The sequence below is a fragment of the Phascolarctos cinereus genome, unplaced genomic scaffold, assembly GCF_003287225.1.
Source record: "Phascolarctos cinereus isolate Bilbo 61053 unplaced genomic scaffold, phaCin_HiC Scaffold_726;HRSCAF=1367, whole genome shotgun sequence".
NCBI classification, from domain to species: Eukaryota; Metazoa; Chordata; class Mammalia; order Diprotodontia; family Phascolarctidae; genus Phascolarctos; species Phascolarctos cinereus.
The window spans coordinates 245,452,334-245,524,422 of NW_027556098.1; the positions used below are offsets into that span (position 1 = coordinate 245,452,334).

At 37.1% G+C, this 72,089-nt stretch overlaps 1 long non-coding RNA gene and 1 pseudogene across 1 annotated transcript; both read right to left on the reverse strand.

Annotated features, from left to right (window-relative positions):
• Positions 1-7,200: 7,200 nt before the first annotated feature.
• On the reverse strand, positions 7,201-35,054 carry LOC110215638 (uncharacterized). The gene is made up of 4 exons (XR_002326586.2): positions 34,739-35,054; positions 31,420-31,460; positions 26,526-26,692; positions 7,201-12,087 (listed from the first exon to the last, which is right to left on the reverse strand). It is a non-coding gene; the product is annotated as an uncharacterized LOC110215638 (long non-coding RNA).
• LOC110215637 (large ribosomal subunit protein eL36 pseudogene) lies at positions 22,043-24,029 on the reverse strand (annotated as a pseudogene).
• Positions 35,055-72,089: the final 37,035 nt, after the last annotated feature.

Genomic DNA, 72,089 nt, shown 5'->3' on the forward strand with positions numbered 1-72,089 from the left:
TTCTAAATCTATGATATCATGATCTGGCTGACTTTCTATAGCTAAAAACACATAGAAAATTTGATACTGCCTTTAAAAGCTGTATCATCCACATCCAAAGAAATAATTGTAGTCTGAATGCATATGGAAACATACTACTTGCTCTCCTTTTCCTTTATTGTTTTGTTTTATTGCTTCATTCTCATGGTTCCTCCCATTAGTTCTTATTGTTCTTTACATCATGACTAATGAGTAAATATGCTTAATATGAATGTATAAGTAGAGTCTACATCAGATTGCATGCCATCTGGGGTGGGTAAAGGGAGGGGGGAAATTTTTAAACTCAAAATCTTATGGAAGTGAATGTTGAAAACTAAAAATAAATAAATTATTTTTAAAAAAGCTATATCAAAAGATATAGATAGAGGTAGATAGAGGGAGGGAGGAGAAGGAGAGAGAGACACACAGAGACAGAGAGACAGAGAAAGGAAGTAAGGAAGGAAGCAAAGAAGGAAGGAATTTGGCACAATGGGTAGAGCACTGGACCTAGAGTCAGGAAGATCTAAGTTCAAATCCAACCTCAGATCCCTATTAGCTATGTGACTGACCCTGGACAAGAAACCTAACTATTGTTTGCCTCAGTTTTCTCATCTACAAAATGGGAATAATAGTAGCACCTACCTTCTAGGATTGTTGTGAGGAGCAAATGAGATATTTGCAAAGTGCTTAGCATAGTGCCTGACACTAGTAAGCTCTGTATCAGTGTTAACTATTGATTGCTGTTGTTGTTATTGTTATTTATGCGTTCCGACTATAGTTTAATCAGGAGAGAGAACTCCATGTAAAGAAATTTTTCTTACCAACACAGGGCCCAAACTCCCCAAACTTATTGTTTTAGAGAGCTGCCTAGGAGCCCTGAGAAGCTAAATAACTTTCCTATGATTCCACAGCTAATATGTGGTAGAAGCAAGGCTTGAACTCATGTCTTCCTGACTCCAAGGTTGGCCTTGAACCACTATACCACACTACCTCTCATTAAAAAATATAAATAATAATAATATTAAATAATATGTTCAACATTAATAACTTACATTTCTATGACGGCAGCTAGTAACACAACGGATAGAGCACTGGAGTCAGGAAGACCTGAGTTCAAATCTGTACTCAAGCACTTACTAGCTGGTGACCCAGGGGAAGTCACTTAAAGCTGCCTGCCTCAGTTTCCTTATCAGTAAAATGGGAATAAAAATAATACTTCCGTGGGTTGTTGTATCAAATGAGATAATATTTGTAAAGGGCTTGCTTAGCACAATCCTGATACATTGTGGGAACTATATAAATGTTTATTCTCTTCCCTTGCCCCCATAGATTTAGAGCTTTAGTTTTCAAAGCACTTTATGTATACATTGTCTCAATTTTGACATAACAAACCTATTGGTTAGATAGTACAAATCATTATTATCTCCATTTTAAAGATGTGGAAACTGGGTTTAGAGAGGTTAAGCAATTTGCCTTATATCCTATAGGCACCAAGTTTTAGAACTGAGACTTGAATTTAGTGCTCCAAATCAAATTATTATTATTCAATAAAATGCTTCTTAGGTAAAAACTATTAATGTATCAATGTGTCAATAAGCATCGATTAAGTATTTACTATGTGCCAGACAGTATGTTAAATACTTGGAATACAAAACCAAATCAAAACAAAAAGCAAAGATAGTCCCCTCCCTTAAGGACCTTATTGGAGGAGATAGTATATATATAAATAGGCTTGTACAAAATACATACAAAGAGGATACTTGCTCAACAATCCACATGGAGATTGTTATCAGCCAAGCAAGTTGTACATACACTTAAGAACTGGGTTCATTGGCCCCTTCCCAATTACATGGGATAACCTTAAAGAAAAAAGGCATTAGCAACTGGGGAAAGGCCTCCTATAGGAGACAGAATTTGAACTGAGTCCTGAAGGAAAGCAGGGATTCTAAAAGGTAGAGCTGAGGAAAGGGTACATTCCAAGTATGAGTTACAGCTCATACAAATTCACAGAGGTGGAAAATGAAGCATTATATGTAAGGAACAGCAAAGTAGGTCAACATGACTGGACCAGTGAGTTTGTAGAGAGGTGAAATATGTAAGAAGAATGGAAAAATACGAAAAGACCAGATTACGAACAGCTTTAAATAGCAAATAGGGAATTGATACTTTATTGTAGGTATAATAGGGAACCACTGTAGTTTGCTAAATAAGGGAATAACATGGTTAGCCCTACAATTTTAGGAAAATTACTGACAGTTGTATAGAGTATGCATATGAGTAGGGAAGAGCCTGAGGTATGGAGACCTAATGTGAAGCTATTACAATAGTCTGGGCAAGAGCCTGAATGAAGGTGGTGACTGTGTGAGTGCAGAAAAGGGCAACTTTTGTAGAAGAAGTCATAGAGAAAGAAATTGGTTTTCAGCTGAGAGGATAGGGAAAAGGTGGCATGGGAAACTTGAAGAGAGAAAAGAAGATTTCTAACAGACAATTTGGAATAGGAAAAGATGAAGCTGAGAAACTAACCTGAAAGCACCTAATGCCCAGGTGATGAGAGCCTACACTAATGGGTGGCTGTGTGAGAAAAGGGGATGGATACTGAAGATGCAGTGAAGGTAGAAACTACAAAACTTTGCAACAGATTGGATTTAGGGAGCAAACGAGAGAGAGAGAGAGAGAGAGAGAGAGAGAGAGAGAGAGAGAGAGAGAGAGAGAGAGAGAGAGAGAGAGAGAGAGAGAGAGAGAGAGAGAGAGAGAGAGCGAGAGCAAGAATGACCCTGAGGTTGTGAGCCTATGCTTCTATGGTATTCAGAATTTTATCCCAAACAGCTTAATTGGATAATTTAGGTCAAAATAGAAGCAGTTAGGTGGTGCAGTCCCTGGAATGAAGGCCTTGAAGTCAGGAGGACTTTGCAAACCTTAAAGCATTATATTGTTGGGAAAGATGGCAGATCATACCTACTATTTTACTTTGTCCTCTTTAAAGATTTTTGTAAAAATGAATTGAAGGGGGGCAGCTAGGTTTGTAGTGGATAGAGTACTGGCTCTGGAGTCAGAAGGACCTGAGTTCACACCCAGCCTCAAACACTTGATTACTTGCTACTAGCTGTGTGACCCTGGGCAAGTCACTTAACCCCAACTGCCTCACCAAAAAGGAAAAAAGAAAAAGGCCAAACCCAATGAGCCTCATTTTCTTTTAAAAAAATTAATTGAAGTGTTAAAAAAAACCCCAGTAATAAAATTAAAACCAAATTGACCTGATTGATGACAGACTTTCCCCACCCCCTCCTCCTCCTCCTTCTGATATAACAGGTGACTGGCCAACAAAAGCATTTGCTTATTTTTATTCCTTGTTTGCTGCCTCTAACAATTCTTTGCAAAGATTATAAGGCGTTGCATAAGATGACTTCTAAGGTTACTTCCAACTCTAAGATTCACTATAATAGTGACTACCTACAAATTAGATATCAAGGTAGAGTACTTTCTTTGGTGGCTTTTTGAAAGAGACAGTATAATCTTAAGGTATTAATCTTTTCCCTTTTTCTTTTATTCCCTCTGTAATAGATCTTTTTTTTTTCTTTCAATTTTTCTCCTTAGCTCTGTCATCACTCATGTTTGGAAACACAGAGCAGTCTCAGTGTATTAATGAACTCTGGAGTTTGGTGTAACTTTTTGCCCTACTTAACAATTTCATCTTGTAGATATGTTTGTTTGAAGTGATTCTCTTATCTATGAAATAAAATATCATGGAAACACACAATTGCCATTATGAACCATTACACTCTTAGTTGTTGCTTGGGCATCTCAAAGGTTTCCAGAAATTTTCTTTCTAACAAGATATTTAGGAAATAGGAAATATAAATTGAATATTTTCATGCCATTAGTTGTATCAGGAAATTAGAACAGTGAGACTATGAAATAGATAGCTCTTGCTATTATTATTGGAATAACTGATGGATGGGGGATGTTCCATGGAGATATTAGTGAACAAGGAAATAGATTAGTACATGAGTGGTTGATTTAACTCGATCAGCAAGTGAAAGAAGGGGATGGATGGTTCTCCCATGATTCCATCATAGTAATAAGAACTCCATTCAGGAATCATCTGTAGAGAGGGCCTTCTTTTCATCCACACAACTACTACCCTAGTTCAGATACCTATCACCTATGGTATGGAATGCTATTATAAATGTTTCATTGGTCCTTCTACTTCTGGCCTCCTTTTCTCCAATCCATCCTTTAATAGCTGAAAAAATAGTTGTCTGAAGGCATACATCTCATCATGTTAAAAACTGCTTAAAAACTGCAATGGGGCAGGGATAAGGTTCAAGGAACTCTCAGGTAAGAAAACTCACTCTTTGAATGAAGGCCAGTAACTTCACCAAATAATGCATAGAGAGTTGACTTTGGAACCAGGGTCACATAATCAGTATGTCAGGGGTAGGACTTGAAACTAGATTTTCCTGGTTACAAGACCAACTCTTTATCAATTGTGTCATGCTACAGTATTTTATCTCTGACAAATTTCATCTTACTAAATTAAACTTATTGTTCTAGTCTTTAAAGAGCTTTATGGATTCTGCCATTGGAATATTAGCTATACTTCTAAGCTTTGTAATCCAAAATTTGGATAAGCATGCCTGTGTTTTTTAGCCAAATCACTGATTTTAAAAAAAAGTTAAACTGAGAAGGGTTAAGGGCAATACCCTGACAGCTCATTAATCAACATATTCACATCCAGTTTCTCAACCAGCTATTAATGAACTATCATCTAACTGACATTTCTCCACTTCATCTATAAGGATATCATGAGAGATTTTGTCAGATGTCTTGTAGAAATTGAGATATACTATGTATTCAGCATTTTGCTTAAAGATTATTCTAACCACACATCCTTTCTATTTTTTATATTTGATAGGATTACTAGATTCACTTGCTCAAAAGACCATCAGCCTAGATATAAATATCCAAGAAAGAAAAACGTACAGGTTTGGAAGAAAAGATAATAAGCTTAATTTGGAATGCTTTGAATTGAATTGAGGATGGGACGTCCAGGTAAGTAGGTATTACAGGAAGTTGGAAATGTGGATTTGGAACTCAGAAGACAGGTTGGTAATGGAAATGGAGATTTAGTGTATAGAGGTAGTATTTGAAGCCATGAGAGTCAATGAGACTGCCAAAAGAGAGACTGTCAAGTGGAGACAGAGGAAACAATAGTCAAATACACCTTTGTGTTTGACTGAAGTTGTGCAATATGGAAATACCAAGGAAAAAAGGAATTAGTATTTAGAGAAGTAAGAGGAGAGCAAGGAAAGTATGATTATCTCTGAAGCTAAAGAAGAAAGTATCCAGTTGTAAGGGTTAGTGAACCATGTCAAAGGCTGCAGTAGAAGAGGATAAACACTGAAAAAAGGCCATTTGTTTTGACATTTAGGAAGTCACAGATGATGTGAAAGAAAATAGCTTCAGTAAAGTAGTAAGACCAGAAATCTGAGTTTGAAGCTGAGTAGTTCTTACTTCTTTAGAAAAAAAGCCCCACTTAAATAATTTGTCAGTAAAGTTTTGCCTGTAGTCTAGCCTTGAAGGTTTGGGGAGCACTGACTGGCCAGGGTTCAGTGAACTTACAGCTAGTCTTTTCTGAGCTCGTGTTTGACCTTTTGGATAAACACCCCCAGCTACTCTTATCTAGAGGGTAGGCCAGTAGTAGGCAGTTTTGCATAATTAGCCTAATTATGACGTATTCAATAACTTTGAGAGACTTTATTTCAGGGTGAGTAGGCTGCCAATGCCAGTTCTAATATTTATCATGACAATGGCATTGGAATAAACTGCTATCATCCTAGAATAAGGAGCAGGGGGCAAAGCCCAGGAAAGCTATAAATGGGGAACACTATTTTAATACTTTCATAATGCCATTTTCAAGTATATATGATGACTGAGTATAATACATATTTTCCTAGCTGTCTCTTTTGACTATTAATTTTTACTGTTGCCTTATCTCAAAGCATAATTGGAACACTTGCTTTTCTGGAGTTAACTGAAGTAGAATAGATTTTGTTACATGTCCAGATTTTGCTCTGTATGTAACAATGTAACAGACACATTTAGAACATCTTTTCAGGGCAGCAAATTATACGTAGAATTTTAATTTTTTAAAATAGATATATAAAATTTAAAAATAAATGTATTTTATCAATATATTTTATTTAATATTGCCTAAATTTCCTCCCTGAATCCCTTTTCTCTTCCCAGAGAGTCATATCACATGACATAGGATTGTTTAAAAAGAAAAAAATCAGTAAACTGATAAAATCAATCAATATACTGAAAAAAATGATCTGTCAACATATGCAATCCACAATCATGTACCTCTTCCCCACCTCTGCAAAGGAGTTGGGAGAGTCATCTTCTCTTTTCTCCATTTTAGGGTCATGCTTACTCTTTGTAATTTTTCTACATTCACTTGTAAATGTTTTGTGGTTTTTCTTTCTATTTACATTGTTGTCATTATGTCTATTGTTTTCTTAGCTCTACATTTTGCATCAGTCTTTTCATGCTTCTTTGTATTCATCATTTTCATTGTTTTTCGCAGCACAGGAATATTCTGTTACATTCATGTACCATGTAGCTAATTTGTTTAGCTATTCGCCAAAAGATATGCATCTATTTTGTTTCCAGTTCTTTGCTGCCACAAATAGATTTTATTTTTCATCCCTTCATTTTAACTTTGTATATATCTGTATGTTTCAAAATGATTGCTTTTATGTAGCAGATTATTGTTCTGAAAAACCAGTAATTCTATTCCTTTTTTATTGAATAATTCAATGCATTCACATTTAGGGTTATATACTTAAGTTTATGTTTTTTTCATGATTTTTTTTTGTTTTCTCCTCTCTTAAGTCGGCACTTTGTTTCTGTAGATTGTTTTGTTTACATTTATCTGATCCCCATCTCCTGTACTTAACTGTTTCTCCCACCCTCTGGTTACCTGCCCAAACCCAAATCCCTTAACTTTACTTTTATTGCCATTCTACTTTTTCCATTGTTATTATTTTACCCCTCCCTTTCCAAGCTCAGTTAAGAATATGGTAGTACCTAATCTTCCTTTTCTACACCCTTGCACTCTCCTATTTCATCTTTCTCTTTATTTCAATAACATTAATTTGTAGGGCCTCTTCCCAAAAATAGTTTTATCTTGCATTCTTTATTATTCCTTTTGCTGTTTAGGAATACAAATTCTCAACATAAACAGCTGAGTACAATGAGGAATTTGCCATATCTTACATACTTTGTTGCTGTTTAGCTGTTTCAATTGTGTCTAACACTTCATGACTCCTTTTTGGGGTTTTCTTGACAAAAATACTGGAGTGGTTTGCCATTTCCTTACACATGAGGAACTGAGGCAAACAGGGTTAAGTAACTTGCTCAGGGTCACACAACTAGCAAGTGTTTGAGGTCAGATTGGAACTCAAGTCTTCCTGACTATGCCTGGCACTCTTTCCACTGTGCCATCTAGCTGCCCTCACATACTTTGGGCCTGATCCTATTCTTTCTTTTTTCCTCTTTTGCTTATTCTTTTTCATATCACGCCATCTTCCAATTAAACTTAGGGTACCCTCTTGAATCTTCTCTGAGTTGTGAGCTTTCTCTTCTGGGTCCCAACCACTTTCTCCCCCAATTAAGGACTGGTACTGAGAAGCATGATCCTGGATTCAAAAATCTGTTCTGAAATATACAATTTCATGTGCTACCTCCATCACAAGAAGAATTCATTGGAAGATGTTTCACTCCTTCCTTCCTCTGTAGGGTCATTTTATGGTATTTCAAAAGTGTTCTTTTTCTTTGGGCAGGACCAAAATACCAATTTTCCCTTTGTGATTTCTTCCCAAATGTTCTAGCCTTATAATTTCACTGCTTCAAAGGCAGGAGGAGAAACCAAATGCCTTTCATTCACCTCTCCTTCTCAGTTTTGAGCAGTCTTTTCCTGGGCATCATCTTCTCTGCCTGCCTGAGAAGAGTTCCAGTGTGTTATCATATCAATCACCAAGCAATACTGATTTACTAACGAGAGGATGATATATTTTGTCTCAAAAGTAGTAATTCACTTCTTCCTCCTATTGTCTTTCTGATTTTCTCTATACATTTTTTTCTCCTTAGATTCTTTAGCCTACTAATGGTATCTTTCCCTTCTTGACATCTCTCATACAAAGTGCAATTTTTTTTCTGAAGAAACAAATACATTTCCTTCTCAATGTAAATTTGTCACTTTGTCTAGACGTAGTAATGTGAAAGCAGACATTTCATTTCTATCTCAAAGTATTTAGTTTTCTTCTATTTGATTAGTTTGCATGTTGAATACCCTTCTCACCTCTTCTTTCTTTTGGAGGAATGTCTTGAATTCTTCCATTTTGCTGGAAAATCTTGCTATTTTTTTTCTGGTGGTTAGGCTCACATTTGCAAGAGATGTCATAATTTTTCCTCTGATTTCCTGTAAGTGAGTAATCCTGAATTGTTTTCAAGTTATTATCTTTGGGATGTGAAAGATTTTTTTCTAGCTGCATAGTTAGGGCTAGATTGTTACGTTCTAGTTTAGAATCCCATCCATATAGTGATATATATGTTATATTCACCTCTCTCAAATAGGGCTAGATTAGTACAAATAAAGAATCCCATGAAGTCATAACATTATTTGAATTCCTTGTATGTTTCCATTGGACTGGAACTAATATTTTACATAATTAGAACTTTGAATAGTGTGAATCAGAATGTATGTGATTACTTCACAGGATTCATTATTTGTATTAATTGGGACCTGAGAAAAAAAAAGCCAAGATCTCCCACTGCATCCAGGGCCATATCTAGTCATGCTGATCTGTATCTTGCCACTAGATCTAGATGGCCCCAGAGAAGAGAATGAGGCTGGTGACTTTGCACAGGGCTGCCTCACTTGAATCCAATTCACTTGCAAGTCATGGAATCACCTTCCTGATGTCATGGTCTTCTTCCAGAAGGAAGGACAAAAAACAACAAACAACAATTGGGACCTGGATGTAATCCTTAACTTTGACTATAATATTTCTTGGTGAGTTAAATTTGTTGGTTCTGTTGTGGTCTTTTCTATCTTCCCAATCTCTAGTTGGCTACCTCCTTTCTATATTTCTGGCAAGAAACATTTCTTTGAAAAGGGTGCAACAGTTCTGTATGATTTCCCTGAAATATTGTGTTAAGGTTTCTTTTTCTTGATGTTTTTCTGAAATACCTATAGTCCTCAAGAGCGTAGGTTCTACCCCAACCTCAACTGATGTAATCAAAGAAGGTCCGATACTTCCACTGAATTAATCAATCAATAGTGCAAACTAGGCACTAAGGAATTTTCCTACAATCATACTGTAAGGTATAAATCATTAATTTGAGAGGATTTTAGGATTTTTGCCAGTGGATGAGGCAGATAGATAGATGGTATCATATAGGAAATATCTTGTGACTAGCTCAAAGATTGTATTCCTGGGCTTATGTATAAAAGTAGTAGTTAGTCTAACAGTTCATTTGTAGAAGACTCCAACTTTTAAGAGTTGCAAATTCCAGAGTTGGAGCTACACTCAACTAGGAGCCTTATTTCCTATGTGACATTGGTTTTATTTCCCTGAATCTCATTTTTCTTATCCAAACTTAATTCCCGAAGTACTAATTCTCCCCTAAAGCCCTACTCCACTATTTTATCATGGCATGGAGAAAACCTTAGATTCTTAAAAGCTAGGCTAAAGAAAAATGAACTCTGTCAGACCCTACCGAACTGGAAATTCCTGGAAGATAAGCTCAACAGTGGACAATTATATTAGATGTTTGGAAAGCCTCCGCACAAAAAAAGATAGCTTTTATGTGGTGATATGTGTATATGTTTTAGCCACTGTAACTCATGGTAACTATTTGAAGAAGAATAATTGTAATCTGCATTTATGGAGGAAGTACCTACAACATCCAAACCATAAATTGCTGAAGAATTAAATTAAATAAAATGGAGCTAACAAATACTAATACCTTAGGGCTCACAGGGTTGTTTGAGGACACATTAGATGGTATACAGCTAGGCCTTGGATCCTGTGACATTGTCCATATTATTTGAATACACAGTATCTCTTTTCATTGGTTTAGAGAAATATTTTACAAAAATATAACTTCAAATAGTGTGAATTCAAATATATAGAATCACTTCATGTGACCTGAATGTACTTAAGACACTTTATAGTTGCAAAGCAGCAATGTAAATATTTCACAAGCTTGAGTATAGACAAACATAAGAGGCAGCATCATATGGTAGATAGATAAAGAGATGATTTCAAATAGCTGATTAGGAGAGCATCACTTTCTCTCTGGGATTCCCCTAGAAACACAAAAAGATGTAGCCAGCCAAGCTCTGGGGACCTGACCTGCTAGGGCACATGTGGATTAGAAGTGTAAATACAGAGTCTCACTAGGCAGGTATATATCTTGATTTAACAATTCTACTCCACCACTCCTTAACTCTGTTTACTTTAACTATATAATATCCCTTCCTTGTTACATTCTAGTTTTGAATCTCATCCACTTAATTTTAGTTATATATTTGTTATATTCACCTCCCTCAATTAAAATGTTGAGTTCACTTTAACAATTAGCCATGTACATGTGCTTTGGTAAGTAACACAGGGTCATAGGATAATAGATGTAGGTATGGAAGACATCTTAGTGTCTAGCAACTATCTATATTTACTATTATCTATACTATCTACTTTATATATAGTATGTACCATATATATTTATAGACTAATATATGTGTGTGTGTGTGTGTGTGTGCGTGTGTGTGTGTGTGTGTGTGTGTATTCTATATCTGTGCTATATACTACTATCTAGTCTAGCTACTTCATTTTTACAGATGAGGAAACTGAGGCCCAGGAAGTTTAGCTAATTTGTCAAAGGTCATACAAATAGTATATAGTAGAGTTGTGATTTGAACTCAGATATTTCAGCTCCAAAACCAGCTTTCCCTGCTCTTGATAGATAAGGCCATAGATACCCTCTAATGTTTTCTAAGTTATTTGTCCTATTAATTGTTTCATTCACTTACCTACTTTCTATAGTACTTGGCTAAACATTTTTAGCTGGGTACTTTTTCTCACTCTATTTTCATTTTTAAATGCTTTTTCTTTCACCAAGCATGTTCATCCTAATACTCACGAAATGTACTCCTTCCCTCCCTGATTCCATTATTTCAGTAAAATATACCAGGAGCTAGAAAACTAAATCCTGCTCCCTGTCACAATCTACATAATATTCTGTTCACTTTCTAAAATGTCCTAATCTTTCCAAAATTCACTAACTTTAATTGGTAAAAGAGCTACAAATTTCACTTTTGGCTTTAAATCATTTAGCTTAGCTAAGGGGTTTTTGTTTTGTTTTGTTTTTTTACCCTAGACAGATGCTTTCTAGGTTTTTTCCCCTAGTGGTATCATTCATTCTCACATGAATCAGAAGAAATGGGTATGAGTCAGTGGAATTTGATAGGTCTTGGCAGGCTCTCCATCATACCTCAGATGCCTGCCTCAGGAAAGCAGCTCATCTTCCTGTTGGTTAGTCCGACCTGCATATAGCTGCTTCTGTAATCCTCAGAAGAGAGTCATCAACCATTCAAGATGCACTTATTTCTCTTAGGGCTAATTAACAGTTTTATTTACACCTGGGTTGTTCTTATTGTTCTCAGGAGCAAGGGATACTGTTTCTTTAGAAGGCTGAGATTCAACCTCTATGAAAATAACCTCATGCTTGTCACATAGCTCCAGTGCACAGGTTCTTCTCTGTTTTTCATCCTCTGTGTTACATTCTTCCACTTATCAACCTCTTGATACTGCATTCAATTTCATTGCTACCTCCCAATCATTTCCCTCCTGGATTCTGTCAATGATTATTTCTTTCACCCTCTAGCAAATCTTCATTCTCTCTAATTAGCCGGAGTATAGAGGCATTCTTCTAGGCCTTTTACCTTCTCAGTCAGGGAAATATTTGCGTTTAGTTCACATATACATTTGGTCAGTGCCCCTGGTAAGAAGATAAACACAACAAATTACTACAAGTCTGTGAGTTTCCTTGCTTTTATTACCATATCCCCTTGCTCCCACACCCCTATTCCCATCCCAAGTGGAACTATAGTTCTTTGTAGCTCTCCCTGAAAATTTCTCTTGCCAACTGATAAGGCACTCTGCCTCTTTGCTATAGGTGTTTGCCACAGTCATGAGCTCTGAATTGCACAGGAGCTCTGATAATGACACATTTAAAGCAGCTGGTCCCTTCCTACTGACCTCTCTTTAAAACTAAGCTAATATTCCACATTATACAGAAAGCCTTTCCCAACCCCTCTTAATTCTAGTATCTTCCCTCTGTTCATCATTTACCACTTATGTGTAGCTTGCTTTGCATGCATGTTTGCATGTTGTTTTCCCCATTAGATTCTAAGCTCCTTGAGGGCAGGGGCTGTCTTTGGCCTCTTTTCACATCTCCAGGGCTTAGGACAGTATGTGGCACACAGAGGGCACTTAATAATTGTTTATTGATAGATTAATTGATTACTTCCTTTTTTGCCAGGCTCTGCTCAGGTATGAGCAATTTGCGCTGGTTTGCTTGAGCCTACCACTCAGCTAAATATGCGTCAGCCCAGCCTTTGTAAGCTACCATTAGGCCTCATCAGCTAACAGAAAATCCCTAACTAGACTATTTAAAAATGTCTCCCTTTCCCTTCTCTTTTGCCATATCTGGTCACCATGCTACTAGTCTCTTAGTTGCTTTCATGTGAAAAAGCATAAAGCAGTAACAGATGCAATATAGAATAGGTCAGGAATAGAATTGAGCTTGCATTTTACAAGGGACAAGGTGAGGGGAATAATAGGCACACCGTTAGGTAAGTACAAAATTTATAAAAATAAATACAAAGAAATTTTGGGGAGAAGTGGAGTATTACTAACTGGTGGAATCAGAAACGACTTCTCATAGGAGGGGACACTTAAGCTGAGACATTAAAGAGGCCTAGGGTTTTAAGAGGAAGAGGTGAAAAGTATTCCAGGCATGGAGAATTGTATAGGATAGGTTGGACTCAGATTGGGAATAGCTTTAAAAGCCAAACAAAAGAGTTTGTATTTGATCCTGCAGGTAATAAGGAGCAGCCCTTCAAGTTTATTGAGTAGGGAGGTGACATAGTCAGATCTGTATATCAGGAAGATCACTTTGGCAGCTGAACAGAGGAAAAATTGGAGCAGAGAGAAAACTGAGGTAGGGACACCAAGCAGAAAACAAAGAACCTAAGGCCTTATTCACTGGCTATGTGTTGGTTTCAGAAGGGGAGAATGCACATCCTTCCTTCACAGAGTGCTACTAGGCTGGTATCAATAAACATTAAATGCCTGCTATGTTTCAGGCACTGTGCTAAACTGAGGATACAAAAAAGGGCAAAAGGCAGTCCCTGCCCTCAAGGAGCTCACAATTTAATGGCAGAGACAACATGTAAGCAAATATATATAAAAAGCATACTATATACAGGATAAACAGAAAATTATTAAAAGAGAGAAGACACTAGAATTAAGAGAGGTTGGGGAAGGCTTCTTGACAAGGTAGGGTTTTAGCTGGGATTCACATTAAGTGAAATAAGGGGTAAGGTCTGGGACCAGTTATGGAATGTTTACATATGCTCCAAAGTCTATGAGGGAATTGTATGAGTTAACATATAACGACATACACGATATACAAGTTGGTAAGGACTGGAATCATTGGCCAGTCCCCCTTTATATTCACCATGCACCCTTGGCCTCACCATGATTCAGGATGAGAGGGGTTCAGTTCTCTGTTACATTTTCAAATAGGAAATAGTATAGAAAGAAAGCAGGCCTTTTCACTTTAAGAATACAAAGTTTTCTGAAGAAACTCCAACAATAAATTAACTCAAACCCATTACATTATGTTAACAGTTTTACTTCTTTTGTAATTAGTGGGAGAAGAAAAGAAGATATACAATTGTTAATACTAGAAATATAAGTGGCAACAAGTCAGGTTAGACTAGTTCTACAGAATTGCCCTCATGGAGGAAATGGATGAAACCTTTGTTCTGTGAGCCTTAGAAAACAAAGAAATTGAGCCAGAAGGGTTCTGTAAACAGAGACAAGACTGTCAGTCTGTATTCTATTTCAATTCTAGCTCAAAGGAAGGCCTCCACTATCTTAGAGATCTGTCCCATGTAGATATTCTGATGGGATTAATTAGAGGCCTCCAGCACCACCAAGATCGTCTAAAGTGATTATCCACAGAGAAACATCCCAACCAGGATAAACCTGATTTTAGGCAACAAGGTTATCAAGTTAAAATAAGGTTAGAACAATCTTCCCTACCCTCCCAACCCCAAATTACCTGACCTCTTGCCCCTATTACTCAACATTCCAAATATGGAAAATAATTGAGCAGATTCACATTCCTTTTGCCACCTGTCCTAAGGCTACATAAAACCCTATACCGTATCTCTCTTTTTTTCAGAGTTTCTAGCCACTTAGCAACTGGTCATCAGCTGGGACTAATTAAATGGTTAATCTTCTAGTCTTATCTCTTGATTTATTGACCTCCAGTCAAATGGATAAATATGGGAGAAATTACTCTCCAGCTGGATCTTAGGATCTTTGGGTTGAGAAATTCCCCAGCATCTTCAAGGCAAAACAGGGGATCTAGCACCAAGTAAACAGAATGGCAAGATACTGCATGAATGTTGGTAGTTAGAGCCATATGGGCAAGCCAGGATTAGGATGTATACGACAAGAGAGAGTCAAGGAAGAATCATAAAGTTAGAACCTAGGCAATGAAACAAAATGAGACAAAACCAGGAGAATGGAGATATTTGCCGGAAATCAATTTTTAAAAATAATGAATTGTCAAAGAGTTGAAGGGGCATAACCGAGGTCAAAAGTTTAGGTAATATTTTAAGAACTGAAAAAATAGTGTTGAAGAGGAAGGAGATGAGACTTGAGTCACTAAGAGCAAAGGATGACCTTTATAACTGAAGCAGCTTTTCTCCTTTAGGTTCAGAACTTCCTTTGGTTAAATAGGGAATTAATCTGAAAATATCCAGCCCAGGCCAACTAGGTAGCTGGAAATTCAGGTCTCTACCTCAGTTTACCATGGGCAAACAAATCCAGACAACTACTATAAACCAGTCTCTGAGATTGTTTCTTCTAGAGCTTCAAGCACTAGAGCTCTAGTCCTCTTTGGACATCAATGGAAACACTAAGGCAGGAGTGGGGAACCTTTGGCCTCAAGGCCACATTTGGCCCTCTAGGTCCTCAAGTGAGGCCCTTTGACTGAATCCAACTTTCACAGAACAAATAAAAAGATTTGTTCTGTGAAAACTTGGACTCAGTCAAAGGGTCACACCCAAGGACCTAGAAGGCCTCGGCCTCAAGGCCAAAACTTCCCCACCTCTGCTCTAAGACTATGAGTTTATTTCCCCTATGATAGTGCTTCTAGTAGCATTTCTAATTTATGTAATACTTAGAGCTGAATGGAAATTGGTCTGAGTGCTGTATGTGTGTTTAACTGAAAAAAAAATACACCAACTTCAACCTCTAACTGCTACTAGCTCATTTCCTTTTTATGTCTTTTTCTCTAGGCTCTATAGCAGTCTGGGGTATGGGTACCTCAAAGATGACTAAAATTGCAAAAGTTATTTCTCTATTTGATTTACCCCCCCCACCTTTCTGATATTCCCGAGCTGAGGGATATCTCCTCTCACTTTTGGGTAACTTCTGCTCTCTTGATCTCAAATCAAGGATTTATAGGCTTGGATATAAATCATTATTAGTGGCCATGTATTTTAATATCAGTTTTAGATAGCTTAGGACACAAACAGTCACTAAACATAAGGTATAACAAACTACAATATCACATGCAGTGGAGGGGAGTTGAATTTCACCCTCCTAACTTTTCCTACCCCCTGGTCAGAGGGAGGAGCTACTTAAAGGTAAAGTGGTTGTAAAAGTAAATGTAGTGTGGCTTCTGTGGGCAGTCTTCCAGGGAAACAGGAAAAACACAGGTACTATGGACTGGATTCTGGTAGTTTTGTTAGTTTGCTTTCCTTTCCAGTTCATCCTCTTTGACTCTTTCTATTGTTTCTGATTCCTCACTTCATGAACTCTCTGCTACACCACAGAAAGAAGCATAGAGAACCAATGTGACTCTTAATCTTCCTCTCCTCCTCCTTTTTCTTCTTTTTAAAAAAAATTTTGTTAATTTATTTTGATTTATCAACAATCACTTCCTTAAGCTTTTGAGTCTTAAAATTTTCTCCCCCTCCCTCCCTGCCTTCCTTTCCAAGGCACACAATCTGATATAGGCTACATGTATACATTCCTATTAAACATATTTTCACATTAGTCATATTGTAAAGAAGAATTAGAATCAATAAGAAGAACCTCCAGAAAGAGGAAACAAAACAAAACAGAAGAAAAAAAAGAGCAATTAGTATGCTTCAATCTGCATTCAAACTTATACTTCTTTCTTTGAACGTGAATTGCATTTTCCATCATGAGACCTTTGGAGATGTCTTAGATCCTTGCCTTGCTAAGTCTATCAAGGTTAGTCTTCACACAACGTGGCTGTTACTGTGTACAACATTCTCCTGGTTCTATTCATTTCACTCAGCAACATTCCATACAAGTCTTTCTGGGTTTTTCTGAACTCTGCCTGCTCATCATTTCTTATAGCACAATAGTATTCCATTACATTTATATACCACAGCTTGTTCAGCCATTCCCCAATTGATGGGCATCCTCAATTTCCAATTCTTTACCACCACAAAAAGAGCTACTATATATATTTTTGTACATGTGGGTCCTTTTCCCATTTGTATGATCTCTTTGGGATACAGCCCTAGAAGTGTTATCGCTAAGTCAATAGGGGGTATGCACATTTTTATAGCCCTTTGGGCATAGTTCCAAATTGCTCTTCAAAATGATTGGATCATTTCACAACTCCACCAACAATGCAACTAATTTTCCCACATCTTCTCCAACATTTATCATTTTCATGTTTTGTCATGTTAGTCAATCTGATAGATGTGATATGGTACCTCAGAGTTGTTTTGATTTGCATTTCTCTAATCAATGGTGATTTAGAGCATTTTTTCATATGACTATAGATAGCTTTAATTTCTTCATCTGAGAACTGCCTGCTCATATCCTTTGACCATTTATCAATTGAGGAATGACTTGTATTCTTATAAATTTGACTTAATTCTCTATATATTTTAGAAATGAGGCCCTTATCAGAGAGACTGGTTGTAAAAATTCTTTCCCAGTTTTCTACTTCCCTCCTAATCTTGGTTGCATTGGCTTTGTGCAAAAACTTTCCAATTTAATGTAATCAAAATTATCCATTTTGCTTTTCATAACATTCTCTATCTTCTTTTTCTCCTCCTCCTCCTCCTCTTTCTTCTCTCTCTCTGAACACTAGTATTGCTGCCCCATCAAAGGTTCCATGGCAACAACCTTGAGGGAGGGGTTACAGGTACATTATTTAATGTGATCCTAACAGCAAGGTTCAGCTCAAGTGCCACCTTGAAATGAAACCTTTCCTAATCCCCCTTAGGGATCACCTTCCCTCCTGATATTAGTCAACAAGCATTTATTAAGCATTATTATATTCAAAACTCATCTACTAAAGGCTTTTCCTGGTTACCTCCTTCTGATGCCTTCCTTCTGAGATGACCTCCCAAAGACACTGTATATATCTTGTATGTACATACATGTTTGCAGGCTCTCTCCCTTATTAAAACATGAGGTCTTTGAGGGCAGCTACTGGAGGTGGGAAGTGTTGCTTCTTTTTCCCTCTTGTATATTCAGCATTTAGCACAGTGCCTAGCACATAGTAGGAATTTGATAAATGTTTGTTGAATGAGTGAATGAACAATAGCCCTAGGAAGTAAGTGCTATTATCATCCTCATTTGACAAATGAGGAAACTGAGGCACAGAGAGGTTAAGTCATTTTTTTGGTCACACATTAGTGTCTGCAATCAAATTTGAATTCAGTTCTTCCTGACTCCAAGTCCAGCACTCAATCCACTATACCAAGCTACCTCTGATTTAAACTTTGTTTATATAACTCCACAAAAATAATTTCAAAGTTAAAAAAACCTAGAGTTCATGACTCAGTGATTCTTTTTTTTTTTAAACAGTTTATAACTAATTTATTCAGAAAAATGTTTGAATTGTGGAAACAACTGTCATGTGTCTTACAAAACAAACAAACAAATTCAACTTCCCTTGGGTGAGCACACAAGTCCCATAATGTAGTTTGCAAATACCATCAGTGATTTCTTAAATTATGAAAAATATTTTGTTTTAGCCCTGGCCTGCTCAGTTGATTCCATCATTGATTTTTTTTTCTTCCCTCGGTGTTAACTCAAGAACTTCCATCATAACAGTTTGACAACCTTTTAAGTAATTCCATTTTTCATTGGCAGCTCTATTTGGCTTCTGCTTCCTGGAACACCATGCTCCCATGCCAAGTATCCTCTGGTGACCTCCTCACGTTTTCCCCCACCCCCATTTTCAGCTTTCTTTTACCTGTTGTTTTCCCCCATTGGATTTCAAGCTGCTTGAGGGCAGGAATTGTCTCTTTTTCTTGTGTCTCCATTGCTTAGCATAGTGCCTGGCATGTAGTAGGAACTTGCTGAATGTTTATTGAGTTGAATAACTACTTGTTTGGTTATTGACTAGGACGACTGACAAGTGTAGTAGTGCAAATATAAATACTATTAAAACCATACCCAATATCTATATGTATGTGTATGGGGGGGGAGCAACTGATTATCAATAGGGAAATATCTCTGCTTGCTCTTAATGCTGTCATTCATTCTCATAGCCAGCTTACTTTTTATAGTTATCACCACTCATTATCTCTTGCCCACACTCAGTAAGAATGGTGGTTTTGGTTTTGATTTGTTTGTTTTACTAAGAAGAATAGGAAAGCAGAGAAGACTGAGACAGCAAACTTAAACTTCTTCAGTAACAAAGTAGAATTACTCTTTCCACCTCAAATTCTCCTGGAACATCTGATTGACGATTGTTTGCCTGGTCATTTGGTCACCTGCTTTTTACTCTGCTCCCTCTGGTATTATAGGTCTTCTGTTTTCTGGTACCTTGTACTGACTTCAAGCATCCTTTTTTGTTCTGCCCTATTATATTATATTAATTAATTATTAACATTATATTAATGGATTCTTTAATTCTGTTGCTTACCTAATTCCTGTGGAGGCTCTTCCATATCCCATGTATCCTGCTTCCCCAGATGTTCTACCTCATCCCAATTGTCCATAGTGATAGGGTATGGGCCCAAGCCAAGACCTTTGCCTCTTACCCCGAAAAGAATTTGGGTCCCATTTGTCTGCAGGCCCTAGAAAACCCTTGGACTGTCCTTGAATTCTCTTACTGAATCAAGGAAGCCTCTGAAGGTATAATCCCATCAGCTGGCCTTTCCTACACCCAATCTCCTAATTCTCTATTCCTAGCCCTCCATTGTTTTAACTCCCCATGGCCATTTCCCACCCTCAATCCTATCTAGACTTCCTTGGCCAGTGGTCCAGGTCCCTGGTGTTCTATTACCTCACATTCCCCTCAGACTACTTGGCCACTCCTAGATCCTTCCCACAGTCTTTCTGTATATAAGGTCCATTTTGTCTCCATTAAGGTGCTCAGATTCCTTAAGAACTTGGCCAATAGCTCACTAATGTTCAGATTCCTTAAGAGTCTGACCAATATGGTGGATCTTTAATAAACCTTGTCTCTGGCTTGGGTCAAATTCTTTCAGTCAGGACCCCTTTTTCTTGCCCTTGATATTTTGGGGTGCCAGCACCCCTAAACCTCAACACATAGCTCCCCCTGAAGTGAAATGGCAACTGCGATGCTTTTGTTATTGATTAGATGTACTTTTCAATGTACTTTTCCCTTGAAAATATTTTTGTTACTGTGCCCCATAAATGGATACAGGACAATTTGAGGTAAATGGTGGTTCATTTGCTCTAAAGTGGAAGCTGTGTGAAAAATTAAGTTCATCCATTTACTTATGGCCAGCAACTTATATGTAATGCAGCCTTTCTGGGGAAACTAACAAAGTCTTAACCAACAGAACTTTTATTTTTAAAAAGTCGTATTTTGGTCTGAGCCATAGAGATTTAAAAGAAACTCTAAAGGATGAATTTGGTAGTAATAATTAAAGGATTATAAATAGAGAGCTGGAAGGGAACTCAGAGATCATTTAATCCATAGGCCATAGTCCCCTTACAGTATTCCCCTCCCCCATCCTTGTCATTTTACAGATGAAGAAACAGACCTAGAAAGGTTAAGTGACTTGTCTAGGGTCACAGAAGTAGTAGATGACAGAATCAGAATTCAAACTCAGGTCCCATGATTTCAAGTTTAGTGCTCTTTCCATTGTATCATCCTGCCTAAATAGTTTTCCATTTTGTTTCTGAGGCAAACAGGGAAGTGACTTGTCCAGGGTCATTGAGCTAATAAGTGTCTGATGCCAGATTTGAACTCACATAGTTGAGTCTTCCTGACTCCAGCCCCAGCACTCTATCCACTGTGCCATCTGGCTGTATAATGTTCATCATCATCATCATCACAACAATAATAACAGTCTATTCTGCATTTTAGGCACAAGTCTGCCTGAAACATTTTAGAAGTTAATTTGACATTAATCTAATATCCAAGCATTTCTAGGTTAGAAAGACATATGTCAAAGGTATCAAAATACTTCCTCCCCGTATCTTCAGATATGTTCTTACCCCATTTACAGGAATTTTGAAGAAGAAAAATGTTATAATATGGTAAAATACAGTTTGGGGTTAACATTTAACTTAAAAAACTGAAAAGTAATCCTTTCTGAGTGAAAAAGATGGCTCTTTTCTCTGAATGGAAAAGACAGCCCTTCCCCAGAGTCCCAGGTTAAACCTTCTTGGCTAGAGGAATGCAGAGTCTAACTAGATGAGAAGTACTCTTTGTTCAAGGTTTGTTTTTCTACCCTGAACCCATTTACCTTACAAAGGCCTTTATTATTGGCCTCCTACAGTTTCAGTCATAATAACTAATATTTATATAGCACTTATTATGTGCCAGGCACCATGCTAAGTATTTCACAATTATTATTTCATTTGATTCTTACTGGGAGATAAGTGCTATTATCCCCATTTTACCTTTGAGGAAACTGAGGCAAACAGAGATTAAGTGACTTGCCCGGGGTCACACAGCTAATTACTGTCCTAGGTCAGATTTGAATAAGGGTCTTCCTGACTCCAGGCCCAGTGCTCTATGAACTGTGCCACCTAGCTTTTGAACAGATAAAAATCTAGAAGGCATTTTTTAGACTGGAGAAAATATCATTTCTTAATGTTTTCAGTTGAATTAAAAGAAGAGAGTTTTATGTGCTTCTACAAGTGTTATATAAATGTTAGTCAGAGTTGGGTTATTTATATATTTTATATGAAGAGCTAGCCTCAAAACCCAAAAGACTTGGGTTCCAATCCTGCTTCTACTCATGCTAGGCAAATAACTTAACCACTCAGTGCTCTGAACCTAAACAGCTCTCTAACATTGTAAATTACAGAGGTGCTGACTTGCATTGTTAAAGGGAGTTTCTTTACCTGAGAATTCCCTATGCCAATGAAATCCTAGGCACTTCTCTTCTCCCTCTTCTCCTTTCTCTCTTCTAAAGTTTGTTTAGAAGCTTTCTAGGTAGTCTCTTATAAGGTACTTTCCTATCTCTAGGAAAGAATGCTAATAATAAATAGCTGATATGCTGAAACTTAGTAAAAATTTTTGAAGGGGTCCAAAATATCATTTGGGAAAAGAAACTAATGAAAAAAACTAGGACCAAGGAAGTGCCATGAAAAATCTTTTTTAAAAATTTAAAAATTTTTTATTTGTCAAATCTTTATTGGGTAAGTGGGGAAGGTTGGCAGGGTCCAGCTTAGTCCTTCTTGGCAGCAGCCTTCCGCATTGAAGCTAGGACGTTGCTGACCTCCTCTCTCTTCCTTTTGTCTGGGATGTGAGTTCCCACTCTGTTTTTTGATGAACTTAAGGGCTCGATTATCCTTGGAGACCTTTAACAATTCTGTGGCCCGCCTCTCATAATGGGCAAATCCACACACCTCCCAGATCACATCTCTCACAACCTTGGTGTGCTTGGTCAATCACCCACGTTGGCAGCAGTCTCTCGGCTTGGAAACATTTTTGGTAACTTTGTAGCCCTTGTTGATGCCTAAGGCCATTGGGTATCAGATGGCCATGGCTTCGGTGCTGCTGTAGCCCCAATGGCAGCCACAGCAGAAGCCATGAAAAATCTTAACATGCTGGATTTCTGTAAGCCATTTTGTAATTATATTAACTTTTGGAAATTTTGGAATATGTTTTAAATTTGCCTCTAAAGAGCCTTGTTTTTCTTTTTTCTCTTTTTCTTTAGCAAAGAACATCACTTAAATTCTCATTGTGGAGGGCCTGAGGGTGTGGCATGCTTGTATACATACATACACACATCATTTTAGTAACAATGCAAGACTTGAACATTTGCTGATTGTCCATGGTTAGGTAGACGAGAATTCTCGTATTGTAAATTACCTTTTCTTTTTTTTTATTTTTAAGAAAAGTTCATTTTTGTCTATAATATTAATTACACTTTTCAAGCACAAAACACATATATTGTTTGTCTCATGCTACAAACCTGTGAAAGGAATATTGGAAGACCAGTAATGCAGTATTGGATTTATGTGAGTCAGTTTGTCTAGGTTAATATTATTGTAACAATGTTAACAGGCAAAGAAAAATAGTACGAACTCTAAAAAAAGACAAATATCAGTTGAGTATTTTTGTATTCTATTTTCCAATTTTCTGTCTCTGCAGATGGTCCTACATATCTAGAATATGCTACTGTCTCACCTCTGCCTAGAAGAGGCATAGCCTAGGCACAATCACTCAAACAAGTCCATTCATGAACCCCTAACCTCTAATATCAGTTCAAAATTACTCGAAATGAGAGGAGGGGAGGGTGTCACTTTGCTGATATTTTATGTCCATTAATCTGTCTACAAGTTGTAAACTCTCAGTAAAATATAAACTCCCTAAAAGAGTTCTCTGATCATGTCTTTTTATCTCCAGAACTTAGCACAGTGATTTGAACATAGCAGGTGCTTAATGAATGCTCATTAATTTGAGTTGCATTCATATACATAAACTTGGAAACTTGGAAAATGAACATCACTTATTTGGATATAGAACTTTTGTTTCAGCAAAAGGCCTTGCAGTCAAGAGTACTTAGGGAGCAGTTGGATAAATGGTATTGTGCTCCCAAAAAAACAGAGTTGGTGAAAGGCCTGGTGAAATGTTTTTGGGTCTCCCAGCATGACTAATATGTAAATTTTGAGTAAAATAATTTCACAGATTGCCCAGAGGAAACTGCAACTCTCTTAAACAAATAATGATTGCAATGTAACTAATATCAATTGTAGAATCTCAGGGCCAGGCATCAATCAACCAATAAATATCCATTAAATATACGTTATGTCTGACTCTATGCCAGTAGCTAAGGATATTACAAAAATGAAACAGTCCCTGCCTTTAAGGAGCTTATATTCCATCTGTAGAAATAATAGACAAAGAAATCTGCCAAAATATATACAAAGAAAATACAGGATACTTTCTGGAGGGAGGGGACAGACTAGCTCATGAGGGGGATCAGGAAAGGCCTTCAGAAGACATACTGGAACTGAATATTGAAGGAAGATCTCATATGGTCACTTAGTCCAATGTATCTGCTTTTAGTAGGTCACACCTCCATCTTTCCAGATAGCTAGTTATCTACCTGGCAAAGATTAATGACACATTCAGCCCAAGAGGTTTACTTTCCTTATAACTGTAAATTATCTTTTCAAAAGAAAGATTCCTAAATTCCCATATTTCTTAACTAACAAAATATAGCCAATAAAAATAAGTGTATTTTTATTGACCATCTTAAACAAATGAAGACATAAGAAATGTAATATTTAAGATTAAGGTAGGCACACAAGAAATTTCATATTTAATACAAATTATATCAATTTGTCAATTCCATATTTTCCATGGATGGGCATATCTTAGGAAAATTTTTCTTTTTTCATCTACAAGTTCTATTCAATGAAAAGAGTACCAGGAATTGGAGCTGAGGTAAAGTAGTAACATATTACCTTCTGTGTTATAGAAATCCACATAATCCTGAATTTAGTAAGTGAAATCAGATTATGTTTTGGGCACAAATTAAATATATTAATTGAATATGTTGCTACTTCACAAATCGTCAAAACACAAAAAGTCAAAAAGAGGTAAGTAAAAAGAGTAACACATTTGGAATCAGAGGACCCAGATTCCAATCCTGTCTTAGGTACTTCCTGCCTATGTGACCTTACGTAAGTCACTTAATCTCTCTGAGCCTCCATTTCCTCATCTGTAAAGTGAGGGGATCATACTAGATGTTTGCTTGAGGTCTCTACCATCTCCAGATTCGTGATCTTATGATTATACATACATACAAATGGGAACATGAGAATTCTCTATCACTTTAAACACTGACAATTGATCAATGTTCATATCCCATACTGTTAATGGATGCCAGGAGTAATTTGGACATATACATTTAAAATGGCTATACTTCTGATAGATATATTGATCATTAGATTTCAAAGAATAGGTCTTTAAATTTGAGAACAATCCTAATTTTTTTCGGTTAAGTAAAAGTTATCTGAAATCTTGATATCTATGATATAAAAAAGTTCTCTTTTGACTTTTTATGTTATTTTAATTTCTCTTATTTTAATATTGGGATGTTATATGTTAGTTGACATTTGCTTTAGGTTATTAAAATTATGGGTTTTGCTGTTAGAACCAAGCACCTGTGGTTTAATAGTGGTGTTGAAATATAACCAATATGATTGTATGTAGTTAGCTTGCACTCTAGGCATACAATATCTAAGAATGTGTGGAAATATTGTTCTCATGATAATTTAGTCATAATTCTTTTTATTGGTTTTTGATCAAATAAGAGCAAGAGCTATCTTTTTGTAACATAGCATCTTACATTTTGATATATTATCAAAAATGACCATGTCATTAAATCTTATTATTTTCGTTCCATGAAATAGTGTTGTTTCCTTTTTTAAGTATCATCCATGACTATATTACTTGTTAACAGAAATGCTTTTGCTGTGTTGTGTGAGTTTTATTCCCTTAAGGCAAGATTCCTTGTATAACTCTCATACAGAATCTGATCTATAATTTGCAATTGAATGTACAAGTCTCATCTAATATCTTTACTACCTTGACAAAAATGATTTTTCTTTCTAGTTGAATTACATAGTTAGTAACTAATAACATGGTCTAATGTGAGTTTTTTTTCTTTCCTTTTTTGGCCTTAATAAAATCAAGAAACAATTGTTAAGGGAGAAAAAGTATCATGTCTCATTCCCCTAAATAATTTTAAACCTTTTCTCCTCTCTTTAGAAAAATATAATAGAACTGTCTGGAGACTAAAAAAAAATTAATAGTAACTCATACTTACATAATACTTTAAGGTTTATAAGATGCAACCATCCTATTAGGTAGGAAGAAGAAGCATTATGATTCTCATTTTATACGTGAATCAATTGAGGGTCAGAGAAATTAGGTTTTGAAGCACAGGGTCATACTGTTACCAAGTGCTGGAGATGTTATTTGACTTTTTCCAAGTCTAGTGCTGTTACTACGTAATGCTGCCTCCATGTATCCCTATATATGAAAAGTAATAGAGTTTGTTCATATATAAGGGAAAAAATTCTACGGATGATAGTTGATCACTCTGATATATTGATGTATCTGTGACCTCATCAATGTGGGAATCCAGCCATTGATGCATATTGCAACCAATATATGCCTTTTCATAGTATGTGAATCTTGACATGTCCTCCTATAAACCTTTCAAAGTAATCAATGTAATGAAAGGTTGCCAAAGATTTCTTACTTGTGAAATGGTCTTTTATCTCTTTGTTTTTAAAAAATTATTTATTTTTTTATTTAGACAAGCATTTATTATCTCTCCTTCGTATTCTTCCTAAACACATACTACTGAACAATTGGGGGAAAAAAAAGAAAAGAAAAACTATCAAAAAAAATACATATAGTCTAGGATAACAAATTTTAACATTCAACACAGTTACCACATCTGATATACATGTCTCCAATTGTTTTTTCTCAGTTTTCTCTTCACTGTTAAGCTACATGACTAGTACCCTAGTAACTATTTAATTAACATCAATTAGCTTGATATTTACTTTGAATATATAGCAAGAACAAAAGTAAAAACATTTCCTCCCAATACCTTAGAAGACATAATCCCCTCATCCCATCTCAGTCTCTGGGAAAAATAGCTTCAAACTTAGTTCAATTCTTACATAGCATTGGTCCCACCAAGTTCATGTTCAGATACACCATAACTGGGGGAGGGATCCTTGTCTCAGTAACTACTGGCCTGGGTCCTAAAGGTTACTCTTTGCTCTTCAGGGCATTGATGCTGAACCAGCCACAAAATCTAGATGTTGGGGCTTCACTCTCCCTTTACCTAAAATGAAAAAGAATAAATTTAGAGGCAGGCAAAGAACCCAGGTCTTTATTCACAGGGCCCCAGGACATTAGAAGGAGGCCTAGTAACCTATCATTTCTCTTCTTTCCCTCTTAAATTACAATGAATGTGATTGAAGGTGATCAAACAAAGAAAGATGACTCAATTTCAAATTGTAAACAAGGCAGAGAGATGTCAAAATCAGCATCTGGGACCTAATGGAGCCCTACATATACAGTAGCTATGAAATAGATTTTTGTTTTAATGAATTTTGGACAGTTAAATGTGTTAGGTTGAGACATAACACAATCTAATAATATTTGTCATTAACATTCTGGATTTCCTTGGCCAAGAATCATCTTTCCTTCTTCAAATTTTCTTACAGCATTTTCTTCCACTGCCCTTTATCTTATATTGTACTCACTAGCAGGAAAGCACCTCTGGTGTGAGAGCTTGCCTAGATCTTTTCAGGGCTCTCATTCATCTCGGGTGTTCACCTTCACCCAACTCTCACCTGTGGCTCCAAGAAGCTGTAGCATGCACAGAGGCCACACCCCAGTAAAACCATCTTGGCTAAACCAGGTTGAGGGTAACCAATAGGCCTTACACCCATCGGTGAGTTAGATGGATGTCTACCCCAAGCATGTGAAGATTTCCTCCAGTGAATGGGTGGATGAGAACAATTTGTTGCAAAGGCAGCTGAAGAAAGTGCTGCAGAGTGCTTAGACATCAAAGATGCCAAGGTTATTCACTGCATCTTGGGCCAGTTGTCCTGACTTTTCTCTTCCCACTGGGACTCCAGATGAGAGAATGAGGCTGAGACTTTGCACAGTTCTACCTCACTTAAGTCCAATTCAGACTTCAGTTAAGACGTCACCTGTGATGTCATTGGTCCTCTTCAAAAATGAAGGACAAACAGCAATATATCCTAATTATTTATACACAGATAATTCTTGATCAGTGTAAACAATGAATTGTGTAAGCTCTGTGAATGTAGAAACCATTCCCCTTTTCATCTTTGTATCCCTAGTCCCTAACACAATGCTTTGCATATAGTAGGTGTTTTTTTTTTGTTGTCCAGTCATGTCTGACTTTTCATCACCCCATTTGGGGTTTTCTTGGCAAAGATACTGGAGCCATTTTCTTCTCCAGCTCATTTTGCAGATGAGGAAACTGAGGCAAACAGTATTAAGTAACTTGCCCAGGGTCCCACAGATAGTAGGTGTCTAAAGCTAGATTTGAACTTAGGAAGATGAGTCTTCCTGACTTTAGGCCCAGTACTCTATCTGTGCCACTTACCTTCCCTAAGTGCTTTCTATATGTTTATTAAATTCAATCCATGTAAAATCTCATTAAAATATGAATTGCAAGAAAGCGAACAAAGTTTCTTTTAAAATTTACACATATTCATTTTTCATTGAATTTTGAGATGTTGACGTATTTTATTTGGGGCAGAAAAAAATGTCAAAATACACACTTAGCATGACCTTGTGAAGTAAAAAAGGTATATAATTAAAGCATATTATAATGATGAAAAGTAGAACTTTAATGAGATTGAAAGTAATTTTGAGTTTGTTTTTTGGAAGTGTCCATTGCTTATCATTTAAATCTAAATTTGAGGCTATGGTCTCACACGTTACTATCTCTAGGTCACCCTCCTGAGTCCTTGAAAGTTGAATATCTTCTGTCAGATGAGACAGAGATGTGTTTTCTTAGTGCCACCATGCTTCAGGAGAGGCCAAGAGATGTATAGAAGCAGTATAATTGAGCTTGATGGGCAGGCTCCAGTTCTATTGGTTTTGGAGCCCTGTAGCCCATTAATTATTGTTTCTGAAGGACAAGCACCTTCAGAAGTGAACTAGAAGATGTATACTCTAATAACAATCTTTCAGAATATGAAAGTGGTATAATATAGGTCATGATGGCCAGCTGTTTTTCATCTGCAGTGAGGCTTATGGAAAGGGAAATGGGCTTCAGTGCAATTTTAGGGATTCAGTTTGGCTATAAAAATGAGAGTTATCAGACTCTAGAATGGGCTACTGAGGGAACTTCTTTCCCTAATGGTCTTTAAAAACAGAATGTGCCATTATTTTCTTTGTATACATTCTCCTTTGGTGATTTCATCCACTTCCAGGGCTTCAATTATCACCTCGATACTAGGCTATACCTCTACTAGAATTACTCCCAAATCTCTATCTCCAGCCCTCAAGGTAAGTCCCACATTTTTAACTATCTGTTGAATATTCCTATTTAGATATCTTGTTGGCACTTCCAAACCAGCATGTTCCTAATGGAAATTATTTTCTTCCCTAAATCTGTCTCTTCCTAACTTCTCTATCTTCATCATTCTTTCAGCCACAAAGGCTTGAAATCTTGGGATTGTCTTTGACTTTTCCCTCCCCTCACCCTCTATATCCAAGAACTACCAATCCAATCTCCTCATTTCTTGAATTCATGCCTCCTTTTCACTCTTACTTTTGCCACCTAATTAAGTCATTATCACTCTCACCTGGACTATTGTACCATAAGTGGTCCAAGTACCTTTTTTTGCCTAAGTGTCAGAAATACTGGGCAAAGGTTGCCAGATCTCTATCTCCTCATCACAAATTATTAAATTCTTCCTTAATTAAGATTTACTGAAGTTTAGAGGTAATTTACCTAGCACAGGTCCTAGTTTCCTAAGGCAGGATAAAAGTTGAAAGTAGTTTACTTCATCTAAACCTTCTAGACTAATTTCTGCTGGACTTTTTTTTTGGGGGGGAAGCAGCAGAAGGGTTTGCTGTTCAATTGTGTCTGATTCTTTTTGACTCCTTTTGGAGTTTTCTTGGCAAAGATACTGGAGTGGTTTGCCATTTCCTTCTCCAGCTCATTTTACAGATGAAGAAACTGAGACAAACAGGGTTAAGTGACTTGCCCAGGGTCAAACAGCTAGGGATACAAAAGAAAAAAATAACAACCCCCCCAAAATAAAACAAACAACAACCCCCCCAAAAAAATCCACAAAACACAGCTCTCAAGGAGCTCAGATATACAAGCAACTGCTGTATGTAAGAGACAGGATAAACTGAGGGTAATCTCAGAGATAAGATACTAAAATTAAGAAGGAGTAGGAAAGGCTTCTTGCAGAAGGTGAGACTTCAGCTGAAATTTGAAAAGCCAGGAAAGCTAGGAAACAGAGATAAAAGAGGAAGATCATTCCAGGGATGGGGGATATTCAGAGAAAACATTTGGAGTCAGGAGATGAAATATCATGTGGGAGAAATAGTAAGGAGGTCTGTATCACTGGATAGCAGAGAAAGGTGTGTGTATGTGTGTGTGTGTGTGTGTGTGTGTGTGTGTGTGTGTGTGTGTGTGAGGGGAGTTAAAGTGTAAGAAGAGTAGACAAGTAGAAAAAGACCAGGTTCAACCTTCATTTTCAAAGAGGACCAGTGACATCATGGTGTGATGTCTTGATTTGCCTGTGAATTGAATTTTAAATGAGAGTTGCACAAAGCAGCAGCTTCACTTCCTATTTCTAAATCATCACAGTCCTGTGGCAGTACAAAGGTCAAGATGATTAGCAATGGCCCAGATACAGTGGATGACCTAGCATCTTTGATGTTTGACCATGCCATAAGTGCTCCATAGTGTTCTCATGTACTCATTCTTCTTGGGAAAGTCTTCACACACTTGGGGTAGACATTCCCCTAGCTCATCAATGGGTTTGAGGTCTATAGGTTACCCTCAACCTGGATTAGCCCATCTGCCTAGAGGGTTTTTACGGGGATATGGCTTCTGTGCATGTTACAGCTTCTTGGAGCCACAGGTGAGAGTTGGATAGCAGTGGACACCAAAGGTGGATGAACAGTGCTGAAAATGGGCTTGGCAAGCCCTCATACCAGAGGTTTTAGTCCTCCCTGAACACCCATACACTCCAGTGAAGGGCTTTAAAAGTCAAAGAGAGGTTTTTATATTTGATCCTGGAGATGATATGGAGCCAATGGAGTTTATTGAATAGGTTAGTGATGTGACCAGACTTGCATTTTAGGAAGATCAATTTGACAGCTGAGTTGAGGATGGATTGCAGTACAGAGAGACTGGAAGCAGGCCATTGTAATAGTCCTGAACCAGGGTGTTAGCTGTGTCAAAGGAGAGAAGGGAGCATGAGAGATGTTTTGAAGATGGAAACAAGTTCAGTTTTGGACACAATGAGTGTAGATATCTATGGGACATCTAGTTCAAGATGTATAAAAGACAGTTGAGTATAGGAGACTGGAAGTAGGGAGAGAGGTTAGATATGAGGCAAGAAGATCTGAGAATTATCTGCATAGAGGTGGTGATTGAAACCAAAGAGTAGATAAGATCAACAAGTGAAATAGGGCCCAGCACACAACCTTGAAGGACTCCCCCCTCCCCTTTTCCCACTGTTGGCAATCATGACCTGAATGAAGACCCATGAAAGAAGAGTGGTTAGATAGTCAGGAGGAGGAAAATATAACAATTTGCTGTTGCTCAGTAATATTCAACTCTTCATGACCCTGCTTGAAGTTTTCTTGGCAAAGATACTGAAGTGGTTTGCCCTTTCCTTCTGCAGCTCATTTTACAGATGAAGAAATTGAGGCAAATAAGGGTAAATGACTTGCTCAGGGTCACATAGCTAGGAGGTCAGATTTGAACTCAGGTCTTCCTGACTTCAGGCCCAGCACTTGATCTACTTGCACCACCTGGCTGCCCCATATAATACTTACTAGATGAAAGACAAATCCAGTAGATGACAGCACCAACTTGGCTGAAAAGGAATGAATAGTGTCTTCAGAAGCAGAGAAGATTAGAAGGATGAGGAAACAGAGGGGAACTGTTTCAAGGCAATGCTAGTGCTGAAGCTAGTTGGAGCCAGGACAAGTCTACACAACTTTCCTAACTCAGGAGTGTGAATTGTCTGGGGAGTGTTCCCTTTTCTGCTAGTGAAGCCTGGAGACTCTGTGAGAGGCTCTCTTTATATATGATGAGTGGAATATATTGTATTACTTTGTTTCTCTTACTTAGATATTCTGTGCTATTTCATTTATGGTATTGCTTTCTCTTTTAGCAGAGAAGGCACTGGATGGAGACTTGAGCCACATTTGTAAAACTGTGATCAACCACACTGTCTGACTTAGTGGGAATTTCCAGAGCGAAATAGGACAGTTTCAATAAAACCCTCCTGACTGGTCTCCCTGTCTGGTCACAGTTTATGCAGCCAAAGTTATCTTTCTAAGGTATAGGTCTAAGCCTGATCAGACATTTCACTGCTCAAAAGCATTCACGGTGGCTATTGTTTGCCGGATAGAATAACAACTCCTTATCCAGATATGCAAGGCCCTCCTCCATATGGGTCCAAATTACCTTTGCTGCACTCTAGACTACTTTGCTTTGTTTATTCTCTGTTTCAGACAAATGGGACCACTAGCCATGGCCTGATTTCATCCCATTCCCTACCAAATTTGTGCATTTGTGCAGCCCATCCCCAATACTTAGAACAGAAATGGTCTATATCACTGCTCGTTGAAATGCTATTCTTCCTTTGACATTCAGTTTTAACACTTTCCCTGATTCTCTTAGTTAGAATTCCTTCTTCAGAATCTCTCGTTCCTTCCTGTATGATTTCTTTTGATTACTTAACATTTGGATTTTAGTTATTCACGAGCCTGTCATATTCTTCTCCTAGGCTGTAAGTTTCTGGAGAAGTGGGGACTAATTCTTTATCTTCAGTGCCTAGCACAATGTATTGGCTATGGTAGTTGGTTAATAAATATTTGTTGAATGATGATTTAAATGTAGGACTATAGGAGGAATATATGTGTGTGGGTATGTTGTGTGTAGGCACACACATTCATGTATGTGTCTACATACACACACACACACACACACACACACACACACACACACACACGTGAGCATCTAGGTGGAGCAGTGGATAGAATGCTGGTCCTGGAGTCAGGAATACTCATCTCTCTGAGCTCAAATCTGGCCTCCCTTACTAGTTGTGTGACCCTGCATAAATCACTTAATCCTGTTGGCCTCAATTTCTTCATCTGTAAAATGATCTAGGGAAGGAAATGGCCAGCCACTCTGGTATCCTTGCCAAGAAAATCCCAGAGTCAGGAAGAGTCAGACACGACTGAAAAATGACTGAAAAACAACAGACATACACTTACATGTATATGGGTGTAAATATATGGGTATGTGTATATGTGTGTATTGTGATATTAAAGTTTCAAACTAGGACATCTTATGTGTGTGTGTACAGTTATCCCTTCTACATTGTGACTTGCCCTATGAGAGTTTTGATATATTTTGGGTCAGCATAAGAAATTGAATGGGAACTTTTTTTTTGGTGAGGCAATTGGGGTTAAGTGACTTGCCCAGTCTCACGGCTGGTAAGAGTCACATGTCTGAGGCTGGATTTGAACTCAGGTCCTCCTGACTCTAGGGCTGGTGCTCTATCCACTGCACTACCTAATTGCCCCTAAATGGGAACTTTTGGGGAATTTTGCAGAAGTGGCAGATGATATGTGAAGGCCAACAGAGCATACAGAAAACTCAGAAATACATAAAGTGTGTGTATAGTATTATGTAATATCAACATATTTTATTTTTTAATGCCATAATAATTCAGACTTCTTTGGTATAAAGGGAGGGCCAAAATTTTTTATGCAGATTTTCCAGATTGCCAAGACATCACACCCCCCAGCCCCTGAAATATGGAAGGGATAACTGTATATGCATATGCACATATAGACATACACATAAATATATATATGTATGCCCATATACGCACACATGCATTTATGTTTCTTCATTTGTAAAACGGAGGTAGTAATAGCATTTATCTTCCAGGGTTGTTGTGAGGTGAAAATGAGTTAATGTAAAAGTACTTAGCTAATATTAAAGTGCAATATAAATGCTAGCTATTATATATAACTTATAAAGCACTCAGTACGTGCCAAGCACTGTACTAAGTACTGGGAATACAAATGTAAGGAAGCAAGACATTTCCTACCCTCAAGAAACCTGATTTAGGGCTAGTGGCAGCAAGTGAGGTGGAGGCCTAGTGCAAAGATAAACTTAATGCCTTTTCAAGTCCCATTCATCTCTATGATTGTATTATCAGGAAAGTAATTTGGAAAGAAGCTTAAACCTTCATTCTGCTGACCTCCACCTCCACTCTTATTGAGGCTATAATTCCATCAACGTTTTTAGGAGCATAAGCAACTATAGGGATGAAGTAATAGTTTTTCTTTGGCTTTTTACATCCTTTAAAGTAAACCCACACCATCCCAAGCTTTCAAGTTGAAGTTACCAGAAAAAATTTTAGAATCTGTGATAGAGTGAATTTTAAGTTAAACTTTAAAATTATAGGGTAAAGATGTCATTCTAATGGTTACTTAAAAAGCAGTACCCCCTTTCCCCCAAAAAATTTTCCATCTATTTTTGTTGAGGAAACTTTGTCCTGTGCATATGGTAGAATTTCACACTTTAATGGATAGCCAAGTAAATTAAAAATTCATAATAATTCACTTGCCAGTTAAGATGCTTACTTGTAAAAACTGGCTTATGTTAAAGGATCATCTATTTGGTCATAAACATACTGAGCAACGTACTGAGCTAGACAACGGTAATAATTGCATTCCTATTCTTATTTGTGCTTGAATTAATGCAGAAATGCTAAAGCACACTCTAAGATATGCCATAACCATTGAGTCCTTGAGGGATCCTGTCTCTGACAGAAGCACTGAGGGGTAGTTTGTGAGGAGATTTGAGTGGTTGCCTTCCAAGAATTGGACTTTAAAAATCCAGATCTTTAAATCATTTCTTGTTTCAAAAAAAAAACACCAAAAAATGCCAACTTCATTATGCATCTATTTGACTGCTTTTTATTCTTTACTCCCTCTTAGAATGATGAGTTCCATACATTTGCTACCCATTTAAATGAAATACTTACATTTTAACTTTACCTCTTTCAGAATTCTTAGAATGTCATTTCTTTTTAATATTCTTGCATATGGTAAATATATCTGTACTCACCCCATCCATTCCATCCACAAGTTCTTCAGACATCAATAACATCTCTACTCAGCTTTTGTCTTTCCTGATAGAATCCATTTTTTTTACATTGTCTTTCCTTGTATGGCAATATCCTCCTTCTACTCCCCAAACTCCACAGTCTATACTTTCTTTCAGGTCCCAGCACTTTTAGGAGGGAGATTTCTTGAAAGTCCTGGGAGTAAGAGGGAAAACTATGTACTCTAACAAGAAATGCAGGGGCTGGTAATAGAAGTACTCCTGAAGTTAGGATGGCCAGACGAGTCACCCCATCCCCAGGCTATCTGCCAACACAATGTGTGGCTGACCTAAATGGAGTAACATGAGGCATATGGAATCATAATGTTCTTGGCATGTCTGAACTCACGAAATCTGAATCCTTCAGTTCAAGGCTGCTGAGAGCCTTGAATGAGTCTTTGTCCTTAATGCTCACACTTTGTTCTTTGTGTGAGAGTATGATGAGGAAATGGAGCTAATTTTAAACATCCTCTTCCCAATGGTAATGGGACTCTAGGGAAAGGTTTAAGGCTTTGTGTGCTTTCCTCCCTCTTATCCCTTCAGGGACTGTTCTTCCTTAAATGATGTAGGAGCACCTGCTTCAGTCTGGGTTCAATTGCCTTATGACTACCTTATAGCTTTCTATCTTGAGCAGCTTTCAAGATACTGGGCAAATCAAAATAAAAGGGAAAAACTGCATGATTTGCTAATGACTACAGCATTTTTTCTAGTAGAAAATTCACCTAACTCATAAAGAAGTAGATTTGAGAAGGGGGTGGGGAGTGGGAAGCTGAGGAGGATAAGGAGAGTATAAATTAATAGATTTCATAGAGTCATAGCTTTAGTACTGGAAGGCATATTAGAACAGGGTTTCTTAAACTTTTTTTGTATCATGGACCCCTTTGGCTATTTGGCGAAGCCTATCAACCTCTTCTCAAAATGTTTTTAAATGCATAAAATACGTAGTCTTGCAAAGGAATATAATTCTATTGAAATACTAAAAGAAATATGAAAAACACAAATCTCAGGTCAAAACCCCTTCCTGAGAGTTTGTCTTGTCCAATTCCCACATTTTAGAGCTAGGGGTCTAGTGTGCTGGACTTGGAATCAGAAAGACCTTAGTTAGACTCCTGCTAGCTATATGATACTGGCAAGTCACTTAGATTGTCAGCCTCAGTTTCCTCATCTATAAAATGGGATAATAATAGTACCCAATAGTAATACCTCACAGGATTGTTATGAGGACAAAATGAGATAATAAAAATAAAAAGTTTTTTGAAAATCTTAAGGCATTATATAAATCCTAGCAACTGTTTTTGTTGTTATTGTTAGACAAAGGAAACAAGGCTGGTTGACGTTAAGTGACTTACCCAAAGTCTTACAGGTAGTTAATAGCCATGCTGAGATTTGCATCTATTTCCCCAACTCCAGTTTCCATTGGGTACATGCTGTTCATTCAGATCTTATGCTCTTGCTCCCACAAACAATTCACTGTCTCTGTTGCAGGCCCATTTTTTCACATTGGGCAACCATTGACCGCTAATTCTTGGTGATTCAAAAATTATGTAATTTTAAATAAAAAATATATATGACCTCAAGTAAGTTAGTTAGTAGTAGGACAATAATATATATAGTTAGTGGCAGACTGAACTACAATTTGAGATTTTAGGGAGGAATAAAATGACTTTTGCATTTTGTAAACAAAGTGCCCAAATTGAGAATCCCAAGCTTCTCCATGAGAGATCTGATTTACCTAATGTCAGCTCCATGACTCAGCTTAAAATTCAGACGTGCCTGTTCCCAGACCACTTAGCTGCGGCTTCTTGATGGAAATAAAGTGCTGCCTTCTGGGAGTTCACCACAAAGGGCTCAGAAAAAAAAAAAGGAAAGAAAAATCCAATATCTATTTGTCGGTAAAGACATGTGAAGTTTGATGGATCTGTTGGGACTGAACCACTAGATAGAGGTTTTAAAATGGAATTAAGTGGAATATAGATGCTGAAAGTCTCAAGAGACCTTGAAAGAATGAAATGTGAAAGATGGTGCCAGTGTCAGTGTAAGATCTGGTTACTCTTAAGCTCTTGTCTATGAGCCAGATTTGTAAAACTTGGCCTGAGTTCATAGTAATTCTGCACTTGGAAGTGTAGTTATGAAATGGCTTGTGCTTATGCCCCAATTAAAGAGCAACTCTCTTTAACAATGAGCTGGGGGTTGAGCTCCAAGCCCTGTACCAGGAAAGGTCACTTTCCTGTGTGGTTCCCATTGTAACCGCACACTATAAACAAAAGGACACCAGGCAACATAAAGACAGGGTCACCACTGGTGTTTATGAGAAATAATATTAAGTCTGGCAAATACATTCTTTAATAGAATTTTAAAAAAAACCATACAATTAAGCAGGAGTAAGGTAGAGATGCAATAGAGGGCACCTGTTCCTTGAGGCTACTTTAAAAAAAACCACACAGTTATATACCTCTCCACCTGTCCATTTAGATTTCATTTCTCATGGTTTTGAAGAATGGGACTGCACATATGGAAGACACCAAATGCTATGGTCACATTGTTGCCATGGGAGGACCAACACCTTTCTATTCAGTGTCCTTTTCTTGTTTTCTCTTCCAGTTCTTCCAAACTCCTGCCATGTGTAAAGGACCTCTACTTTCCTATTTGAGGTCTGATCTCCCATTAGTTTTCTCTCTTCTCAACTTGGGAAGAACTAGGTATAGATTACAGGGTCACTGTGATCAGCCAATGCCTTGCAGCTAGTGGTGCAGAGGATAGAGCACTGAGCTAGGAATCAGGAAGATCTGAGTTCAAATGCAGCCTCAGACACTTACTAGTTGTGAGACCCTGGGAAAGTCACTTAGCCCTGTTTGCCTCAGTTTCCTTATCTATAAAATGAGCTGGAGAAGGAAATGGCAAAGCAGTCTAGTATCTTTGCCAAGAAGACCCCAAATGGGGCTATGAAGAGTCTGTCTAGACATTGTTGTATTAGCCAACTGGTTCTCCATAGAACAGATTACTTAGCGGTACTTATGAGTGGAATGTCATACAAAGAGAAGACTACAGGAAATAGTGGCAGTCTACTGCAAAATATAAATTCTCTCTCCTGTCTAGAAGAAAGGAATTTGAAGACAAATATCCTCTCAGCAATACTTAGAATATCTCCTTTGAGCATCAATCATCTAACAGCCAAATACTTTTACAAGCATACTATTTTGCAATTAAATTATGTTACTATGAAAAATTATATAAAGAAACATGCAGATTAAGGAATAAATTATTTTAAATTCTGTAATTTTATCATATCAAAAGATTTGAACTCTACTTTTGTGAAAATTGAATGTGTGTTTATGATCCTCTCCACTAAAGTCCTTTGAAGCTTCCTTGTGATATGGAGGGAACCCTGTCCCACAAGGCTATGCCAGTGGAGCACAAATTCTGAAGGGTCCTACCAAGATAGTGAGGCTTCAAGTACATGCTTGGCAAAATGTAATCATATATCTGTCACTGGAGGACCTGTATAGCTAAATACAAAGAGGCTCATTTCCAGAAGGTTGGTTGCTAGCTGATTTTTTTTTTAATATTAGGGCATAGAGGGGTTGAGAGGAATTTAGACTTACACACAGAACAAAGTGTCTGTTAAGTGAGTACTCATGCTGATGAAATCATGCATCTTTTAAATACTTTTTTGTCAACCATTTCTAATATTTTTTGACTGTTAAGAAATATCACATGAAAGACTCCAAAAAGGCAAAGTCAAGGCAATTTAAAAATTTCGCATCTCCTGCTCCTCCCTCCCTCTAATATGTTGAAAATCTTATGATCTTAGAGTTAGAAAGGATCTTAGAGGCCTTCTAGACCAACTGCCTCATTTTACAAATGAGGAAATTGAGGACCAGAGAGGTTAAATTACTAGCTCACAATCATACAGATAGTAAGGAGGAGGGTCAGGTTTTAAACCCAGGTGCTCTGACTCTAAATTCAGCACATTTTCCACTATACCATATTATCTCTCTATAGAAGGTTCTTAATAAATATTCATTGAATGGAATTGAATGTACAGTTAATAAATCCTGCCCCTCTTTTGTTAGACTTGTTAAAGTAGAAATATTACTTGCTGAAAGTAAAAGACCAATTTTAAGGCAGTCCTTTGTCACAGTAAAACGACTCACACTAGCAACTTTAAAGTATTAAGAAACTTAACACAGTTTAAAAGTGGGTAACACAGTTTGAGTCCACACTTAACTAGGCAGTTTACAAACTGTGCAATAAGGGTGTCACAGAATCTTGGTCACATCTTTCTTGAGGCAGCAACAGTTGCATTACATACAGTTCTTTCAAATGTCTACAGAACTCTGTGATACTGTTCTCTCCCCTTCATGGAGGGAAGGGAAGAAGGAGAGGGGAAGCTATTTATATAGAAGCTATTATGTGCCAAGCACTGTGCTAAGCACTTTACAAATCTTGTACCTTCAATTGGTGTTATATTCATTTCTGATTCATTCCGATTCACAATAACCATCAAGTAATATAAAAGAATCTGCAACAATTAAGTTCTAGATCAGAGATTCTTAGTCACATTTTGTGTCATGGATTCCTTAAGCAGTCTGATACCTTTGGACTTTTCAGAATAATGTTTTTAAATGAATGAGATAAAATACATAGGATTAGAAAGGAAAGCAGTTATGTTGAAATATACTAGTGTGTATATATGTACATTTGTACATATACATATATAAGTGTGTATACACACATATGTGTGTGTATGCACACAACATACAAGACTCCTGGAGTATAGTCAAAGATCTCTTGGGGGTACATGGACCCCAGTTAAGAACCTTGTCCTATAGTGAAGCTAGCTTATCAGTCAGAACACATTTATTAAGTGCCTGTTTTGTGCCAGACAGTGCCCTAAGTATTTCAGGTCAGGGACACAGACATAAATTTTGTAATTCCTCCCTTAATGAGGAGCTTCTGTGCCTTAGGAAAGACAACATGTACATATTTCAGTGTGTACAAAGCATAAAGAAAATAAATACAAGATAATTTTTGATAGAAGACATTATTAGCTGGGAGATCAGTAGAGGACTTGTGTAGGAGGACCTGAGCTTTGAAAGAAATGGGATTCTAAGAACAGTGGTGAAAGTGGGATGCATTCCAGTTATGGAGGATGGCCATTGTACAGGTGAAGAAACAGGAGGTGGAGTGTCATGGGTAGAGAACTCAAGATGAGGGGCAGCGAGGTAGTGCAGTAAATAGAGCTCTAGCCTTGAAGTCAGGAGGACCTGAGTTCAAATTCAGCCCCAAACACTTAACACTTATTAGCTGTGTGACCCTGGGCATCGCCTCACCAAAAAGCAAAAAAAAAAAAAAAGAAAAGAAAAGAAAAGAAAAGGAACACAAGATGGAGAGTTTGCCTGGGTTATTGAATTCATTGGACACATAAGACTGGCAAGGTAGGCTAGAATTAACTTGTGAAGGATTTCAAATATCAGAGGAGTTTGTCTCTGATCCTAGAGGAAATAGGGAGTCACTGATGTTTATTGAGCAGGGGAGTGAAATGACCAGACCTGTGCTTTAAGAATATATATTTGGCATCTGTGTGGAAGATGGATTGGAGAAGAGAGAGACCAGTTCTACAGTGGACAGAGTGTCAGCCTTGGAGTCAAAAAGACCTGAATTCAAATTCAGCCTTAGATACTAACTGTGTGATCCTGGGCAAGTCTCTTAAACTCTATTTGCCTCAGTTTCCTGGGTGATAATATGAGAATGATAATAGCACCTACCTCTCAGGGTTGTTGTAAAGATCAAATGAGACAATAATTGAAAAGTGTTTAGTACAGTGTCTGACGCATAGTAAGGACAGTATAAATGTTAGCTATTATAATTACTTAAGTCACAATCATTGTAACTCAGCTCAACCAGGATGTACATATCAGGAATACAATAGGGTTTCTGGTTGTCAGCTTCATGGTTAGCTAAAGTAGAGAAGAGCCAAGCAAGTTAAGCAGAAGAAACACACAATACAATGGTGAAAATAAAAACTTTTTAGATCAAAGGCAGAACATCCATCCCTGGGGGGTGGTGCGAATCATCTCTAACTTCAAACCTCGAGTGGATATGTGGCCTTATATCACTTCCCTTCATGTGCTCTATGTTCCAGCCACACTGGTCTACTTTCCCTGAGGAAATATGCACTTTCCTTTCCTCTTTCTGAGACTTTTTGCATACCTAAAGTGTCCTTCTCATTTACCTAATATATATTGTTTTCTGTTGGTTATCTCTAATTTATCCTGTAATGTATCCTGTTTGAACATAGTTTTTTGCATGTTGTCTCCTCCATTAGACTGTGAGCTACTTAGAGGTGGGGACTGTTTTTTGTCTCTCTTTGTATCCCCAGCACTTAGCACACTGCCTGGCACATAGTAAATGCTTAATAAATGTTTACTAACTTGACTCAATTTGAATTCCTACCCATCCTTTAAAGCCCAACTCAAATATCTGTTTTTCTAAGAAGAGTCTCCTTATCTCCCTAGTTGATAATGATAATTGATAGTGATTTCACAAGCACTTAGTTTTCACCTCCCTAAGTTATTTGTCATGTATTATTTTAAATTGATGTAATTATATAGGAACATTTTATTTCCTTACTAGACTAGATTTACTAGAACGTATTTCTTTCTCTTGCTGCCCTCCACAAAGGCAGGAATTGTATTTTTTTTGTAGACTTTGTATCAATACCTAACAGTGCTCTGAACTGTTCTAAAGTTAGTAAATATTTGTTAAATTAAATTTTTGAAGCAGAGGTAGAGATTATGGCTCAAAGCCCTTTTAGTCAGAATTCCCCTGAATATATTTTTTTCTATTGCCCTATTTATTTTTTTAAAAATGTGATTCTCCAAACCTTGAATGCCTGCTACTCACCCCTTATCGATCCATGATTGAGAAAAACCTACCAATCTTTTTCTAATTATTTTTTTGGGGAGCTAGGCAATGGGGTTAAGTGACTTGCCCGAGGTCACACAACTAGTAGTCCGAGTCCAAATTTGAACTCAGGTCCTTCTTACTCCAGGGCTGGTGCTCTATCCACTGTGCCACCTAGCTGCCCCAAAACCTACCTATTTTTCCAGGCATAATTTAAATTCTACTTCCTCCATGTATATTTTCCTTGGATTTCTCAGTTGGAAGTCCTCTCTTTTCCACTGAATTCTTATAGCACTTTATCTGTTGCAAACTGCATATCTTTTAATTTATTCTACTATTAGTTGTGGACACGACTTATCTCCCCTATCGTAAGCTTTTTGAGGGCATGCTCTATATCTAATTCCTTTCTGTATCTTCTCTCTCAGATACAGAAGCACTAGATGGCCCAGTGGATAGAGTACATAGTCAAGAAGACCTAGGTTCAAATCCAGCCTCAGATACTTATTAGCTGTGTGACCCTGGGAAAGTCACTTAACTTCTGCTTGCTTTAATCTAGTGGAGAAGGAAATAGTAAACCACTCCAGTATCTTTGCCAAGTATGCTAAATAGTGTCACAAAAAATGAGATAAGACTGAATAACTGAACAATAACATCTCTCTCAGAACCTAGCATAGTGTTTTGCACATAGTAGGCATTCAATAAATGCTTGCTAAAGTGATGAATTAACATTTAACCTTAACTTTGCATTAACTAGGGGGTTCTGATGTGGGAACTCCAATAATAGCAACACCGTAATTTTCTTATTATTTGCTGAGTGTTTCAATTGCTACTTCTATACTGCTGACATTTGTAATGAACAATAATAAGAAGTTATGCCACTACTATAAATAAAAAGAAACATAAAATGTTATTAGTTACTGAACGTTGGAAACATCAGTGGGAGTTGCTATAAATGCTGGTTTTTAAAGCAAAATTAATGGTCAAAAGGAACTTTCAGAAGTGTACCTGTGATGGCTTGGTTTTTACTTTTTACTGAATTAGCTAAATTGAAAGCATTACAAAATCTAATATGGATTATTTAAAGAAAATTGCAAGTTAAAAGCTGAAACAAAAGCTCCAACTACTGACAATTAGAGTTTTTAAATTCCATGAGAGAATAGTTTCAGAACAGCAGCGTATTTCTGGGAAGCCTGTGGGAGGAAAATGAAACGATGCTTCATATATACTATTTAGAATATTGTTCTACATAGCTTTTAGAAGCTGTAATTTTTTTGTGGGGGGCACATATCTCTAATACCTTCAATAAATACCTCGGACTATTTTATGGCAGATACTGTTCACATCCTCCTGGGATGTAAAGTTATTTTAAAAGCACCTTAGTGGGATGATCCTCATATAGGAAGCATCTAAATCTTTCCTGCAGAGCCAGGCTTACTTTTAGTTTGAGCAGGTAGTCTCCCATGTGGTGTGATTTGAAGGATGCCGGGAAGGTCCCTTACAAAAATGGTCTCTAGTCACCTGTCATACTACCTGTAATTCCACCATTAGATATTCCTTCCTTCCTTCCTTCCTTCCTTCCTTCCTTCCTTCCTTCCTTCCTTCCTTCCTTCCTTCCTTTCTTCCTTCCTTCCTTCCTTCTCCTTCCTTCTTCCTTCTTCTTCTTCTTCCTTCTTCCTTCTTCTTTCTTTTTCTTTCTTTCTTTCTTTCTTTCTTTCTTTCTTCTTTCCTTCTTCCTTCTTTCCTTCTTTCTTCTTTCTTTCTTTCTTCCTTCCTTCCTTCCTTCCTTCCTTCCTTCCTTCCTTCCTTCCTTCCTTCCTTCCTTCTTTCTTTCTTTCTTTCTTTCTTCTTTCTTCTTCTTTCTTTCTTTCTTTCTTTCTTTCTTTCTTTCTTTCTTTCTTTCTTTCTTTCTTTCTTCTTCTTTCTTTCTTTCCTTCTTTCTTTCCTTCTTTCTTTCCTTCTTTCTTTCCTTCTTTCTTTCCTTCTTTCTTTCTTTCTTTCTTTCTTTCTTTCTTTCTTTCTTTCTTTCTTTCTTTCTTTCTTTCTTTCTTTCTTTCTTTCTTTCTTTTTCTTTCAAACATATCTTATTATACTGGTGGCATTGATTGATTTATTCAACCAAGTCACTTCATCCCACTCCAAGTAAGGAGATGTCCTTGATTACCTTAATAACATGAGAATAATCCATCTCTGGTAATACAGATTTGGCTTCACTCTAAAAGAGTGAATCATTTCAAAGAATGGTGCCAATGCAACAACCCAGTAAAATCCTTGACTAGGAACCATTGGGAAAAGAAGAAAGGACTTAACATTGACCTGGGCCTAGGTCTTCTCTCTCCACTCTTGTCCAGGAAAGGAACTTTTAAGCTCTGAAGAGTTTGTAGGATTTTGGAGCCCCTGTCTTCTCAACTGGTATCCTAGTGACATTCTCTGATCAGCTGATAGCTGCCTATGTAAGCAATCAAAGATAGATTGTATATAAGGATCCCATCAAAGAAGCTACAACATGACTAAGGGTGAATTTCTTGAGTATTCCACAAAAGGGAGAAAAAGACTTATAGCAACCAAGAGCCATGAGTAATCCTTTTGCCACATGTGCTCTCTAAGCTTGATCCCATGTTCCCCTGGATTCTGCATCTACTGGTGGAACTGTATGTCATAGACTTTTTGGGGGAAGTTTTGTACCAAACCTTCTTACCTTAGTAAGTACCACTTCCTAAAAGATACATAAGTTTGCCTAACTAGATGCTTAATGACTAAACCCATAATCATGGGGAGAATATACCAGAATGTGAACTTGAGCCAAGAGTATTTGATAAACATGTTCCTGAGCCATTGGAGTAACCTTAGGACCCTGAAGGGACATAGTAACCACAGTCTGGCTATGCAACTTATCAGTGTGAATGAGGGTTGGAATAAACACTTCAAAGCAAGTGTTATACTCTTTAAAAATGTAAGAATCCACAAGACAGGTGAAACATTAAGCTGTTATCAGTCATTCACATGGGAACTTAGATCATAGATTTAGAATTCGAAAGAACCTTGCAGGCCATCTTGTCCACTCATCACTACATTTTATAGATGAAGAAACAGAAATCCAAAGAGGTGAAATTCTTTGGCAAGGTCACATGAAGTAAATAGCAGAATCAGGACTTGATCCCTCTTCTTTGATACCAAATCCACATTTCTTCCCATTGCACCATGATGCTTCCCTCCCATAAATAATAGTACCTCATATTTTTCCCTCAAGGCTATATAAAAGCCTTTGCTTTAGTTTTATGGAAACTTAATTGTATCTTAACAATTTTAATTTACATTATTATTATTATTAATTTACTATTTACTTACTCCTTACATTCTAGAACTGAAAGATACTTTCCTGGACAGACTTCCCAATCCAAAAAAGTTTTGAGTATATAGATAGGAAATTCACTTTCTATACTACGAAAACTTTCCTCCATTTTTATTAGGTGCATGATAAACTTGTAAGGTCAAGAAGCAGAAGTTGAAGCTAGCTCCTTTCTTTTCCACCTCTTTAACAAATATAATGCTCAAAGAGCCCAAAACATGGCTTTAGGAGTGGAGGCAACTTGGTTCCCCACCAGTTAAAATGCTAGAAAGTCTAAAGTGAGATTGAAAAGTGGGGAAGCAGAAAATAATACCAAAAGACAGCTTCCTAAGAAATCTAGAAAACAGGTCATTATGTATGCTTTCTGTCCTTAATACATGAGAAAGATTACCAATCAGTGGGGCTGAAGATTAGTCTCAAAAGTATAATAGTCATGCTGGAAGCAGTCATGGTCTGACATCTTTCCCCCTTTATCATAGAACTTGACCAGCTATGCTATATCCCTCAATAAATCTCTAGGATATGTGGGATTTGTGTATAGGTTATCTTTTCGTTTCTCCACTATGCTGGAAGACTTATTACATAACATAATCATCTGTTCAGAGAATATTTCCTTCTGAAGGGAGGGGAATGTACATTTCTCTAGTATCTGAAAATTAACCTTTCAAACCCAGAATAATTCTCCTCTATCACTAGGCAATGGCAACAGTGGACTTCATTATGTACCTCATTCTGGACTGCACTATTCATTGTCCTTATTCAAACATCCATTTTTCCCAATGGCATATCACCTTCAATCTGATGGGAAAATGGAGAACATGAATTGTACCCTGAAACGTTATCTTAGGAACATCTCCTACTATCAAGATAACTAGACTGTCCTACTCTCCACTGAAGAAGTGTGTAATTATAATGTAGTTCACTCATGCACTCAGAATATCCCCTTTTACCATGATTCAATCTCTATTTTTTCTTTGCAATTATTTCATTCACTGTGTTCCCTATTATTGGTGAGTAAGATGTTGCCCAGACCAATTTTCAACACACTTTATGGATAGCTGAGATGATGAAAGATAGAGCATCATCACCAGCCTGGAGTGTTCCTCGGCAAAGGGGATTATATTATGTTGTCTTCTCTAAATCCAAGGATAGCTAAATTTTCCTTTTGTTTGGCAGACATGGTCATCTGGTAAGTTCCAAGGCATATTGGTAAGAATTACTTTTATCATTATGCAACCATTCTATGTTCTATAAGTTCTTGTGGCTGTGGTGTCACTTTGATCCTGAACTATAGTCATTGAATCCTTTGCCTATACCCTTCTATTCATGGAAAGGGAAAAGGAATACAAAAAAATCCCATATTCATGAAGGTGATGGGGCTACTTCTAGGATCTACCAGACTGACAGGGATTATGGGACCAAGAAGAGGACATGGGCAATGGCGCAAACATGCGAAGTTGGTAGAAATTTTCTATCAATTTTAACCAACAAAGATGTGATGAGTTTCTGGGAGCCAAGTGGGGGAGGAATGGTAAGTGGGACTATGGCAATGCTAACAGAGTGGAGTAAGGAGGACATGTAGCTAGTACACTGCCATCAAAAAAAGAATATCTTAGGTAGAGAAATTGCATGAGACAGACAACTATTTTGCTAACAGCTACTATTCCCTTGTTAATATTAATCAATAAGCATTTTAATCAATCAATTAACAAACATCTATTAAGTGCATAGTCAGGCACTGTGCTAAGTACTGGGGATATAAAAAAAGAGGCAAAAGACAGTCACTGTCCTCAAGGAGCTTACAATCTGATAATATGTTGACTTCATTGTATTTCAATTTCTAGAACCTATCACTGTGCCTGACACATAGTAGGTGATTAATAAACATTTGTTCATTCATTAATTAATTCTGCCTTCAGATTGCTGCTATAGACTTATTTGTTTCTCTCCTGCTTAGGCATTGAATTCGTTCACACCATAAATTCTGGCTTGACTCATCGACATCCTGTTTATTCTCTGACATCATGACTTTGATCACACCTTATTTTTCCTCTGGAGCTTTTTTCTTTGTAGATTGGCCCTCAATTACCAGCATGAACTGGTGAGTGTAGTGGACTGTTTGCAGAGGAGGCTGTGTGTTTCAGACCTCTGTTTTAAAGGTCCCAGACGGTGGGGTTACCTTTCTCTGACACAGGAGGCTTTTACCAGTGTAATTAGAGGAAAATATCCTGGCCCCCTCATTTCCCATCCCTGACAATTCAAGGACCTAGCAAAATATATTGTAAGCAATTGTTCTTTCATTTCCAGTGATAAGCAGAAGTGGTGTTAGCTGGGGCATTAAAGACCATTGCCAGTTGCTGTTGACTGAAACTTTGTTGCCATTGGATGATTTTGCTGTTTGAGGGGGGGTAAATAAGAGCCATGTCAGCTTCCTGGGCTCTAGAAGGGCATGGCTGCGTTGTCAGGGTCTCCCAAGGTGTGGGTGTGTTTCTCTTGCTTTCTTTTGTGGGCTGACTAGCAGAAAGACAGCCTGGGGAGCCCTATGTTGCATACACCCTCTTATGGGCACCTTGTGTGTGGTGGCCATGCTTGATACTTCCTCTGGTACTGGATGGACAGTTTTCAAATAAGACCTGAATCTGTGAGAATAAAACCATTCAGATAGCCTCCAGGCTGATGGGGATTATTCTGAGAGTCTGCTTCATCACTAAAAGGACTACTCAAGAGCCCCAAATATAACAGAGGGAAAGAAAAGATGTTTGAAGATTCAGAAAATATTTAGAGGCAATGAAGAAGCTGTTGCGATAGGCCTCCCATTTGTTCCATGAGCAAGGCACTCTTTTTGTTGGCTCCAGACATTTTCTCTGGCTATCCCCCAATGCCTGGAATGCTCTCCCACCTCTGCTCTGATTACTGACCTTCCTGGTTTCTTCCCAACTAAAATTCCTTCCACAGGAAGCCTTCCTCAGGCCCTCTAAATTCCAGTGCCTTCCTTCTATTAGTTACTTCCTGTTCATCTCGTATCTGGCTTGCTTTGTATATATTTGTTTGCATGTTGTCGTCCCCTCACTTCCTGTTAGAATCCTAGTTTCATTCAAAGTTCAGCTCAAATACCTCATATTATAGGAAACATTTCTTGACTCCCTCAGCTACTAATTCCCTCACCCCCAAATTTACATTGTATTTATTTTGTATGTACTTATATATGTACATGTTGTGTGCCCCATTATAAGTTCCTTTGGGTCAAGAACTGTTTTATTTTTGCATTTGCCTCTTCAGTACATCATCTTCTAAAATCCTAGTGTCTAATAAAGTCTTTTTTGCACACAGTAGGAGTTTAATATTTTATGAATTGTAGTGGCTTATATCTAATTTCTAAAAGAAAAAAAACTGATCTCAGTTCTACTACTTCATATCTTTGTGACCTTGGGCAAGTCACTTATCCTCCCTGGGCTTCAGTTTCCTTAGCTGTAAAAATGATGAGATTGGACTTCCAGGTTCTTTCTAGTTCTAAATCAATGATAATAATATGACACATCAATAATGAACACATATAATTCTGTGGGGTTAATAGTTTACTATACCTTTCTTGCATTTGTCATCTCTATAAAAGGAAATAATTAGTATAGTAAAAATAATTACATTTTTCAACTTGCTTCTTTACATGGATTTTTATCATTACTCTGTATAATGAAGATTACAGACTTTGTATTTAATAATAGTCTTATTCTTAAGTGTAACTCATCTTTTTTTATAAATGAAATATTCTGTCATGGATTAAATCGTATCATTATTTAATGATATGAAACCCAATTGGTTTAAGAAGTTAAATTTGCTATGATATAATAGTCTAACATGAGAAGTTAGGAAAAATAGTATATAGAGTTCAAACAAAAAGATTTCTTGAATCTTTTCCTTTTTTAGAATTGAATTTTTTAGATTTGTATGCATATTGAGCTAGTGACAAAGACAGTTCATTATTTTTATGGTGAATATCATAGCTCTGCACATCTGAAACTTAAATAATCTGAAAAGGAATCACCGAACATGAGTTGTGAAATAGCTGAAGAGGAGGCCATTAAAATAACAAGTTACCTTACCCCCTGCAAAATAACTCTTCAGTGAACACCACAGAGCATGTGGTAATAGAAGCAGGGACCATGCCACTTCTGCAAAGACTGTGCTGCCACCGTCATACTTCCCTCAGAGCTTGTTGAAATTTGACATTAGCAGAGGAGGTCAAGACTTAGGTTACCTTCCTGGGACCATTGCATCTTGGGAGCATGTGAAAGCTCAGACCTAAGCAACTCTTCCTAGAATTCAGGAGAACAGCAGGAAGGTCAAAAATTTTTAGGAGCTCTAGATATCACAGCTTATGGGACTCTTAAAAATGACCACAAAACTAAGATTTCTCAGTGTCAGGTGATTATAAAGAGATACGTCATTGCATATACATCCTGATATGAATTAGTGAACTTGTAGTTTCCAAAAGTTAATACTTTAAATATTTGAAGAAATTTAGGTTCTATATTGGTTTCAAAAGTGATTTGTTATGTTTGAAAGAAATAAGTTCAAAATTGTTACTGTTTCTAAATTTAAATATCAAACTTTAGTGGGTTGTATAGTAAAGAATATTTAAGACAATTCTCACTTCCACAGTAAGATGTATAATTCTTACTTCCACAGTGGGATGTAAACTTCCTCAAGGAAAGAATAACGCATTTTGTATTTATATTCCTTGCATAGTATCTGGTAGAAAATTAGCACCTAATATTTGATGATTGATAAATTAGAGGAAGAGTAGAAACATCATGGGGGCTTGAGAAACTATATTTTTTTCTTATTCTTGTACTCCCTAATTGGGTAGAAGTTCAGAGACTAGTATGGACAATCACTATAGTCTTATTTATATGCACTAGATGAGAGGAATAAGAGGAGACATGGAAGTTTTAGTTCCTCTTGTACCCAGATATCAGTGCCCATGCTCAGTAGGACCCTAAATAATATCATTACAGAGAATAAAAGTTCTAATATTTAACTTGCTCAGCTTCAACACCTAAAATGTGTTGAAGTAAGCAATGAGACAAAACAGTAGAATCAGTGCTGGGGAATCATTGAGATGTGGGAGACTACAGGTGTGACTTCTGAGAATCTTTTGTTTGGAAGTGAGTGAATTGGTAAATAATGTGGAATCATAACAATTGGAAGAAAATATGTTTAGGCAATAAAAAGCATATTAAATGTTCATAACTTCTCATTTGTTTAAAATGTTCTTTTTGTTATCATTTTTAGTAGTGTTTAATAGTCAATTGGTTAATTTCTACTTACATTTTTGTAACAAAGAATATTTTTTCACTCAACATAAAAAGTGGCTTTACAGTATTAGATTTCTTTGAATTACTGATTATCAGTGTCTGAACACACCTCTAAGTATGAAATATTTAGGGATGAAAACAAGCATTTACATAGCACTACTATGTGCCAGACACTGTGTTAAGAGCTTTATCTCATTTGATCCTTACAATATCCCTGTGAGGTAGATGCCCCATTTTACAGTTGAAAAAACTGAGACAAACAGGGGTTAAGCAATTTGCTCAGGGTTACACAGCTATTAAATGTCTGAGGTCATGTCTGACCTCAGTTTTTCTTGACTCCAAGCCCAATACCCTATCTGCTGCACCACTAGCTATCTCTTTGCTATATTATAAGGTAGTACCATGATTGGCAAACCATCCAAATAACAGAAGAATTCTGAAGAAAAAAAACCCCTCAAAGAATGTGTGTTCATTTTACTTAACACCATTTATTGACCTCCAAAATATTAAGGCCCAGTAAACAATATAACAAAACAAGACAACAAAAACTCTTTGACTTTCAAGTGCAATTAGTGTGTTAGAAAATAAAAACTAATTTATGCCCAAAATAGTAAAGAGAGAGTCCCTAAAATATTTCTCCTCCTTCTCTTGAGAACATCCTTCTTGGCACTTTCTTTTCCCTTTTGAGATTATATCACATAATGCTGAAAATTATGGTACCATAGTCAGAGATAAATTATGAGGAAGAAAGGATTATTGCAAAGCAACAAGAAGTTTCTAGAATTGTTTGGCTTGAGGACATGTCAGTATCGATTTAATATATGTTTTCTTGAGTCAAGTGTATCATTGGGGATGTTCCCAAAAGGAAAACTTCCCTCCCCACCCCCACCCCCCGAAAAACTGGGCTTAGCAGAAAGCCCAGTTTTTAGTCAACCTCGAAAGTCACCTTTTTGTTGATGCTAATCTTGCAAAAGGAGGCTACTGGTAAGAGCAGATTTAGAAAATTTTTATTATTAAAACAGTAGGTCAAATTCTTACTTCTCTGAAATACTAAGTAGTGCCAGATTTAGGGAGTGACCTAAGAAACACAATAGTTTAATATATACTGCTCAGTCACATAATTAGGGCTTTAATAAATGAAAGGTAGAAGAGGTGTTGTATGAAAAAGTAATTTGTCTTTTACAAGTTACATTCATCTTCAAATAGAAGTTCCTTTGAGATTTTACCTGATTTAAGCTCTGCAGGAAAAAAAGGAAATATTTCGTGGTTTTAGAGAATTTTACTCAGAAAACTAGCTGCTTACATTGATGAACACTTTCTACTAGAAAAATCTCTATCTTCTGAATATGTATTATTTGTTTTGAAAATTAAATTAAAATGGTAAATATGCATCATTTCAAAGGATGAAGAAAATAGACTATGACCCATATTAACAAAAAGGAAAAGTAGAGAAAATTTTTTTTAAAGAAAATGATGTTACAGAAATTATGGTTAATGTTGTTAACATTTTTAAAAAGAAAACAGGATAAATAATTATAAAACTAAATACTCCAAGGAAAGAAATGGATTGCTGATAACAAATGAACACATCACTGCCTTTTTTCTGGACTTTAGTTTCCTCATATATAAAAATTTAAAAATATATATAGTTCACATTTATATATTGTTTCAAGATTTGAAAAGTTATTTGGTAACAAATATTTATTAAGTATTTGCTATGTGCCACCACAGTGTAAAGAGTTTTACAATATTATCTCATTTTATTCTTACAACAACCCTGTGAAGTAGGTGTTATTATTATTCCCATTTTACAGTTGGAAAAACTGACACAAACAGAGGTTAAGTGACATGACCAGGGTCATATAGCTAGTAAAGTGTCTGAGTCTTGATTTGAACTCAGGTCTTCTGATTCCAGGTCTAGGGGGCCTGGATCCATCTACCATGCCATATAGCTAGCTCTGTTATCTCATTTGATCGAAACAGCTATTTGAATTATTTATTATTATCATCTCAATTTTACTGCTGACAAAACTGAGGATAAGTGAGCTTTCCACTGTCCCATAGCCAGGATTCAAACCCAGGTTTTCCTGACTTCAAATCCAGCTCTTAACGGACCATACCATGAGTGGTTCAGGCTAGATCATTCCTAAGATTCCTTCTAGTTGTAACGTTCCATGATTCTGTGAGTTAACTTCCCCCCACCCCCACCTTATTCATTGCATTTTTTTCCCCTCAGAAAGATTTAAATTAATTATTACCATTGCTCTGTGGTAAATACCCTCATAAAAGGATAACTCCAATTTCTTCCTTTTCTATCTATCATTTTTACAGTTGCCAAAATGATCTTCCTAATGCATAGGACTAATTATGTCATTTCTCTGTTCAAAAATTTTCAGAGGAGCAGTATTGCCAATAGCTTAAAATACAAACTCCTTAGTTTGGCTTTTTAGAGCTTCCATAATCTTATTCAAATCTACCTTTCCAGTCTTATTTCTTATTACTCTCCTTCACACACTCTATGTTCAAGACAAAATGTATACTAGCTTTCCCCCAGTCTGATGTAGCACTCTCTTGCTTCTTGGCATTCACAAAAACAACGTTCCATGTCCTGAATGAACTTCTTCCTCATTTATGGAAATCCTTCTCTTCCATCAAGGCCTAGCCACATCCAATTTCTTTTATAACTTATTTCCTGATCCATTCAGCTGACAGCATACTCTTCTTCATATTTTCCTACAGAAGTTTTTTTGTTTTTTTGTTTTGCTTTTTGGTGAGGTAATTAGGGTTAAGTGACTTGCCCAGGGTCACACAGCGAGAACGTATCAAGTGGCTGAGGTTGGATTTGAACGCAGGTTCGCCTGACTCCAAGGCTGAAGCTCTATCCACTGCACCACCTAGCTGCCCCCAGAAATTTGTTTGAACAAAGAATATGGAGGCCATAGAAGTAAAAGGAGATATCTTCACTCTTGGTGGGAAGAATAAAAAAAGAGATGGGTGATTAGATTTTACTAGATAGAGTTTTGCTATTAAATGGATTCCTTCTTCAGACTTATGTTGAGGATATCCTGAGGCAGGTTTCTGTGGTTCCTGGATTGTTAGGAAGCTTGTTGTCATATCAAATAAAAAGATAGGATGTCCATCACAAAGTATCTCACAATAACTAACTCCCAATAAAATAAATAGGAATGGTAAAGGGCAATTTTCTACAAATTAACCACAATACCAACCAAACAAAAACAAAAAAGGATTAAAAATTCTGGAGTAAAAGGGATGAAGTAGAGGAATTTATTGAGTAGAGGTAACATGGTGAGATTTATGCTTGATGACAGGGATGAGTGGGAATGGGAGAACATAAGGCAGGGAGGAAAATGAGGATGCTCTTATAATAATCGAGGTGGGAGATGATGAGGCTCTGAGCTAGGGTGGTGTCATGTGATTAGGAGACATGCAAGAGATATAGTAGAGTTAGAAATAATAAGCTACGTTTTTTTTTATAACAAGAAATAACAAGATTGGATATGTATGGTGAGCAAGATTGAGGAGCTGAGTATAGTAACACCCAGGCTGAAAACCTGGGTGACCAGCATTATGGGAAGGTTGAAAGAGGGGATGGGTTTTGGGGAAAGATGAGTTCTATTTTGAAATTGTGGAATTTGAGATGCCTATAGGATATCTAGTTCTGAATGTCCAGTAGGCAGTTTATGATGCAGGAATGGTGTTCAGAAGAGAGACTAGAACTGGATATATAGATTTAGAAGTCATCTGCATAGAGATGATAATTAAGTTATAATAGTTGATGAAGTAACCAGGTGAGAGTGCAGAGAAAAGAGAAGAGGGCTCAGAGCAGATGCTTGGGGCAACTCACAGTTAAGTGGACATGATATGGATGATGATCCAATGAAGGAGAATGAAAGGATCAGTCAGACAGGTAGAAGAAGAACCAAGGGAGAGAAGTGAGGGTCACGGAAATGCAGAGAGGAGAAAATATGTAGGAGGAGAGGATGGTCAACAATGTCAAATGCTGAAGAGAGGTAAAAAAAGATGAGGTCTGGCTGATATGGGATGAAAGATATACTATGATAGCTAGTGAGAATAGTAAGATTGAGGGAAAATTTTTAAGGGTGGAGGAGTATTAGGTGTATTTGCAGGCAGCAAGGAAGGCACCAATAGATAGATGTTAAAGATTGAAGAAGATGAGAGTATAATAGTGAGCTCACTTTGCTGAAAAAGTTGGAAAGGGATGGGTTCAAGCGTTCATGTAGAGGGGTTGATCTAGGCAAACCGAGGGGCCAAGTCATCATCAGAGACTGGAGTGAAGGAGAAGATATTTGGGGATAGTATCAGAGATATGAGATAAGAAGAAGGAGTTTGCAGAGAATGGCTCCAATTTTCTTGGTAAAGTGTATGGTAAAGTGTATGGTAAGGTCCTCAGTTGAGAGAAAGGTTAGAGAGGGTGATATGTAGGCTCGGGGAGAGAAGTTTTATAATAGCCACCATGGTGAGTGGAATAGCAAACCAATTAGGATGGAATAAAAGTATTGCCTTTCTGTAGTGAGGTCTAGTTGCAATTAGATAACACAATTTTAGTATGCCAGTAATGAGAATTTCACGACTTTCTCCAGCTTTGTTTAGTAGCACATGAGGAGGTAGATGGTAATCCAGGGTTGGGGTATGAGTAACAATAGGGCAAAGGTACAAGGGATTCATTAGGGGGTTGAAAGTGGGAAGGGAGGAGAGTCTAGCTAGAGCAAGGACAGTGACTTGGGGAAGTACTTAGTGTTGGAGGAATTGGAGGTCATAGTAAGGATTAAGAACAGATGTTTAAACTCTGAGGCACCACCTAACACCTATCAGATTGGCTAATATAACAAAAAAAGGAAAACGAAAAACATTGGAGGGGATGGAGGAAAACTGGGAACCTTGGTGGAGTTGTGAACTAATCCAACCATTCTGGAGAGCAATTTGGATCTATGCCCAAAGGGCTATAAAAATGTACATACTCTTTGATCCAACAATACCACTGCTAGGTCTATATCCCAAAGAGATTTTAAAAAGGGAAAAGGACTTGTACAAAAATATTTACAACTGCCCATTTTGTGGTGGCTAAAAATTGGAAATTGAGGGGATGCCCATCAATAGATGAATGGATGAGCAAGTTGTGGTGCATGATTATGAAGGAATATTATTGTACTATAAGAAATGACAAGCAGGATGATTTCGGAAAAAACCTGCAAAGACTTACATGAACTAATGCAAAGTGAAGTGAGCAGAAACAGGAAAACATCATACACAGTAACAGCAACGTTGTACAATGAAGAATTGTGAACGGCTTAGCTTTCTCAGCAATACAATGATCCAAGACAATCCCAAAAGACTCATGATGAAACATGCCATCCTTCTCCAGAGAAAGAACTGATACCATCTGAATACAGATGGAAGCATACTATCTTTCTTTTCTTCCTTCTTTCTTTCCTTCCTTTCTGAGTCTTTTTGTACAAAATAACTAATATGGAACATTTTACATGATTGAACATGTATCAGGTTGCTTACTTTCTCAGGGAGGGGGCAGGGCAGGGAGAGAGGGATAGAATTTGGAACTTGAAACTTAAAAAAATGTTTAAAATTATTTTAAAATGTAATTGGGGAAAATAAGAAATTATTTAAAAAAGAACAGGTGTTTAGAAGGAATAAGGCAAAGGTAGAGATGAAATGAAAGGAATTTTATAAGGAATTTCAGAGTGAAATATTTCTACATGTGACCACTGTGTGTAGCTGAATATCATCGTTATTATGTTGCTATTGTTTCCATATGTTTGATATGGCAGCATCATTTGGAAAGCAGTACTGCCTATTCATTTCCTCCTCTACAGTCCTGCTGGGTTGCCCTGGTTACATGCTAACCAAATATCAATAAAAGAATTACCTTTTCTATTGAACAACACAACCAAGTAGTTTAACTATGAAATAGATATAGAAAGAGTAGTAGTTCTGAAGTCAGAAGACCAGAACTTGAATCTTGACTTTGCAACTTTTAACCTGTGTGACCTTGGTCACCTAGTTGAGCCTCATTTTCCTGATATGTGAAATAAAGAGGTTGAAGTATATGACCTTTGAAGTTCATTGTGAGCTCCAAACATCAACAAATAACTTCCTCTCAACAAATTAAAAACCCTTTGTCATAATAATGAACAAGTCACTCTAGTTTTTTGCTAAAATCTATGAATGCTTATGAATCACATCTTGCTTGCTTTTTAAAATGTCTTCATATTGCAATACCTTCAGAAAAGCAGACCTTTTGGCAAATCTGCAGAGATTCAAGAAGGATAAACTTAGGTAAGGCAGAAATATAGTTTGTTTTTCTAGTTCACTATGTTGCAAAATAAAATTGTGAGTTGAATATAGTGGGTTCAGAAGTTTCTTCTTACTCATGGTTTTATATATTCTGGACAAGCTTGCTCTCAATTCAGTGTCTTATTTCATCAGCACACCATGAATGCTAATAACAATAGTGCAAACATTTACCAAAATTTCCTTTAGAAATACAAAGTATAGCATTGTGGCACTTGATTAGCATTGTACATGTTAGAAGCCATTTATAGCTTCAAGATCTCATTGTGTTATATACATAATTACAAATACATATTTGAAGATATCCTGAACTGGATTGATGTACAAAAAAACATTATGTATCTTTATTTTAACATTTTATCAGCCAAATGGCCAAGTTGACCATCTATACAGATGAAGTTCTCATCTATTTTGCCAAAAGTAACCTTTCATCATTCTGAAAAATTTGTTTTGATTACAACTCACATTTAACAATGCTAGAACCCTTCTCATTTCCAACCACCCTCCCTGACATTTCATATTTTTTTTTTATGAGAAGAGAATTTAAGAATCTTTCTGTGACACCCCTTCACTCATGTGCATATACACAATGATCAAGTGAGATCTTTGGTTCTTTGACCTTTTTGAAGCTGTTGATATTATTGGCAATTCTTTACTTGATGTTTTTCTCCTTTAGTGTCCATGATATTATCCTCTGATTTTCCCTTTCATATTAAAGTTTCAGTTGCCTAAAATAGTCACGTGAAAGAATGATTATCAATCGTGCTTTCTGCTTCAAGACAATCATCTGAAGGAATGGTTATTAGATACCCTTTTGCCTTCTCTGCACTTTTGCCTTCTCTATACAATAATTTGAGAGACAGGTCCTTTCATTTGAGAAAATACAAGTGAATTCTCAGGAAGAATCAGAGACATTTGCTAAAAAAACCATATATAATATTTAAATTATACCAATTTTTATTAGTCAGCAATGATGCAACATGTATATTATATGCATATCTCTCTATATCTATTTATATATAAAATGCATATATGCAATAATGGTGCTACCTGTATCTATCCATCCACATATACACACACACACACATATATATGTATTCATTAACATATTTGTGTATATATAAATATGGATATATATATGATAGATACAGGTAGCATCATTGTTGCATATATGCATTTTATATATAAATAGATATACATAATGTACATGTTGCATCATTGTTGACTAACAAAATTGGTATAATTTAAATATTACATATACATATATATATATATATATATATATATATATATATATATATATATATATATATATATTTAACAAACTTCTTTGATACTTCCTGAGAATTCACTTTGTATGTTCTCCAATGAACGGACCTTTCTCTCAAATATGCATTTTGTATATAGATAGAGAGATATAGATAGATATATAATATATATGTTGCATCATTGTTTAATAACACATATGATTGATACATGTAAATATATTATTTATAATACACGTATGTAGCTTTAAACTTATTAAAGCTTATTCTGCTTTAAGACTTTTGGGATACCTGGTATACAAACACATATGTGTGAGTGTGTGTGTGTATGTTATACATCTGTAAATTTTTATTTTCTGAAGTTTTTTTCTTTTCCTACTCCCAATGAGTGATACAAAAGCAAGCCCATGCTCCTCACTTCCTCTCCACTCCTTGACCTTTTGTTTGCTTGTTGTTTTGGTTAAAGAGTTCTTTATTTATTTTTCTGTGAAACTAGCCTAATCTAAACTTTGAGGAAAGTGAGCCTATAAGTTCCCCCCCCCCTGGAGCTCAAGGGTTCTTAACTTGGAATCTAGTCTGGAGAGGGTTCATGAATGGATGATAAAAAAATATGTCTTTATTTTCACTAACCTTTGGTTTAATTTTTAAATCTGTATTTTATTTTATTTCTTTTAAAACACTATTATGAGAAATGGCCCATGATACAAAAAAGGTTAAGTGTAAGAACCTATGACTTAGAAATGTGTTTTATTAACAGTTAATAAAAAAGATAATGAGATTCCTTACTAAATAGTTTACTAATGAATTTCTTGACTACTCATAGATATATGCTTTATTATTTGAAAATTATATTTTGTATACGTGTATATACATGTATGTGTATATATGTATGTATATATATATGTACACACATATATATGTATTTGTACTCTGATTATGTTTGAAAATGCCTAAGTAGCTTTCTTGGTAATCATTTATTTTGAATTCCCTTAATTTTTACGGTTGGTATGATATTTTTCTGCCTCCAATGTTGGCAAAACTGCAATCCCTTGTATTAAATCATCTATCTGAAAAATCTCTCCTTCTATCCTGAGCCTGTGGGCAGATAAAAATGCCTCTTCAAAGATATAGAATCAAGAATTGTTATATAGTTAAAATTCATTTGACCTCTGACCCTATAAGTCCCACATAGTAGGAATACTGAAAGTAGGAAAAATTGATGTTTAATGCTCACTTAAGGAAGTGAAATACCTTTCTGTTCATAAGAAAGGACAAGATTCATGGCCTTGGGATACTCCTTTCTCAACACAACTGTTGGCACTTAAACCAACGAGATTATCAGTGAGTGTAAAACTAGGGACACCACAGGCCTAGCAGAACACATCCCAATTTCAAGTGTCTTGGGCCCAAATTAGTAACTGTGTTCACCCCATCCTACCAATATCATCCAAACTGGGCAATAGCAAATTTTGTCCCAACAAATTTGTCTTTAGATACATGAATTTTGTGGGTGAGTTGTCTTTAATTTCTCTGATATGGCTATTGACAATACAAAATTCTCTTATTTAGAGAGCATTTGTTGTTAAGTAGTGGGGGAGGTTAATATGTATCTTGAACTCCCCTTTCACCTTTATTTGGAGCAAGATAGTGCTATAATGGACTATTTATATTTTATAAAAAATATCCACAGTATTCCATGACCTCCACCTTTTTTTTCTTTGCTTATTTGAAATGGCTGCTGCTAACCATAACCTTTTTTTTTTCTTTTTGGTGAGGCAATCGGGGTTAAGTGACTTGTCCAGGCTCACATAGTTAGTGTCAAGTGCCTGAGGCTGGATTCGAACTCAGTTGCTCCCGACTCCAAAGCTGGAGCTCTATCCACTGCACCACCTAGCCGCCCCCAATAATAACCTTTTAAAATCTGACTTGGCTGACAACAAACAATAGAGATTTCATGGGTCAACCCCTAGATGCCATTGCTTCCAAAAGCAGTCTAGATCTCTAGGACCATATTATGAAAACACAATGATCTCTTTGTGGATTTGAGAAGAAGCAGAATTACAAATACTGCTATGTATCATAACCAACGCACTGTCTAACTTAAGAACCACAGTGGTAGAAGCTGTGGAAATTCTATTTCCTCCCTTCAAAATTCATTAGGCTCTGGGATAATTTCGTAGCTAGAGACTGAGTAATTTAGATAAGAGTACTTTATTGGGGGAAAGGAAAGAAGTTATATTGTTTAGTAAAAGAGGATTGAAATAGATTCATAAAGGACAATGAAGGTAGCTTACTGGCAGACCCCAGAAGGCCTTTGTCAATGTCAGATTTTTGTATTTTCCCCAGCTGTAATCCTCCCCCTTTCCCCCTCTCCACTGTTTCCTATCCTGTAACTTTTACAATAAAAATATCAGAGGAAGTTACGCAAGTAAATATAGCAATGTGCTTATTATTGAGTAAAAGTAAATTAAATCCTTGCTACTGTTCGAGTTATTCCAAATTAGTAATTGAAGTCCAAATTAATGAGATTTTGCTATAGTTTTGAATTATGTTACTGTTCATTTATGTGACTCAGAGTGCTTTACTAGCTCTTTTCATATATACCATTGACAGTCATATTTCATAGGCATTTGCCAATTTCCAAGCATGAACTAAGGCAGAATACCATCATCATAAAGTACTCCTCCAGACTCCATGGAACAGTGGAAAGGGCACTGGATTTAGAATTGTAGGATCTGCATTTGAATTCCAGTATTATTCCTTACTACCTGTATGACCTTGGGACAAGTCAGATGACCTCTCCAGGCCTCAGTTTCCTCAACTGTAAAATGAGAGGTTTGCACTAAATGACCTCTAAGGTTTCCTTCCAACTCTTCAAGCCACCATTAGTCTCACAGTCATCTAAGCTTGCAACCTCAGTCATCCTTGACTCTGTTCTTGTATTCACTCCATGTGTCCAGTTGCTCAGTCTTGTAACTTTTACCTTCTTACATAGATTTCCTTTTTTTTCCTATTTTTATACATCCATTTACATAGTCACCACCCTAGTGCCATCATCATCTCACACCTATATATAACATTAGCTTTCTGATTACTCCCCTTGCCTCAAGTCTTTCCCCATTTCAGTCTGTCATCCATCCACTCAGCTGCCCAAGTGATCTTCCTGAAGCACCTCCCTACTCAATAAACATCGTGGCTCCCTATTATTATCTTTAGGATCAAATATAACATTCTCTGGCTTTTTGGACTCTTTATAACATGACCCCTTCCTACTTTCCTAGTCTTTCCCTCCAAGATCCAATGACACTGGACTTTTTGCTGTTCCTGGAAAATGATACCCTATGTCCATGCCTTTTCACTGGCTGTCTCTGGAACACTTGGAATGCTGTTCTTCCTCACCTTGGATTACTAGTTTCCCTTAAAACTCAGCTTAAATTCTACTTTATCCAAGAAGTTTTTCCTGACCTCCTCCATTTTCTCCATTCTCTCTTTCCCTCACTTCTCCCCTCCACCCCCCACATTGCCTTCCTGGTGGGCTTACCTCCCATGTACACCATATATATTTTGTGTATACTTAGTAATTTGTATGTTTTTTCCCCTTTGGAATAGGAACTTTTTGAACACATTAAGAAAATACAATTTTTTCCTTCCTTTGTATCCTCAAAACTTAGCACAATGCCTAGTAAATAGTAAATGCTTAATAAATGCCTGTTGATTCATTGATTGATTGTTTAAAGCTTTGTTCCTATGACAAAATTTGGCTTCCCAGTGCCATCCATCCCAAGCTAGTGTCTTATTCTTCTGCTTGAGGGGTGTAACTCTCAAGATTACTGCAACTGGATATCTTACAACTTAAGGCTGGTCTCTGCAAGCGCAGACATTTTCAGCTTTGAACAGAGAGTACAAATGTAGCTAAGTGTTAATTAAAAAGAACATCTTGAGTGTAAACATTAAAAATTGATCACCTTCTGTGAGCAATTTAATTTATGAACATTAACATATTCTAAGCTGATGTCTTGAATTTAACTAGAACATCCCTTAGCACATAATAAGGGGCAGGGGAGGGAGGAGAAAAAAAAATCTCTCCACATGAATACATTAAAATTTCCCTTTTCTCAGCTAGTCTGTGTGTGCAAATCCTGAGGCCAGAGCACTACCACCTCAGTGAGTTCTATCTATGCCAGCTGCAGCAGCCACCACCCCAGAGTCAGTCCCCAAACCCCCACAGCATGATTCCCACAATCACTATTGATGTCTGCTGCAATCGTTTTTTGGCAAAAAGGAAGACCTCATGGGCTGCAGAGGGGGCCCTGGCAGCTTTCCTTTCTTTTTGTGCTTTATTTAAATCATTAATGAATGCGTTTATTTACCGATTTTTCAGCTTGTTCAATAAGGTGTGTTTGGAGGGAAGAAAAAAGAATAAATTAGATTTCAACATGAAAGTGAGAACTGCTACCTCTGTTAGTGCAACCAAGGAGATGTTTTTCCTCCCCTTAGTTGCCATGCATTTATCTGTTTTTAATGTTCTGATTCTGGCACTATATTTCTAGAACATAGCAAGGGCCCTGCCCCAAAGTGTGAAGTGAGAGCTGCTTTTTTATTATTTTTTAGAACCCTTTTGAGGCCCTAAAGGGGTCCTCTCTCCCTTCTCTTTTAGCCCTTTTCTCACCTTTGCTGATCTAGAGGCCAGTTCCATATATTACCCACTGACTGCTTAGGGTACCACTGTTAAGATCCTATCTCAGTGACCAGAGAGAGACGAGAGAGAGAGAGAGAGAGAGAGAGAGAGAGAGAGAGAGAGAGAGAGAGAGAGAGAGAGAGAGAGAGAGAGAGAGAGAGAGAGAGAGATTTAGGGGGAGGGGGCATTTCCCACATGGCTGATCAGCTGAATTTCATGATCTCCAGAAATATCATTCTACAAGATGAAATCAATTCCGAAACTCACCCTTTCTCAACACCTCCTGCACCAGGGGCCCATCCCTCCCTCCCTCCCTCCCTCCGATTGGACTTTGATTGGAGAGCTCTTCCCAGATCCTCTACCATTTAAGGAGGGCATGTAGGGTATTCACCTCATCACTTCCCACTGGGTAGAACTCCTGGATTTCATGATCTCCAGAAACTCATAATTCTTCCAGATGAATTCAATTTTGTAATTCACACTTCCTCAGCTCATTTCCCACCCCTGCTGCAGGACTTCAGCCTGTCCACTCTTACCCCTTTTTCAGCCTCTTTTCATGTGTTCTCTTCTCCCATTAGATTGTAACCTCCTTGAAGCCAGGGACTGACATACCTTTCTTTGTCTCCCCAGAGCTTAGCACAGCATTGGGCACATAGAAGGAGCTTAATAAATGTTTGTTAACTCTGACTTTGATTTTGGATACCTTTAAATCACATCACATAGGGGGTCACTTACTCTGTCTTTACAAGGCCAGGTTGATTACGCAATTTAGATAGATTACATCAGCTTACGTCTATTTAAGACAGAAGCCTTTAGGGGCAAAATTCGTTTTAGGTTTTATTACAGGGATTTGGAGTTTAGAATAGCCTAGTGAGAATTTTAAAACCTATTATGTTTCTACATGCTAAATAGGACATTCATTCACCATCCTATTCATGCTTTCACTCATATAAGTGTGAAGCACTAATAAATATTCCTGATTCGTATTTCTATGAGAAAGTCTAAAACAGCAACTTTTAGTCCTCATTGAGGTAAAAATAATAAATTAAAAGTATACTAGGCATCAGTGATATAACCTATTCCTTTAAAATAAAAATCTTTGGGAAGTAGCAGTAAGTAGTTTCAAAGTATTCTTCATTTTCATTTAGAATGCTGCTCATTCGTAGAGGTATCCGGTCAGAGAAGAAGTAGACACCATCCAGATGGTGCTCCAGGAAATCAAAACTGAGTAGGTTGTTTACTTTTATTTCCTCAGGTATTTATTTAAGATTGACATTAGTATAAATTAGGGAGCAAGTGGAGTAGGCGCTAGAGAGGTGGCTTCACAGTGAGGAAGGTAGGGGGTTAAGTCTTCTGATATTGGCTGTCTGTCACTTAGCTTCTCAGTTACCCAAGAAACTCTTTAAAATTGTAATTTGAAGAGCATATGACAATCTACATTAGTAGAGGAAGTTTCTTTACCAGAAGTTCCCTACATTAATGAAATGACAAGTCCAGTATTACCCTCCTTTCCAGAACAAAACAAAAAACCTAGATTGCCAGTGAGCTTTTAAAATGAGCATTTTAAAATTTTTAATCTGTTATTAGAAACATCATATTTCTCTATAGAAGTGTTCCCCAAACATTGTTCCACAGAGTCATTACGAGAAAAATAATAGGTTACTACTGTGTATTCCATAAGGACCTCTCTGGGACTGAGGCTAGGGGACAGGGACAATTGAATTTAGTGGTAGCTGATTGCCCTGGCACTTCTACCAGGATTTTTATGGGAAGGAAACAATAGGAAGAGGCTGGGGATATTTTGGATTAAATAACTTCCTGTGGTGAGGAGAGAATGGTGAGAGTAAGTGGAGTGAGGTCAGGAGTGAGGTCAGTTAAGACTGAGACAGCAATGTATCTAAAGCATCAGAGGTGTTTATCCTTTGACTTGCATTGCAGTAGGCAGTGGTGAACAACTTGAGGATGGTGTACAGTAATTATATGATCAGAGAAATGTGCTAGAGTGGTTACCCAGGGCATACAGTGAAAGACAGATTGGAAATAGGGTTTCCATAATGAAGGAAGTGATATTCCTAATTCATTCTGAGGTAGTTACACTACATTGGAACTATTGTGTTTAGTTGTGAGCATTTTAGGAGAGACCCTGATGAGTTAGAGCAAATCCATAAGACATTGGGGAGATGCTGAACCACTGAAAGAAGCATGGATATCTCAAAGAGGAGACTGGAGGGTGGGGAAGGTTGACATGAAGACTATCCTCAAATACATAATGGGGGTAATAAGTGGACTCATTCACTGATCTCTGATCTGTTTCTTCCTATGGAGCTGAGTGTGTGCCCTGGCCATTTCCAGTTAGTCATGTAATCTGGCTGGAGCACTTCTCATGGAGCTGAGCACATACCCTATCCCTTTCTGGTAGCCCCAGGATCAGGTCATTTCTGATAACACATATATCCTGGATTCTTGCTAAAGTGCATCTGAAGCCAAAGGCTTCTAGTTAATCCATTATCCTGGGGTGTGCTGGAGCCAACTCTAATGTCTTTAATTGTTAACTCTTCAGTGTTAGCATTTCTACCTCAGAAGCAGCAAACTAAAAATCAAGGGCTGATTTATTATTTTGTTCATTGGCTAGACTTCAGAAAGTGAGGGAGAAAAGGTTAATAATACAGATGAAATACATTTAAAATTAAAAAAAAGATTATTATTTTATTTTTCTCAATTATATGTAAAAAACAATTAAAAAAAACATTTTTAGGTAATTTTTGAGTTCCAAATTCCCTCCCTGCCTCTCCCTCTTCCCCCCTCCTTGAGAAGGCAAGCACTTTGACAAAGATTATACATGTGCAGTCATGAAAAACATATTTCCATATTAGTCATGTTGTAAAAGAACACAGACAAAAAAAACCCCAAGAAAAATAAAGTTAAAAAAAAGAGTATGCTTCAATCTGCATTCAGATTTCATTAGTTCTTTCTCTGGAGGTGGATAGACTTTTTCATCATAAGTCCTTCAGAACTGTCTTATATCAGTGTATTGCTAAGAGTAGCTAAGTTGATCATTGTGCAACATTAATGTTGCTATGTAAAATGATCTCCTGCCTCAGCTCACTTCACTTTGCACCATTTCATGTAAGTCTTTCCAGGTTTTTCTGAGAGCCTCCTGCTCATCATTCCCTATATCATGATAGTATACCATCACAATCATATAACATAACTTGTTTAGCCATTCCCCAATTGATGGGCATCCCCTCAATTTCCAATTCTTTGCCACCACAAAAAAAGCTGCTATAAATATTTTTGTACATATAGGAACTTTTCCTTTTTCTTTGAGCTCTTTGGGATACAGGCTAGTATAGTGGTATTGCTGGATCAAAGGGTATGTACAGTTTTATAGCCCTTTGGTCATAGTTCCAAATTGCTCTCTAAAATAGTTGGATCAGTTTAGAACTCCACCAAGAGTGCACCAGAGTCCCAATTTTTCCACATCCCTTCCAACATTTATTGTTTTCCTTTTCTGTCAAATTAGCCAATCTGTTAGGTATGTGGTGGTACCTCAAAATTGTACTATTTTGGAGAACTGGTTGTTAAACATGTCCTAGCCTAACCCTATTTGTGTCCATTCCTATTAATGATGGGGTTGAGAGGAAGGGCTATATTGAAGAGGACTGACTGCTGAGCAGGAAGAGCCTCTCACTGAGAATATTTAAAAGGGAGAGACAACTTTGCTGTCACTCTTTTTCTTTTTTTCTCTGAACGGTAGAGGCTCTACCAACGCTGTCTTGGATTTCTAGTGAGGAGTAAAAGGATTTCTCTCTCCTCTTCTGGGCCACTATTGAAATTTCTTGCATGTGGCAGTAAAATCTTGTGCTGTCTCAGTGAGCCTAAGACTGAATCTTAAGGTCTCAGTACCTCTTTATTTCTTTCACTGAGTAGTTGACTGAACTTTGATCCTATGTGTTGCTAGCATCTTCAGCAGCCTTGTGAGTTGAGAGGTCCTGGGTCTGGATGCTGGTTGCTCAGTAGGAGGTTACCTATAAAACAGCTTCTTGGAGGAGGTTTATTGAGATGCTTGGACAGTGAAGAGCTAAGATGAAGGTAATGTGTGAAATTGAAAATTGATACTTCACTTTATTCTGTATTATTTAGTAGTTACTGATTGAGAATTGTATATAATCACTAGAATCAACACTTAGGAATTAATTTGATTTAAAAAGACAGTACGACTTCTGAACATTAGAGTCTATAAAATAGTTTCACTTCTTTTTATGCGTTTAACCTCCCCATTTCTCTGGGCTACAGCCTGGATTCAATCCATCTTACCCAGTAGGGGAGGAGGGAGGAGGAGTCAATTTGGTCATAAGATATTCTGCCTCTACTAGCATGGAACCATTCTGGTATAGGGGATCTCGAAAATGGGAGTTTGCAGACTTTCCAGAGGATGTTGACTAACTCTGTGTTTTCCCTTTACCATGGACTTTGGAAACCCTCCTTTTGCAAGTCAGCACGATTATGTCAAATGTAAGCCCATCCTTGCTTCTGATATAGTCCAATCATAGTCTTAGTTTAGTTTGTATCACTGGACTTTATGAAATAAACTCTATAAAAAGCTACTCTGGCTGTCAGGTGTGTCCTTGGCTGCAGAGGGGCTTTGGAATCTCACTTATTGGCAACTGCTAGCCTTGTTAATAAATAATCATGCTTGGTATTTTGTGCCTCAGTTTCTCTTCATTGCAGATTTTTTTTATCACAGTATATACCTATTCAGTAATCTCAGTGTTTCATGTAATGAATGATTATATTTTAAATATTTGTCAATTATCTTTTATATTTTAAGAATTCTTTTTTAGTTGGAGGAAATAAATAGCTTTCCTGGACCTGATCTACTTTGTACAATGACTACCTTTCTAGAAAGAACCATTTCATTCTTTCTGGGGATATTTTAGGAATGAGTTAACCATAAGATTAAAAAAATTTCTTCAGAGATCCAAGGTAGGGTGTAAAGAACAAGAGAGTTTGAGAAGAGTTTGACTCCTGTCTTTAAGGCCAGTCTCCTCCAGTACAGAACCAGGTTTACTTGCATCCCAAAACGGGAGTGAGAAAGGGTCTTTTGACTCCATGGGCCATGGAGCCTTACGCCTATTTCAAAGGCTATCATGTGAAAGAAGAATTTTAACTATTTGGATGTGGCTCTATAGAGCAGAATAAAGGAACAAAGGGTAGAATTTATAGAGAAATAGGTTTTGGCTCAGTGTAAGGACTTTTCTTCTTTAATTAGAGCATTGTGATAATCAAATTGACTGCCTCTTAAGAAACTGAGTTGTCTCTCACTAGAGGTACTCAAGAAAAGACTGGACAACTAGTTGCTAAAGGTGTTGTAGAGAGCATTTAATATCAGGTTTGAAAGAGTTGAATGATATGACATCTAAGATGTTTTTAAATTCAATGTTTTTATTTTATCTTATATTTTATTTTTATTTCTCTCAATGAAATCCTCTCTGCTACCATCAAGAAATATTTTTCCCCTTGTATAACTAACTCCACTTCTACTTCCCATCAGGAATACTCAATATGCTCCTCCCTTCTCTCTACCCCACTCCCCAAATACTGCCACCAACCAACAAAATTTTAGCATTGTATTTAATGCCCTCTGCAATCTGGTTCAACTTTAACTTTCTAGCATTACTTCACATTACTACTCTTGACACACTCTATGTTGTATGGATCTGTTAGCTATTTCCTGAGTGTGACATGCAATCTTCCTACCTTTATGACTTCACATAGGCCATCCTCCACCCCTGGAATGTACCTTTGTCTAGCAAAAGTTTTCTCTTCTGTCCAGGCTCTACACAAGTAGACCGCCTTTCCTGTGAAGCTTTGCTTGATTTTCCAGTTAAAAGTACTCTCTCTCTTCTCAGATTTTCCTCCATCATTTTCTTTTTCTCCTGTCTCCATCATACTCTACCTTTGATTATACTTTTCTTTGTACATGTCATTCTCGTTCCCCACCTCCAATAGCTAGTTGAGGACAGGGTCCATGTAAATTTTTTTTTATCTTTGTATCTCCAATGTCTTGAACACAGCAGGCACTTGCTAAATATTTGTGGAATTGAAATCTTTGCTCCTGGATCTTTCTCTCTATTATTGTGGTGAGCATTAATGGGCACCTGTGTTGTAATGAGGTGGTGGTTTCTGATGCTCCAGTGCCTTCTCATAGTGGTGTCAGAATTAAAAAAATAAATGAGAATGAAAGCTGGGATCAGATCTCAGCTAGGGCCTCTTATCTGAATTATGCCACCTGGGCTGACTCCTTATCCACCATCACCAGATGGGGTCTTGCTATCCATATGATATGAATAGGGGTTCTGTGAGAATTTTTGATGCTTTTACTGTGGGTAATGATTTCTAGTATGAAAATTAGCTGACTTTCCTATATTCTGCTCCAAAATTTTTCTAACCTTCATTGATTCTGGGGTTGGATTCATATCTGCAGGTCCTATTGGTGTAACAGTGTGAAATGTGTCAGTATATTTCAAGTCTCCAAAAGGCTAAATTATTTGGGGGAATGTTTTTTGTAGCTACATAATTCTCTAACAGAAGATAATTTCTGGTCCTAAAATCTTACAATATCATTCAATTCATATCAGTAAAGGTAATCCTTCACTTAAAATGTAACTTCAATTGATAATTTTTTTTCATAGCTCTAGGCTTATATAGATTTATGAGAATAGAAAGTCTGTGTGAAAAATAGTATTCATTCACCCTGTTTTTAAAAATTATTCTACAGCTATTTTCAGATATTTTACCAAATTTCTAATAAAGAAATTCCATTAACTATCATTTTTTTTAAAAAGGAGGCCAGATTCAATATTTTAGAATACTTGAGTATTCTAATAGAATAATATTCTTTATTGATAGGCATTAGATCATGTTAAGTATTTACATGTAACTACTGTGTCCTTTAAAAAAATGGAGAAATATTTAACTAGTCATATTGGTGTAGCTAGGTGGCACAGTGGATAGAATGCTGGGTCTAGAGTCAGGAGAATCTGAGTTCAAATACAACCTCAGACATTTACTAGCTATAGTAAAAATCACTCTGTGGGCAAATCACTTCACATTTGCTTGCCTCAGCCTCTCCATCTATAAAATGGGCATAGTAATAGTATCTAGCTCACAGGGTTGTTGTGAATATCAAATAAGGCAATAATTGTAAAGTGTTTAGCACAATCCCTGGCACAGAGTAAACACTATGTAAATGTTAACTATCATTATTATTATAATGCTCTAGTGGGCATTTTCCAGATGGCACATGTTCCAGGTGGTCAGACCTGGAATTAGAGGTTGAATATGGTGGTGTTGGTATTCAGTTTCTAGTCTCTGGTGAAGAAGAATTCAGCTTTACCCCAGAGGATAAGAGTACAGTAAGTAGGACTTCCAGAACTAACACTGGCTCTTGTCTTCTATGCAATCCATCCACTTATTTCAAAGTGTGAGTGGAAATTTACAATTCATAGGGGAAGTATGAAGTATTCTCTTCTTCCCTTCCTCCCCTCAATGACTCAGCAATACCTTCCTCAGCCAAGGAAACACAGTTGTTAAGAGCTGCTTAAGCCATAGCAGATGTAAATGTGGTGTGAAACATGTTGAAGTTTCAGTCCCTGAAAGACTCATCTCCCAAAGTTCCACCCTCTTAAACTTCACCCAGAGGTCTGGCAGCTTGGAGAACTTGCTTCAGCAGTAAGTCTAGAACAGGGCTAAGTGGTCAATTATTGGGTATTTATGAATCACTTTGGAATTTCAGAGACTAGTTCACCAGCCTACACGTTCTTCAGCTTAGTAGCATGTCATTTTTCTTTGAATTACTAATTCCGTTCTATTGGAACAGCCATTAAGGCTCCTTATAAATCAGTACTAAGTTAAATTATATGTAATAATAGCACTTTGAAACTGTCTTATGCACTTTTCTTGTAGTATTGAGTGTTTGTATGTGTCTGGTCTCTGTCAGACTATAAATTCCATGAGGTATCTCCTCCAATCCTTAGCATAGTGCTTTGCATAGAGTAGGCCCTGATTAAATGTTTGTTGAATTTTATTTGCATTTCTCTTTTTGTCAATTCCTTTAGCATTTAATTTTTTTAAAAAAGTATTCTACATTCCTACAAGTTGAAACTGAAGCATTGCTCAAATTTAAATACAGTTGTAGGTGAAATGAAGTAACTATGATGTATAATTATTTTAAAATAGAATTTTATTTTTTTCCAATTACATGTAAAGATAATTTTAAATTCTGTTTAAGAAAAATTTGAGTTCCAAATTTTTTGCCCACCCTCTCTCCTTCTGCCTTTTCCCTTCCCTTCACCCCTCCCTAAAACAGTAAGCAATTTGATATAGGTTATATATGTGCAATCATGTAAAACACATTTCCATATTATTCATGTCATGAAAGAAGAAACAGACCAAAAGGAAAAAAAAATCCAGGAAAAAAATAAAGTAAAAACAATATACTTCAATCAGCATTCAGACTCCAGCTGTTCTTTCTCTGGATGTGGATAACATTTTCCATCAAGAGTGCTTTGTAATTGTCTTGGATTGTTGTGTTGCTGAGAAAAGCTAAGTCTATTATAGTGGATCATGGAACAATGTTGTTGTTATTGTGTAAAATGTTCTCCTCGTTCTGCTCATTTCTCTTTGCATCAGTTCATATCATGTATAATTAAATGAAGTTATATGTTCATAGATTTAGAGTTGAATTCATAGATTTAGAGCTTAGAGGTAATAGAGTCCACTTTCTTGTTTTACAAATTGGGCCAAGAGAGTCAGTCAATCAATAAGCATTTATTAAGCTTCTCCAGTGGGCCAGTCATTGTGCTCAGCTCTGGGGCTGCCAAAAGAGTAAAAGAGAGTTCCTGCTTTCAAGTATCTCATGGTCTAATGGGGGAGACAACATGAAAAATAATCACCTATACATTAGCTATGTATAGGAGAAATAGGACATAATCGACAGAAGGAAGGCACTAAGAGGGATTGGGAAAGGCTTCCTGCGGAAGACTCGATTTTAGCTGAGACTTGAAAGAAGCCATGGATGTCAAGAGGCAGAGACAAGGAAGGAGCACGTTCCGTTCATGGGGGACAGCCAGGAAAATGCCCAAAGCCAGGAGAGATGGAGTGTCTTGTTTGAGGAGCAGCAAGGAAGCCAGTGTCACTGGATCGAAGAATATGTGTGTGGGTAGGGATAATATAAGGTGTAAGAAGACTGAAAAGGTGAGTAGGGGCAAGTTAGGAAGGGCTCTACATGCTAGAGGATTTTATATTTGATCCTGGAGGTGATAGGCAGACTCTGGAGTTTATTGAGTATTTGCGTAAGGGGGAGGAGTGGGGAGTAACATACACCTGCGCTTTAGGTTTCATATACGAGGCAGGTTCCAACCTATGTTTTCCCGACTCCAAATCCAACACTATC